General features: G+C 39.5%; 1 protein-coding gene and 1 long non-coding RNA gene across 2 annotated transcripts; both read right to left on the bottom strand.

The window, feature by feature from the left end:
• Positions 1 to 34,473: 34,473 nt before the first annotated feature.
• Positions 34,474 to 57,247, bottom strand: LOC136302335 (uncharacterized). The gene is made up of 3 exons (XR_010724038.1): positions 57,094 to 57,247; positions 36,762 to 36,946; positions 34,474 to 35,407 (listed from the first exon to the last, which is right to left on the bottom strand). It is a non-coding gene; the product is annotated as an uncharacterized lncRNA (long non-coding RNA).
• Positions 57,248 to 64,276: 7,029 nt separating this feature from the next.
• On the bottom strand, positions 64,277 to 70,013 carry IRX2 (iroquois homeobox 2). The gene is made up of 5 exons (XM_066205765.1): positions 69,689 to 70,013; positions 67,418 to 67,823; positions 66,265 to 67,008; positions 65,473 to 65,540; positions 64,277 to 64,783 (listed from the first exon to the last, which is right to left on the bottom strand). The coding sequence occupies exons 1-4, from the start codon at positions 69,929 to 69,931 to the stop codon at positions 65,497 to 65,499; spliced, it is 1,437 nt and encodes a 478-aa protein (XP_066061862.1). The 5' UTR covers positions 69,932 to 70,013; the 3' UTR covers positions 64,277 to 64,783; positions 65,473 to 65,496.
• Positions 70,014 to 72,089: the final 2,076 nt, after the last annotated feature.

The raw sequence follows: 72,089 nt of genomic DNA, 5'->3' as shown, positions 1-72,089 counted from the left end.
CAAATCAAGCTGTTATCTCATGGCCACTGTGTCTGTAATTCCATCACATAAACCTAAACAGCTACAGTTCAATATGAATGAACTCTGGTATGACTTGAAATGCCAAACTTCCTTTTTGTTGCTGTAATACACTGAAAGAATTAAAATAAAAAAATGATTATCCAAAGAAAATGTTCATCTCCACAATAGGTAATTGTGATTAAACAGAATATAAGATCAACCTATTGCTACAGGCTCGATATAAGTAGTATAATAATAGCACAGATGCTTGATTTTTAAGTGTTTTCACTGAGAAGATACATTTGGTGTGACAGCCACTGTGGCAACAACTACTCAGTTTCAGTGCATACTTGAGTATGCAGTGATGTAAAAGTTGTTGATGCATGAGAGCTCACTGTGACAGCCTTACAATGTCTGTTTCATATAATTTTTTTATTTAATTCTTAAATTAAAAGAAATTTCAAGTAAGTCATGTTTATCTGCCCTAAAACTTATGTTAGTTTATGAGTGGTGTTAAGATCTTTTAACAGCACTGCTCAAAGAACAGTCACTCACAGAGTTAATGCTGAAGAAGTAAAAGGTTTCCCTTAACTGTATTTTCACACTTTGCATTTTTCTAGATTCTTGGCTGCCTAAGAAAATTTGTGGGTTTAAAATTATTGTTAATTTCCTCCTAATTATCACTGGGAGATTTATTTTTTTCAGACAAAGTTTTGCTTTGGACTTTCTCATCTGAGTATATCTATAGCCTAATAATCTCTAGAAGAAATATATTTTTTAAATATAAAAATTACTGATCATTAGATGTGCCATTGGATGTGTCATATATGTATATATATATCATACAAAGTGTATGATAACTTTGCATCTAGGAAGAGACTGGTGCTCTTCAGAGGAATTGATAAAAAAAAAACATTAATGAAAAAGCAAAAGTGGGCAAGGAATCTCAGAAAATACCCAGAAATTTATAGAAGCCAAGCATGATGACCTCATAGAAGTTCCCTCATTGGCAACATATATAATATATTCATCTGAAACATTAATTAATTTTGCAAAATAAAACTTTTTCTTTAATTGAACTATCAAGAAAGAGTTTGTGCAAGATATAACGAAAAGTAGTTCTGGGAAGTGCCAGCTGAAGTGCATCAATACTCTTTCAAAACACCAAAATGAAAAATTTCAAAAATACCCAAACCCTATGATATATTAAAACTCATAAAGGGAGCAATGATTCTACACCAGAGAGGACACATCCAAATTTTCTTGTCTTGTTGTTACCATTAGTGGCAAAGTGGTGTTTACTATGCCAGCTTAGAAGCTGCTGGCAGCTCAACAGCCAGCATCCATATCATGTGGCTTACAGACTCAATCACATGGTCCTGATGTTGGAGTTTTCATTACGGAGGTGGGTGATGGAAGTTTTCTAAGAGGGAGGAAAGTGTAAGAGCCTTCCCTAACCATCTAAAGAGCTCCCCCACAGCTACACTGAACTGTGGCACCCAACCAGAATGAATACAGCTTTTTCCTGGCTGTCGCCTTACACAGTTTAATTTTAGGAGAGCAGGGTGGGGCAGGAAGAAGAGAGCAGAAGGAAAGGGAAAACTCAGCCCTATCTGCTCTTACACAGCTATTTTCTGGGAACAGCCTGAGGGCAGCCCTGAGGAGAAATACTTGGGGGTGGAAGTGGATGAGAAGCTCAACATGATCCATCAACATACACTAGCAGTCCAGAAAGACATCAGAAAACCAAAAGAAGTGTGGCCAGAAGGTCAAGAGAGATGATTCTCCTCCTCTTCTTTGCTCTTGTGAGAGCCCTCCTTAAGTACTGAGTCCAGCTCTGAGGTGCTCAGCACAGGAAAGCTGTGGGCCTGTTGTACCAGGACCAGAGTAGGATCACAAAGATAGTAAGAGACCTGAAGCATTTCATCCGTGACAAAAGGCTGAGAGTGTTGGGGCTGTACAGCCTGTAGAGGAGAAGGCTCTAGAGAGATCTTCTAGTACCTAAACGGCAGCTTATTAGAGATTTAAAGAGGAGCTTTTTATGAAGGCATGTAGTCTTAGGACAAGTGGAATGGCTTTAAACTGAAGGAGAGCAGGTCTAGGTTAGTTTAAGAATGAAATTTTTCACTTTGAGGGCAGTGAGTCATTGGAACAGGTTGCCCAGAGAGGATGTTAACACCCTGTTCTTGTAAGTGTTCAAGGCCAAGTTGGACAGGGCCCTGAGCAACCTAGTTTAGTGGAAGGTGTCCCTGTCCATGGCTGGGGGGTTGGAAGTAGATGATATTTAAAGGTCCCTTCCAACCCAAATCGTTCTATGATTCTACAAACACACTCCAGACAGCTCTGTATCAGTCTAGGCATAGCCAGCCATTCACGTCACATTCCTTCCACCTCTCCTACCCTGCTGCCTGAAGCCAGCTCTCTCCATGGTTATGTGGTCTACCTCAGGTTAGCTCATCCCAGCTATGTGTGTGTACCTGCTGCACAGTGCCAGAGCAGTGGAAAGATGAAAGTACTGGTGGAGGTCTGGAAAGCTGAGACACAACCCTAGGCTATGTTCTGGAGAAACTAGCAGTCTCAGGTGCTGCCCCAAGGCAAACATGCCAGTCTGCTGCCTGCAGTGCCTCTCCCAAGGGGCATATTGTGGAGCAGGGACAGTTTAACAAGTTTCAAAATGTGTAGTGATGAGGGGAAGGCAGAGAACATGATGTAAAACTGAAAGAAAAGAATCTCATATCTTCTTTTAGTTCTTACTGTTTGCCCTACTGTAATCTCTGAAGCTCATTACTTTCCAGAAGTCTATGCCACGTTTGAATGTTTTGACGTTAGATACTAATATGTGGTTTCAGTTTCAAGAGCTTTAGATTTTTATGAGCTTCTAAAGCTAAGATTATAATTTATTTTCACAGATGCCTAAAACTTTTTGTGTAGTACATTGTATTCTTACTAATTTCTTCACTCATCTATGTTTAGAACAGGAAATATAATCTGAAATTCTGTACAAGACATAGGCCCTTGTGTAAACAGGGCTCTGTCATTTACTCTGCTAGTAGTCATGGCATCATTTTTTTGTAGTAGAGACATGAGATATCCTTCATGATGCCTTCAGATGTATCTCTGCTGCCCCACCTTCCTGGATGGTGAAGGCAAAGGAGAACCAACCAGAAAGCAGACCTGAATTTCATTAGTCTTGACAGAGAGCAGAGAAGATATTTATATTCCCAGTGGGGGGACTTCTATGAGATCTGAAGCCAGCACCGCAGATGCTGATCTTTTCCACTGTGTTTCTTCACTACTTTTCAATAAAGTCAAACTAGAAGAGTGACAAAGGCTACCCATGCACACAGATTGAGGAGTACTTCTTCTCAAGGAATAGCTAGTATAATCGCTTCCTTACTATAGATTTAGGTGGAAAATTTCTCCCACCTCTGACACTAGAAAAGCATAAGCTGCAGCTGCTTGGCTGTGCTTCGGCCATTTGGTAAACGCTTACATACATTGTCACCAAAATTGCATGGACACAGTAGTGATTCTCCTAATACATGAGCTGCACTCCTATGCCCAGGATACACAAAGGTAAGGGAAGAGAGCTACCAGACAAGTCCTAGAGCTCACACAGAACTGACAGAACCATAGAATCATTTTGGTTGGAAAACAAATCTAAAAACATCAAGTCCAACTGTTAATTCAGCACTGTCAAGTCCACCACTAAAACATATCTCTAAGTGCCACATATACATATCTCACTAGTGCCCAGAACTGGGTGATGACCACTTTCCCAGTCCTGTTGTCCACACTATTTCTGGGACAGGTCAGGATGCCATTGTCCTTCTTGGCCACCTGGGCAGATGTCTGGCTCACTTTCATCTGGCTGTCAACCAGAATTCCCAGGTCCTTTTCTGCTGGGTTGCTTTCCAACCACTCTTCCCTCAGCCTATAGCACTGCACAGGATTGATGTGACCCAAGGGCAGGACCTGGCGCTTTGTCTTGTTGAACATCAAACCCTTAGCCTCTTCCCATAGATCCAGTCTGTCCAGATCCCTCTGCAGTGCCTTGCTGCCCTCCAGCAGATCAGCACGCCCATCCAAGCTGGTGTCATCTACAAACTTACTGAGGGTGCACTCAATCCCCTCATCCAGATCATTGGTGAAGATAATTATCAGGTCTGGCTCAATTACTGAGCCCTGGGGAAAAACGCTTGTGACCCACAGCCAACTGGGAACCCCCCCCAACCTTGGTAAGTGGTGTCAAAGGCTTTACTAAAGTCCAGATGAATAATATTTGCAGCCTTTCCCTCACCCCCAAAGTGGGTCACCTTGTCATAGAAGGAGATCAGGTTACTCAAGCACAACCTGATTTCCCTAAGTCCATGCTGGCTGGGCCTGATACCCTGATTGTCTTGTATGTGCCAGGTGCTTCCGCTCAAAGTGGTCTGCTCCATGACCTTTCCCAGCACTGATGTTAGACTGACAGGCCTATAGCTCCTGGGTTGTACTTCTGGCCCTACTTGTATGGTCTCCTTTCCTTCTGTAGGGTCTCCAAGAGCTCCTCTGCAGGATGATGTGACACAGCTTTTCCCTCTCCTTTTCTTAAAATTTTTTCTTCCAGATTGACCTTTCAGGAGATATATTCACCTCTTGCTGTCTTTTTTTAGTGATCATCAATGTCTTTTACTGTAAGGGTTCTCCATAATTATAAGGTTCCATCTGTTTTCATGTTTTCTACATGGATATATGATCCATGGCCAAGAAGCTTTGAAGGGAAAACTGACTCACAAAAATCTTTACTTTTGTAACCAGTGACAGGACTTGAGTAAGCAGCATGAAGCAGAGTCAGGGAAAGTTTAGGTTAGATATCAGGAAAGTGTTTTTCACCCAAAGAGTGGTTAAACACTGAAATCAGAAGGGGTTTATCTCCAGAGATGCTCTGGAGTCTGAGATGTCTGAAGTCTAAGACTCCCCATATTTGGGAAGACTGTCTGTCAGAAGAACCTGTTGGACCTTCTACCACCTTTGCAGTGACCTCCCATCTTGACCAACCCAGCAAGGTCCTCTGGAAGGCTTTGTGAAAAATTGTTACTGCTGAGGGATTGCTAGCCTGCTTTGGTTTTCTGATTTTCTTACTTATGCTATTCTGACGATAAAATATTATTCATCTATCTGTCAGTCCTGAACTGGATAAAGCCATGATTTACCCTTGCCTACCAAGCATGAAGGTAAAGGCCTCACAGACACACAATTCAGCTGGAGAATGATGTAATAATTAAGAGAGCAGTTTGAAATTTCTTCACAGAATTTAATTTAGCTCTCAATATTTCAGCTTTTTTGATTGAATAATATTTGAAAATATTTACTGGTTATATTGCTTGCCTCTATTGCTAGTATTAGTAAAAATTGTTTCTTATTTCGATCAAGAAATTGCTGCAATGACTAGTGGGAAATCCAACTGAGAAACCACTTCAGTTTGAGAAAGTTACATGTCTTTCCTGATCTCCCTGAAAGAAAAGAAATCTGACAATGAAACAACATAATGAAAGACTTAATCATTACTATCCAATACACCCACACCCGAGGCCCTAGGCTCGAAACTGTGAAAAAAGGGTGTAACAGGCAGGTACACCAGTCATTGCTAAGACTGTTACATACAAGCAGGCTGTAGAAAAAGCCTACATGGGTGGTCATATGAATAAATCAAATCCCTGGAACTTTTATGTATGCTGTTCTTGAGTTTGACTACAACTGCATTGGGATGAAGAAAAAAATGGGATGATTTTGTGACTGGGGCATTTGCTTTATCCTACCCCTACATCAATGAACTGTTGTCAAAAATGGCAGCGCAGGTTTTGCACATGCTATCATAGGCACAGCTATGTGAACGACTGTCCTTTAGTGACATTTAGATGTAGAACCAAGTGTATGGAAGAAATCGCTTTATCCAGCATAAACCATGCCAGCTTACTGCAAAATTCCTTTGAGGTGTCAGGTTGGGAAGTTCACAGAAAACATAAAATGCTTTAAAGATTTTAAAGTCTTCCAGTCTAGTACTCCACAAAGTTATTGTATTGGCACTTTAATGAATACAAACAAGGCAAAACAGATCAGTGGTTTATCTCAAATTAATGTATTTCAGTGCCGCTTCTTTCAACGTGCAGAACACTACTCACTGGCAAATCTTATTGCTGTTTTTCTCCTCTCCTCTCCTCTCCTCTCCTCTCCTCTCCTCTCCTCTCCTCTCCTCTCCTCTCCTCTCCTCTCCTCTCCTCTCCTCTCCTCTCCTCTCCTCTCCTCTCCTCTCCTCTCCTCTCCTCTCCTCTCCTCTCCTCTCCTCTCCTCTCCTCTCCTCTCCTCTCCTCTCCTCTCCTCTCCTCTCCTCTCCTCTCCTCTCCTCTCCTCTCCTCTCCTCTCCTCTCCTCTCCTCTCCTCTCCTCTCCTCTCCTCTCCTCTCCTCTCCTCTCCTCTCCTCTCCTCTCCTCTCCTCTCCTCTCCTCTCCTCTCCTCTCCTCTCCTCTCCTCTCCTCTCCTCCAAAAACCTTATCTCCTAGACTACTTCCCACCAGGATCTACAGTACTGTATACTTGGAAATCAACCTCCTCCTACTCCTAACAGTAGAATATAAAGTACTAAATAGGAAGAAAATTAGATACTTGCCTTCTAAACATCCGTATTATCTGCTGTATTACATATTGCCTCTCTTCTGCAAGAGAATATATACATCCCAGATGATATTTTATTGCTGATCTGTATGGATAGGAAAATGTTTAACATCCTTTTATGCAGCTGGGTCTGCATGAAGGCCAGTAGTAACTCAATTGCTAGCATTCTGAAGTAGAGTACAGAAAATTTACACTCTAATAGCAACCTCACTGTGATACTTATGGATGCCTACAGTAGCATTAAAGGGTGGGTTTTCCTTCTTTTAAAGGCTTGTGATATTGACATGATGCAAAAGTCTCTTAAGAACTTTATAATGGAAAGGCCCTTTACAATCTCTCAGCTACCACAAAAGAAAACACAGTTGTTACAAATTCTGAGAACTTAGAGTACACTGTGATTGTTACATATTTTGGCACAATTGAAATTTCAAATACATAGCTGAAGATTTTAAAAATGATGTTTCTGTGTGGTAGCTTGTAAATTGAATGTCATTGGAAAATGGAAGTCAGTGGGCACTCAAGCCACCACTGATGCTGTAACTCTCTGAACGTGTTTCCATTCTGCTGACTGGCTGAATTACCCTTGTGAATTATTGAAAAGAACGGTCAAATTGGTAAACAGTTATTGAAAAAATATTGGAAAAATAAGCCAAAGAGAGTAAATTTTATGGCCACAATTCCTCTCACTGTAAGGTATATTTGAAATGTAGTGAGACAATGACTATCAGATTTTTGGAGTAGTCAAAAGGTTGTATAGGAGCCATTTATTAGTAGAAGAGGTCAAAAAGTTCAAGTGATTTCTAAAATGAGATCTTCAGAAATTTTTCCGTCAAATTTGAACTCTCAGGATTTGAGAATATGCATTAAATTATTCCCATAAAACAGAAGCCGGAATGATAGTTAAATGGGAAACTAAATCAAACCTTATGTCGGAAGCATCACAGTAATGAGATCATATTTATCCCTTTATTTCCTCCTGCTTCAACTCCTTCCTGAAGTTCTCAAAGAAAGCAAATAAAAAACATATTCTAGCAAACTTCTGTGGTTTTACATACAGGGACATTCAGCTGGCTGAGCTCTTCCATGCATTCATGCCACAGATGTGCTTTAATATTCCTCTTTTGTGTTAGTCCAAAAACACTTTTGTAAACCACCAGTACATAGAATATTATGACACCATCACACCAGAATAGCAAAAAGATTATGGTCTGGGTTGGTGTAAAGATTGAATTATCTTAATTCTTTGCTCCTTCAAGTCAGGAATATAGCACAGTAGAGAGAGTACATCAGTCTTTATGTTCTCAATGCACTGAAAAGGGACATTTCTTCTCCAGCATCTCGTGCGTAGCCATGAATAGTGGTGGGGTCCGTTACAAATCAGAAAGATATCCAAACTGTCTCTACTAGTGACCTTCACACATGTGGTTCTTCCTAACACAAGCAGGATTTTTCTGCTTTACTCACAGTATTTGCTGAGGATGAGTCAACAAGAATTAGAAAAGCTAGTAAATTCTGATCTACTTTTTATAATGAGAGCAATTTTTAGTGTAAACTTACATTCAAGTGTCTTCTGACATTAAGACAGAATTTTTTTTTAATAGAAGAATAAATTAAGCAATACAACAAAATCTACTACAGCAAGGGGATGCTTATTAAATCAAAATGGAACTTCATATGTTTCTGACTGTTTGAGCCTGAGGCTTCTCCCAGGTGCCAGTAATATATTGGCAGCCAAAGTCAGGCAAAAGTTCAAGAAAACACTTCTCTCCTTTTAAAAATCTGTCAAGCAAAATTTCCAGTTACTGTTTTGAATAAATGATTTATAGTCAGTTTTCTTAGGAACAGTTATCTGTCAATGATATTTTTTTGTGGGTCCACCTCTTGAAAAATCTGCTCATTAGCTGCTTTACCCAGTAGTGAACCATAGAGTGAAATACAACTCTTTCTTTCATTTACATCATAGAACTTTTTTTGCATGATCATAATCACTAAAAAAAGCAGTTACCCAACCCTGGCAGAAAACCTAACTTCTTCGCTTCAATTCATTCATGATCCAATTTTTCTTTCTTTTGACTTTTATGGTTGTGATTTCTATTTTGCTGAAGTCTGCAAAAAGTGTGGCTGAACTACCGTTTTCCAGCCTTCACCAGCAGCCATAGCTTTGTCTGTGTGACTTTTTGAATGTACTCTTCACAGTTGTTCTGTTCTCTCTTTAAGATCAAAAAGGGTGTTGCTTTGGTTTTTTTGTTGGTTTTTTTTTTAAATAAATTAATGTAGAATGTATTGTTTCAAATTGCAAATCCATTTTTTCTTAGCTTAACTTGTTTTAAGGCTACTCTACACTCCTAAAGTAATATGCAGAGATCTCAGTTTTACTGAGAATATACATACTCATATTATTTAGGGATAACATTGTTTTAATAACACTGTGCCCAATCAAGTATGCTATAAATCATCACTGGAGACACAGTTAATGGAAGAAAAAATTACATATAAAATAATGACAGCTTAGAAGTGCATTTAGTTCACCTACACATATAGCCTTTACTTTCAAAACTTAATAATTTCACTATTAAACCTATACAAGTCACAATTAGATTTTCACAGGAACAGCTATTAAAAAAATAATTAAAGTAATCAAATCACCTGCGACGTTTGCATCTTGTACAGAGGTAAAGTCAAGATCTAAATGTTGGCTGTCTAAGAAACAGGCTCCCAAATCCCCCAAAATTTTTCTTTGTGCTCTGATCGCAATTTCAAAATGGAGACAGTCAGTACATCAATTCACCATATTGAAATGCATTTTGTGCATGAAGAATGTGGGTATCTTATAGAAAGACAGAATCCTGGAACTCTAACCAGAGAGCATATCTAGGGTATATTTTCAAGAAAAATTCAATACAGCTGTTGAATTTTAGTCATTCTTCTTCCTTTATTCAGCTACCAGTCATTCACATTTATGCTTTCTTCTTGCAATTTAAAATCTTTAATGGGTTCCCTGTTTTGCACTTAGAAAGTGAAGAATAGTCATGGACAAGTTATTGTTCACACTGACATGTACATCTAGGCCATAGCATTCTAATATAAAAGCCATTCATTATTTTTAATATTTGACACGTGTAGTAATTCTTTATTCTCTTAATTGGGTTAGATTTTAGGGAAGAAAAGACCCCATATAGCTCCTATAAAGTGAAAGAGATTTATTGGAAAATTTAAATTTTGTTTGAGTTTTTGTTTGCACTTTAAAGGGTGGCACTATTTCACAAACAGAACCCTATGATCCCATTTAAAGAATCTATGATATGGTACAAATTTCTGAGAGGCAATTTCTTAAATGCCACCATAACTAAACTACATTATGTAAACTTCTGGCTTTCCTAAAATAGGAGACATATCAATACAAAAGTAAATAGGAGTAGGAAATATGTGGAAAAAAATATTGAAAAGGGGGAAAATCTAAACCTAGGTGTAAAAGTATCATGGAGTATTTCACATCTTGCTTAAACGGAGACCAGATTTGAAGTACAATTATCTGATTTTCAACTATCTTTTTACTTTTATTTTTTTTCTTTCCTTAGAAAAGAAAGTGTTAGAGAACCCATTGAGAATGACATACAATAATACATACAGGAGTGTAAAACCAACCTAATCTTTCATATTTGTATATTACTGGGTTAATGTGCTCAGTATGTGTGTTTTCACCCATTCTTCAATCCACCATAAGATGTTTTTCTAGAAGAAATTACACATGTAAAATATATGCCAGAAGAGCTGGATTATATACACTATGATAACGTTCTAAGGAGATATTGTTCAGTATTACCGTATGTATCACTGGGAACTGCTTTATGAGACTTCACAAAAGCAATCAAGTAAATGAAGGAAAGAACTTCTTTTCAAATGCATTTTCACATGTACAAAGGTGGACATTGAATTTTCTCGGTCCCACAGATTTAACACACCTTTAGCAATCTATAAGACACTTTTTAAACAAATACTCAATTCATGATGAGCAGAACACCAGCAGCTTACATGCAGTCTGTTTAAAATTAGCTTAGTCTGGTAAGTTGAATTTATAATAGTAATTGCTGATTTTTCTAAATATATAGATCATATTCTGACCAAAAGAATGAAAAATGGACAGTTAATTCTGGGTACAATTTTGTTGTTTCCCCTTTTTTCTGCAAAATTTGTTACAGGATATAGTTTGCCTGAGTAACAACAGAAACATTAAACTACACTCTTGCCACTATATCAGGTGAGAAGAGCACACAAAGGGATTCTAGTGCTCAAAACTTCTTCAGTACAGGATTCAAGAGATTCCTGGCTGAGACAACTTTCCTTGACTTGACTCCACTGAAAATCCTATGATTGGATAGGGGAACCCTTCTATCACAAGAAATCATCCTGGAAGACATCCTCTTATACAAAACAACTGAATTCCACTGCTAGTTCATTCGTACACCCCATTGATGAGATCCACTTGGTTAGGTGCACAAAATGTAGATAAATTTGGTTTTTTGAGCTAGCCCTACTATTACTTACTAAAACCTACTATAAATATTGTGCTTTCCTGATGTGTGTTAGCTGTCCTGTACAGATATGGAAAATGTCTGCGTTGGAGAAGGAGGAACAAGTATAATTGAATGATGTTTCTTCATATGGAATCGTAGCTAAGAGCTCTGAAATGTCTTGGGAAGGATCACTTTAAAATCCATTTAGACAAATAGAACTGAAGGATGCTCCAGAACTTTCCCTACTAATAAGCTTGGATTTAACCATCCCCCTAATGAGTATCCTCAAATATTAAATGAAAAGAAATATTTTAAAAATATAAACACATTTATGGAAATGCTTTAAAATAGTAGGAGATTTTTTAAACTTTTTTCACAAATTTAATTTGATTGTTGGCTTCTATTATATTCAGATATTCAAACTGCTGGACCTCTGCACTGTTAACATTCCAGCCTAAATTAAGGAGGAACTGTGGTCATAAAATATAATTTTTTCCAAAAGAAACTTGGAAAAAAAAAAGGGGGGGAAGAAAAGCCCCACTACACTTTTCCCTGGTGGTTGTTGTTGTTGTTGTTGTTGTTGTGGTTTTGTTTGTTTGTTTGTGTGGTGGGTTTGTTTGTTTGTTTGTTTGTTTGTTGCTGGAAAAGACAAATACTAAGATAATTTTTTATTAAATCATTTGAACAAATCATTTCCTCTCTCTTTTCTCTGGGGAAAGAAGAAAAGATTTTAAATAAAAGGTTTTTAAATTAAAATACTTTTCATTCAAACCTGTCAGTTCTGACCAAATAATGATGAAAGTACTAATGAGAGAGGATGTATTTTTTTAAATGATGGAAAAATACATCTTAGTATTACTAGAAAAGAGGATATTTCCTCTGTACACTGTGGTTCACCCCCAAGTACATTAGCACATGGGGCTGGGGGCTGGGAAGCACCATAAGTCTGATTCTTCTTATTTTTCCACATATCCTGAATCTTCAGAAAAGCTGAAGCTAAGCATCCAGGGAACAGGCCCGCCTGTGATTCGTCCTGGCTCCACATCTTGAATCTCAAGGGAGCTTGTGCTCTCCATAAAAACACACACAGCTGGGTGCTGCTTTTGGAGCAACTGACGAAACTGGTAACAGGGGGAAAAATACAGCAAATAGGAAATCTGCAGCAAGGGTGTAAAGTAAGAGATGTGATGTGAAGAGAACAAAGAGACAAGTATCAGGAGTGACTGAGAAGATTTTTCAGCACAACTAAGTGAATACATGGAGTATTTCCAAACCAAGAAGTCAGGTTTTGTTGCTGGGTGGGACCTGCAACACCAGGACATGGTGGGCAGGAACTACTTTTCCACCTGACAGACTGCATTTGCACCTTCAAGAAGTTAACTTCTAGGTAATTCTCTTCTGCACTTGTAAAACTTCACATGAGACTCTGGATGTCTTCTGAACAAAGCACTGTGGCACTGAGGCATTTTTCAACAGCAGCCATTTCACACCTGGAAAGTACAAAACTGAAAACAGTGTAGAGAAAATAGTGATGTTTACAGAATTTTCTTGCTGTTGTTTTACTAAAGACCATGCCTTGATATTTATATATTCTTAGATATTCATAGGCAGCTTCTCTTAAAAGCAAACAATGATTCATACCAACATTAACTCAGTGTTTACTATATATAATTATATCTATACTATATGTTGTTATTTATGCATATATAAAATTATACATAAGTATTTATATATCGCTTTATATATTGAAATGAACATTCAGCAATAAAACATAGAATCCCTAGAGCCAATATTTGCCCTATATTCAGTGCATGGTACCTTTTGATAATGAGAATTTGTCTATTTGATACATGAGGATTAAAACTTTAACAGAACAGAATCCTGTATGATAAGTTTAAGAGGCTTCTCAGGCTGTGGTTTAGAAACCACTGAAATGAATGCCATGAACAACTCAGGCAAATTTAAAATAAAATGAAGAGCCTTGTCTAATTCATTTGCATTAGATATTTTTGTTAGTTTCAGTTATAAAGAGTGCCCTGGAACTATTATATGTTTATGTTGTAAAGTAGTCCCCTGGAAGAATTATGTTCTAACAAGAACCAGTGTTCACCATTCAATTTTATCAGGATTTAAACTTTGAAACTATCCTTGTGGTTAAAGAAGAAAGTCAGAGCCTTGCAAACTTCAAGCAGAACCCTCAAGATAAGATTTAGGCCTTTGGCAGTAAGATTTGTTCTGGTTGGTAAACTATATAAGTGGATCACCTTACTGCTTATTTCTAACACAGAAGAGGTTCTCTAGTTAAGCAGAGCTATTACAGATTCTTTTTTGTTGTGCAAATATTTTAACCATCTGTGAGAGTCTGACAGTAGCTTATGCATGATCTCATAGGAATATGTTTGAAATCTTTTTTCCCCTTTTTGGTTCCTAAAGCTTTGAATTCAAGGACTGTCAAATAGACTCTCCGTTTTTGTTTTTTTTTTTTTTTTTTTAAAAGGAGAATTCAGAGCTCTTTATAATCATCCAGGCCCTTTTGACCTATCAACCCACCCTGAAGAAAGTGGCATTTTGATATGCAATGGGTATTTTTTCACTGGTTACTTCCATATTGTTTTACGCTGGTTACCCATCACAGACTTAAGCAGAGAGTATAAATTTGAAACAGACAGTCTAGCAATAGGTCCATTCACAATTCCAAAGAGAAAGAGCATCCGTGTACTTGTTAGAACATTTGGCCCTCACATTTACTTCTGGGAACAAAGAGAACAAAGCCCAAGATGAAGTAATTTTTTAAATAAAATGTCAGTGCAAAGTTGCACAAACAAGTGTTTCATCCATAGACCACTAAAACTTAATAATGTTCTCAGCTGTTACTAAGGGTTTTCTCCAAGGACATTACAAAGTCATTCAGGCTGAGGAACTTTAAACAAATGTTTCCCCTATTATTTTTTTAATCTTAGAGAACTGTCTATTGCCTTCGTTAATAGTTTGTTCTTTCTACTGCTCCACAAATCTCAGGACATAGGTGCAGCTTTTTGGATCTGATTGCTTGTTTCTTTGAAGTTTCCTTGAAGGAACTGAAGTTAGGCAGATTTGTGTCTTTTTGTGATGTACAAACAGCCAGGAGTTTGACTTACACTTTGGATTACACTCCCAGGCATGTGGCGTGACCCTTGAGGTGTCCTCCGCAGGGCCAGGAGTTGGACTTGAGGCTCCTTGGGAGTACCTTCCAACTCAGCATGTTCTATGATTCTGCAAAATGCTGCTCACAACTAAAACAAAATTTAATGAAAAAAAAAATTATTCAGGAGCTACAGTGTTTACAAGAAGTCACCTGAATTCAAAAGACAGAATCAGAGAGGCAAGGTGACTTCAAGCAAGGGATTCTAGACTGAATTTTCAAATACAGACAATAAAATTCAGTTTCATTAATGCATGCTTAAGGATTAATATCTCCATATTTTAAATACACATTTAAAGAGCTCAGTAATCTAATTAGTCTCAATAGTCCTAATTAGCAGCTTCTCTCACTGCCAGCCAGAATGGAAATAAAGAGAAATGCTTAACTTAAGCTCATCTTGAAATACCAACATTAGTTTTTCTGTTTCTGCAGAAAAGTGTTATGACCCTCATCTTTTAAGGTACATCTTTATCTTCAGCAATATATTCACTACACACAGTTGTAGTGTTTGAGCATGGAGGCAAATATTTTTCTATGGTGTAAATAGTTTTGGGGGGAAACAATGAACTGAATATTTGCTGTGTGTAACTCAGTGTTAGGAAACTCCTTTGGGAACTTAGAGATTTGGATTCCTTTGAAGACTGGTATTGAATGAAGGCTCATTTCCACACTGTAGGTAACCTTTGTTGATGGCAGAAAGAGTGGATCTGAACTCTGAAGAAGATCTGAACTGTACAGTGTCCACTATGACAAAGAGGAGCCAGATGTATTTGGACAGGATGTTGATTAGGGTTTACACTGATGCATGTAATTTCCGTAGATCAGACCATCTGACTTGTGCTGTTGGCAGAGGATGTCCAAGCGGCAACAAGTGCATATGGACTTGGCAGCCACCCTCAGGCTCAAACTGTCAGACATTTAGATTAATCCTGCCTTCACTCTGTTGGAGTATAACCAGCAGACAAGAAATCTATAATGAAGACAGCTACAATCTGCACCAGTAACTGACCAGTATGTACTCTGATCTTCAGCAGATCCTGAGAGCTGGGCTAATGACAGTGTATGATTGATAATTACATCTGTTCTTTCTCTTCTGTCTGCCTGTTCAGCAGAAAGTGTCTTGGCTCTCTGTGAAGACAGGGAGAGCTTACTTTTTACATGCAGCCACACATGTTTTCAAAGGTATCATTTCTCCTACTGGAAGGGTATAACATTCTGATGAAGTCATTGACATACAACTTGAAATATGACACCATATGGAATCTGTTCTTTAGATTTCACGCACTTGTCACAAGAATGACTTGTGACTTTCTGTTAACTTCTGTTTTCAGACTTGTCAGTCTTAAAATAAAGTACCAACACAGTGGTTTCACTACTTGCAACTGATTTAAAATGTCTCTATATTGCATCATTTGAATTATCTATTAGAAACAAAACACGGTGCTGTTTGGTCAAGTATGTTCAGATCTTTCTGTTCTGCAGTGTAAGACTGCAGGCTGATAGGCATTTATCACTTCAAAAGAATCTCTTGTAAATCAGACTGAACACTGAGACCAGCCACCTAATTTATCATCAAGTACAATCAAAGATTACAGTTCATCAAATACCAAGAGCAAAGCTGGTTTTCTATAGGGTTTTTAATAGCTCTCTTAATTTAAAAGAGGCTTCCTTCACTTTGATAATATGTAAATAATAAATAAAACTGTCTGCTTATGCTTTTCTTACTAGCTTCTGTAACAACCCCATGGTGATGAAAACAACTATCATCTGCTAACTTGTATAACTGGCATGGTTTTAAGAACTCTGAAACCCTCCTCCAAGGCATAACTAAATGTCAACAGAAAGACATATTTCCCACCTACACAAGTAGGCTCATAAATTGTGATTGGAGAAATACCTGGTGTGTATTTGTTCTCATTGACAAGAAATTCACAACCGTCCTATGAATAGATCAAAAAAGAAAGAAAGAACAGTTTGAAAGATTGAGGTATATAAAGCAGGACTTAGGCAAGGGGCTGCTTTGTCTTCATCTGTGGATGAATTTGCCGCCACCTGAAGACTTCTCCTCAGCTGTCATTAAGACCACTTTGATTGTAGTGGATGACCTCAAAGGCTGTAAGTTACATAGACATAGTTACCTAGCTATTCAATCCATCTGTAGAAGTATGATCCCTCTGATATGAGGTTGATCACTGTTGAGGCTCCTTGAGTTGTCTCAGCTGCCCTTGATGTGCCTGATCCAGTTGGTTATTTGGAGCATCTGTTCTTGAACCATCATACTCAACACAAAACAGCCATCACTACTGCCTCCCCAAACAGAAAGAAATGAACCACTGATTATGAAAAACAGGGTACTGTTATTTTTTTTTCCATGGTAATGGTCAACCATGACATGCAAACAGGCTTTGCCACTCCACTTCAGAGGACTCCAAACCTGTGTCTTTCAGATGCCAAAAAGGCATTCTGCTTCTTACCTACTGAAACTTACAGGCAGTCAGGCTGGAAGGGAAAAACTGGACATGTTTGTTTTCCCCGGCATCATGTAAGATACAGGATCAAGGAGAAAAAAATCCCTACACTACATAAAGAAAGCCTAGTAAGGATTATAAACCAGCAACTAAGAAAGTAGGCAAAACACAAGTTTAATATTTTATTGACAACTGTATATTTTAACCTAGTAAACCCGCTTTCTTTTGGAAGAGAATTCTGAGCTCAAAAATCTAAAAGACAGAGGCTCTTTCCTCCATGCTGTTGTGGGAATTTCAAACAGGCTGCCTGTTCTGAATGCAACCTTCTCTTTTTGCCAAGCCTAAAAATCCAAATGCTGCCTTTGACATGTCATTGTTTCTGTTCCTGAACCATCCTACATGTCAAAAAACTCCCCTCGCCCCTCCCAAAAAACCAAACCAACCAAACAAAAAACCCCACAAAAATCAGAAAAAACATACAAGAGCTAAAAAACCCTTTTCACTTACCCACCAAAATGTTGCTAATATCCTAAAATGTAAGAATCTAATCCTTATCACTTTATTTTTTTATGAATCAGACCATAAATTTCTTGTTCAAGATCACACAGGGAGCCTTTGCCAGTAACTGAAACTCTCTCTTCTCATACCTGGCCTAGTGGTTTACCCGACCCTGAATTTACTTACTAAAAGCAACAGCAGAGAGTTCACTTACGTCACTACAGCTATGCAAAACAGTGGTGTATCACATTAGATTTATATACACAAGAAAAACTGCAACCATCCCTGTACTGTATCACTAATATTTGTGTCCATGAAGGAAGACTACTCGAAGGGATTGGAATATCCACTACATTCCCCATGAATCCTGCTGGGAATCACAGTTATCATGGAGTGTGTGAAGAGGATTCTTGGCTACAGGAACTGGAAAGAAACCATAAAACTAGTTTCATGACACAACTGATATACTTTTCCTGCTCTTCATGTCTGCCAGATTTCTCTATCCTGATCCTCAGATTTACTACTGTTAAACAGCAAAGGTCACTTTTTCTGAAGCTTGAGTTCTTGAATACTGATGTAAGAATAAATGGCTGGAAAGAACGACACAAAAATAACATTCTGGTAGCCAGAATAGACACAGATGAATGAAAGAGCCTCCACCTGAAATACTTAATATTGCACTGTGAGAAAATTCTGTTTATCATTTCAGCTAATTCCAAAAACCCATGGCTTCCTCAGATGATTCAACCAAAAAGTACTAAAGAAGGCAAGGAGATTATGAAATTAACAGTGGTGAATCATGCCTAAAACTTCATCCTTTTCAACACATGACACAGGCATATTTGAGGAAAACCTAAACCGCATTAATGGAATTTTGCCTGTACTACTCTAAAAGTGCAACAAGTGCACTTCTTTCTATCTTCTCAGTTCATAGGAAACTAGGTTTGGGTTATGCTTTTGCGTGCAGAATTTCCTGACAGAATGTTTCATGAAAGAAGTGGCTGGTTGCAATGCACCTTTTTTCACTACTGTTAAAATTTTTTCACCTTTTCTTCACTTTTTATGTCACAATTAAATAGTGTCTGAAGCAGGAAAAGGCTTCCCTGTTCAGGATTTGAAGAGTGAATTACATCTGTTGTTCCATCAAGTACATAAAGCTGTAGTATCTCTCTCCTTCCAGGAATGCCTGATCTGCTCTGTGTCTTTCCTTCTCCTCATTCCCCAAACACTGTTCCTTACACATTCACTCATTCATTTACACATGACAGAAGAATTACAGGGCAAATGCTGTGGTGCCAATGAATGGATCTGACTTCTAGGGTGCTGCCTGGCCACATAGATTTTAGTCCCACCTAGGAGAGGACTTCGGGGACATTTCTCAAAATGCCAACCATCATTTAGCCTAATCAGAAACTCCTGACTCATGCACAGCACTTCAAGTCCAAGCCTCTCTTGAAAGTCCTAATGTTCAGTTACTGCAAAACTCCTCCTTGAGGTGTCTTGATGACTCTAGTTCTGGATAAATATACTATCATGCATTAATAACTGAAATTTAGAAAGATTTTTTTGTCACCAAGTAAGTGATGGACATTTTGATGAGAAAATTGCAACTATTTTATGTTTTAGCATTACATTTTGTCTTTTAGAATATGAAAGCAACTGCACTTTCACTATCCAGATGGGCATATCTCTTACTAAAGATTAGGTGTTATTACACAGCATATCAGGGCAGTAAAGAAAAAGTGAAAATTCTTAACTAATTGCTCCAGTTTCCTTCCCACTTGCCTAACTCTAGCCTCTTCTACCAAAAAACATAATTTTGATCAATCTTCAGACTGTATTTGGTACAGAAAGCTTGTACTAGAAATGTTTGATTGTAGAAGCCTTCTCTTTAGTTTTATATGGGAGTTACTTCATGTTATTACTCACATATACATGCCCACGAATAACATTTAATTTTAGCATGTAATGAGAAAATAAACCTCTTGTTTACTTTTGTTCACTGCTAATTAAATACAATGCTTTCCTCAACATTTGGCAAATCATAATTGCATAAAATTAAGGAAATTGAGAGAATGTTCATAAGGAGGCAAACACACAATTCAATCAGAATCTTTCCTCTGTCAGGTATGTAAATTCCATCCATCTACACACCCAAACCAACTGCTCTCAAAATCAGTGGAAAGGCCTCTCTTTGTCCTCAGTGGCTTTTGGACCAGATCCAGCCTATTCCCATTAAAGTCAGCTCAGGACTTGAGCTAGATCATGATGTAACTGAATTAATTAGCATTAAGTTATGAGAAACTACTCTCCATTACTACAAATTACTTGTAAAATAGCCAAACTTTACTAGCATTAATGATTTCAGTAGCGTTAGATGAAAGCTTCTTTCCATGAATATTACTAATTGCAGCTTTAGAGCCAAGTTTGGGCTTTCAAATTCCCATTCCCACTTTACATTAACAAGTATACAAAAGCATGCATGCCACCTCATTGCTACCAGCAGCTTGAGATGGGCAGAATCAAACACACTACCGTGACTCTTCCCTTGGACTTGGACAATGGACAATGGACAATGATTTATTGTGTTGGGCTGTCATGAAGTTCCCATTCCTCAGGGATTTTGCACAGCCTGAAAGTCCTCTGCTGTGAACTTCTAGTCTGTTTGGATTTGGTGCTCTGATTTAATGTATATAAGAGAGTTTCAAGCTGGGAATTTGATGCTAGGTCTGCACTTCTGGCTCAAGCCCAGCTATCTACGTTTGGAATTATGTTTGATTTTGGAACACAATTTTCTGGAATGGAATGTCAAGAAAATACATAATCAAGAGGGCATCATAGATAATGAGCTACAAAAACCTGTTTGTCACCCTCCTCCCACAATGGCAAAGAGCCTTCTACAGCTGCTAATTAGAAAATTAGAACGCCACAAATAGATTATATTTTACTGGCAGCACAGCGTCTTCCCCCCAGTGTTTTGAAGTACTTTTTGAATTGTTTGCTGTCAGCAAAACAAGTGCGCTACCTGCGATCCTATAGACAACAAAGCCCGGCAGCAGGATTTCAGTCAGGTGATGTCACCCAGGTAAAATTGTACTGACAAGCTTTTAATTAAAGTTTTCCCACACATCTTTCTGCTGGCCCCAGGAGCTATTATTCATTATGTGCCGACTGTCAGCCAATTGTGAGTCGGGAGGGAAGTGTTTTATTTTCAAAGCCCTTGCTGACAGCTAGAGAACACTTTGTTATACAATCTGTTTACTTTTTTCACACACACAATCTTGCTAAAGGGGAAATGGTCATGCAGTAGTGTTTACAGTTTGTGGCAATAATTAGACACATCTGGCAGAGCAGTAGCTGAAAGGAGGTCGGTGTGGGTGTGGGTGTGGGTGTGGGTGAAAAGCCATAAAATTCCTCCTGTAAACAGTTACCTTCACCTTGAAGAGCCCCTAGCATTTTAAGACAAAGTTTCTTTGGGAAAAGGCAGGTCTAAACAGGTGCACATATTCTGAAAAGGGAATACATGGATCTAGCCATGTCGCACTCGATGATAAGAAACACTGTCCAGGAATCACAGTAACACTGTTCTCGTCAATGATTAGAACAGTTTGAACTTGTTATGAAGCAGCTGCTTGTCCATCATGATGCTAAATCCCAAAGTACTTATCTCTGTGAGAAGAAAAAGTACAAGGAGAAACAACTCACCACCAGATAAAGGCACAAGGTAGTGTGGAGCCCAATTTCACCAAAGGGACAGTATTTGACACTTAATACCTACAGAGAAATAGTTCTCTCAAACATTTTAATAGCTTAGATAAAATTATTTTTTCTTTTATGACTGGTGATGGTAAATATTTATTTTGAGTTATGAAAAACTTTTAAATCATGGTAAAATGTTGTCAACAATAATCACTGCAGCACCTGAAGTATTTAATGCTTTTGTTTATTAAGAATAATAGGAAGTTAATAACTATGCTTAAAATGTTGGTAGATGAATTAAGGCCAGTGCAATATTCACATACAGAGGTAAAAAGAAATTGCAGGAAGCTCACTGCCAGACTGCTGGGATTTCTGTGGGAATCACTTCTGCTGCAAAGCAAAGAGACTGGAAAATAAATTAATTGGTCAAAATTTAAATACCGTCTTTTACTGATATTATCATAAATAACTATGTAAATTATTGAATGGATACACAGTTCCATTATTAATGAACAAAAATTTTTAGTTGCTGTCAAATGTCTTAAAATAAATAATTTCCTGACTATATTATTAGAAAATAATTTTCTGAGATGCAAAAACTAGATTAAGGAAATTAAGAAACTGGTCCTTTGAAAGGGGATGTTTTTGTGGTTACCAACATTAAACAATGGGCCTTAATTGCCTCTGGACAGGCATGGGAGGTGGTTGTTGTAGACAGTGCAGTATGCTCACTTTAAGAGGCCTTTTCTGTTTGGATACCATAAAATGTCTTTAGCTCACCAGCATATGAACACATCAGTGCAGATTTCATTAATGAAAAGGCACATGCTAAAGAATCTAATTGCAAATTTTACTCAAGGGTTTCACTTTGCAGATTGTGCTTTCTCACTACTCCTGTATTTTCTTTTTTTCTTTAAAAAAATATTTTTTTATTTTGGAATTTTACTTGATGGTAGTAGCATTATACTTTTTTCTGTCAGAGACAGCAAATAAATTCTGAGATACTACACAGCTACATTCAAATTAACATACTTGTGATCCCACTGTTTTCATCTTCCCAAGCTTAACAAAATCAACATAGTAAGCAGTCAGTAAGCAGTTTATATTAATCTTTAAGAACAATGTTATAAGGGAGTATTATTGTTTCAGGTTCAGCATTACAAGCACTAACAGCAAGATTTATTAGATATTTCAGAAATCAAAGCATAGAGATTAGGTGATTTTGCCTGAGATTTATGGGGTAGGAAAAGTGAGGAAGATTTTGCTTCAAGGTTCAAAGCGGCCTATGCATTTTAGTTGGTGGCAATGGCATCCAAAGTTCTTGGGGTACAATCCTATGCTTCTAACTGATAAGGGAAAAAGTTCTCTTCAGCCAGTGTGACCACTTCATTCTCCTCTCCTGTAGGCCTTCTAGCCCAGAGAGGCTGGGGGAACTGCAGGACAAAAGGAGCCAAATATCTTCAGACAGAGCAGGTACTTCAGTCCAGCAGGGATCATTCTTTTAAGGCACAGTGCTATGCTAATGTGATTGCACATCTTCTTGCTGGAGCTAGTCCACACCTTGGTGATCTGAGGTGATAGGAAGCAACTGTCTGCAACTGGCTTCCCAGCTCCCTCCCTTCCTTTGTGATCCTGTACTCAGGGCTCTCATCTAACACACAAAAGTTTCAAGGAATACCACTGACTCATCAACTTTCACATGGAAAAGGAAACTATCAGTCAAAAACAACAGTAAAGGATGAGTTGGAGAGATGCTTAGAAACTGACATATTATGAATTTACCAGGGAGTTGGAGAGAATTCTTCTTATAAAAATATGATTTTCAAACAAATCCAATATGGATTCTTCAGAAAGAAAAAATCAGATCTGTCTGCCAAGATGTGATCTTACTATGTGGACACGTGGATGGACTTCTATCACAACTGAACACCAACTAACCTAGGTTTTAACAGTTTGCTGAAAGAATCTTTTTTAGTTTTTTCTATCTAGCAAACTGATATTATCATCAAAGCTCTGAAAGGAAGTTAAATATGAGGGTAAAGCAAAAAGAGATTGACTCATATAAGTTCTGAAGACATCAGTTATGCAATACCATTGTATTTCAGGTTAAGAAACAAATTAGACATTTTTTCTTGCAACAAAATATGGGATTTTAATATTAAGCACGAACCGCCCTCCTTCTTCCAGAACACACCATCATTTAAATATTCTTCAGGTTGCCTGCCATCACCCACATTTTCTGCATCTTTCAGATTCCAGCCCTTATCTTCTAAACCTTGTTTATATTGGGGGAAGAAACTTTAAAAAATCTAGATGTATTTTATTGAATATTTTTCACAAATTACAAACACTTACAAAAAGATACCTCCTAGACTCCTACCCAAAATGATCTATTTAGAGTGCAAAACAGATCTGCATGTAAAAGAACCCCACAACCCACAAGACAACTAAACAACTTTGACAGTTTTTCCTACCTTCTCCAGTCTCATCTCCGACCTTTCATTTCCAGATAAGATCTGAATAGCCACCAGAGAAACCAATCATGCTTCTTTTTCCAATGTGATATCCCCTTTGGCTATGTAACTTATGTCTGGCCTAATAAAGAGAGAACTACTTATGTCTTGAGTATACCCAATTCAGATGAGATATTTTAATCTTCAACTGCTCAAAAATAGGGTTTTGTCAGAGTTAGTATGTCAAGTGATTACTGCTGTATCAAATAAAGTTACTTAGCATGACAGAGATCATAGCTGGACAATGATCTACAGTTTGGCTTTCTTCCACTTTTCGGAGCCCTATTTGCTGTCTAAGAAAGTAAATAATAACCCTTATCTTTTCCTATTTGTGTCTTTCTTGACAAAAAAAAAATCATTTCAATACATTTCCAATTCATTTCTCTCCTTTCTTATGGACTGGCACATCCTCTTCCTTCCGTATCATGTTTTAGCAGATTTAGAGTTATCCATAAGCTTTTTTTTAAACTTTTGAAATGAGATTTCCAAAAAGGTCCCTTTAGAAATTGACAGTGCCCTGGAGGGCTCTTGCTCCAGGCAGCTGAGAAAGTGCATGAAGATACTATAAAATCTTTCATTTGAACAATTCTTCCTTCCTCACCTTCAGCCAGGTTATTTCCCCAGTAAGCTGCACATTAAACTGGCAGCTATCTCACCTGTCTTTCTCTCCCTCTGTTTTTTTTTTGCTTCTGTTTATATTTTCTGTGAATTGATGCATCTCCATACATGCCCATTATATTTTAATTCACATATATATTTTTATTGCTCTGGTTGTGGTCTCTCACTTACATTTCTCTCTTCAGGTACTGCAATAGGAATTTGTCTTCATTTCCAACTTGTTACTGTTTTAAGCTGTTGTACCTATGTGTTGAAGTTTTTTATAGCAGAGAAGAAAGAACGATATAGCAGGTATCTTGCAGTAGCACACACCATTCTTGTCCCTCTTCCTTTACTGCTTTTACAACACTATGAGTGAAATGAGGGATAAGAGGAAAGCTGGATGAGGAAACTCACAGAGAATTATGCTGATGGCCCGAAGAGGTGCACTGTAACTCAGTTCATGACTGCCCACATGTGCTGGTGCTGTGAGTTCACTCCTGGTTTTTGTCTCGGCAATGCGATTTGAAGGGGAGTTCACTCCGGAGATAGCATTCCTCTGCTCACACTCATCAGTGTGGGTCTCCCTATCATCAGCTCCCCATAAAGCAGACTTTGTGCTGAGTCCTCAGTCTTCCTGTACCTCCTCCACTTCACGTTAACAGTGTGAATGGAAAGTAAAATCAGCAGAAACATCAGGTTCACTCAACAAGCAGCTGACACATGGAATCTTATGGCAAGCGAGACTTCACACAGCCCAACCTCTTCCCTTGAACACAAAATAAATGCAAATCTCACATCTGAGCTATTACACCAGTTTTTCTGGTGTCTGTGAAGGGATAGTGTGCTTTGAGTCATGGACTTCTGAGCAGCTTGGGTCTGAAAGGAAAGGAAGAGGTGGAAAAACTGGGACAGAAACACCTTGTCAGGCCACAGATCCCTATAATCTTTTCTCTGACATTACCTGTCAGAAGACACCCTTGGAACAGTTAAGTAACAGGAAAATCTCATGCTGTTGTATCTGCTGGAAAACATGCATCTCTCAGTGAAAATTCAAACTTCTGAGCCAGTAACAGTATTTTAATATTTATAAATGTTTCTTTCATTATTTTTTCCAATCACTTTTTATCTCAGAAAAATTTTTAATGTTAAAAACTTTTTTTTGCCAGGGAACTCCACAACAAACCACACATTATATGAAGAACTGCCTTCCTTGTTTGAGACTTACCAATGACCTGCTTGATTTGATGACTTTAATATAATTCCAGCGGAAAAGATTGTGCAAAGTATTATTCTTGCCTTCCCACCATGAATATACAGACCTGTGTCACACTTCTCCTATGACATCTCCTTTACAAAAAGTCCCAGCCATATGAGATATTTACTTGCATGGAAACCATTCCATATCCCTGATTGTCCCTGCTTTGACTTTGACAGATCCTGTGCTCCTTTCGAAGTTGAGATACCAATTCTACATTCAATATTCATGATGCATATGGAGGATTTAAGCAGAACATTAACATCTTCTATTTTGAGCAGCACTCATCATCATAGTTCATAATATTTTATTTTGGTTTTTAGCTAGCACTGAGCATAGTTTTTGTTGAACTACAAAATGCGGAGTGTTCCCTTATAAACATCACCTCAAACACTTCTAACTCAAATTTTATTTACTATTTGATTTGTGGCTGTTGCCTCATCATGATGTCCCTCTGCAGTACTTTGCAGATCTCTCTCATTTTTAGAACCTTGACTAACTTATTAGCCTATGATTTTTTTGACCTTATTACTCACTTCTTAAATCTTTCACTGGGATGATAAACAGCACATATATTATAGAATCATAGAATGGCCTGGGTTGGAAAGGGAGTTTAAAGATCAACTAGTTCCAAGCCCTCTGCCAAGAGCAGGGACACCTTCCACTAGACCCATGTAAGTCTTCATCAGTGATCTCCTTCCACTGTGAACATCTATTTCTACATAATTTTTCTCATACCATTTATTTTCTCCGTGTGAGATTTTCTCTTATCTCACAAGTCAGTTCAAGAATTTTTGAAGAACTCCAAACAGAAATGCTTTTGGAAAAACAAATAGCTACAGCAACTGTTTTTTCTTACTTGCACACTTCTTGACTTCTTTAAAGAAGTCATAGATCATTAATTGATTGGAATTCTTATTTTAACCACTCAGTGATTCTTTCCTGATATGTTTTGATGATTCACTCCTCATATGTTATAGTCCTTATTCTATTTATCCCTAATAAATTTATTCATGTTTTATCTAATCCTTTACTATAATTTTTGTGCATTTTCTGGGTACCCATATACCTTAGAGATTTAAATTAGTTCCTGAATTACCTAAAAAACTACATCTTCCCTTGTTCCCCACCAACAAGGGAAATTATATGCTACAGTTCAAATTTCATCCAAGTGAACCTATAGAATCTGAGAGGAAGATTTTTTTAAATTGTTAAAGTTCAGTTTACTGATTTTTTCCTTAGCTCTGCCTATTTATATCTTAACTTTGAGATAGGCATCATGAGTTCCACCCACAAATATGAATTATTATGCTTCAAATTTTCAAAATTCTTCCTATTAAAAAAAAAATTCATTTGTCACTATAAAATTATCTTTTCTGAAGTCCTTTCAGATCTCCCGGAAAGCTTCTTACTCCATACAAATTATTAGTACCTTTTATGCCTTTTGTAAATTGTTTCTTAACTCTTTCTTGACTTCTATTGTATGTTCAAATCAATAATTATCATAAAGTTCTCTTTGATTTCTCCCTTTGTATAAACATTAAGCTTTGCCACTGCTATACTGAGGAGGTGCAGCAGCCTGTGCAAATACAGAGAGATGTAAATTCTTGGATACTCATTGGGAATGCAAACTGAAAGATGAGAACTGTGGATTTCTTGGTGTCTTCTGAGAGTGGTAGCTTAATCATGAAAGATACCAGTGAACAAGTTTGGCATGAAATCTGTAATTCATAAGTCTGGAAAGTGGAAGCATAAATAAAAATGCTCCAGTACATAAGAAATAATATAGCCTTAGCAGAGAAGAGTATTATTCAAACCTCCAAATTTAAGCCAACTTTTGTTTCTACATACACAGCCTCTGTCTCACCAAACATTTAAATTGTGCTGACATGTGTATAACCACATATACCAACAGATTTCAGCCACTGACAGAAAATAGGCTGCAAACTCTGTTCATAGGGTTTCTGCTTTTCAAATGATATGAATGCTTAAAACAACAGAGGCTCTACATTTTGCCAATAATACCTCAAAGAACTATTCCAGAGAGTAAAAAGTTAAATTCACTTTCTTCTAAAATACCAGGTTCCTGGCATTGTTCCTGGGATTATTCATGCTGCTGGGAAGGAACCATGAAACTCAGTAGACACGAGTGACATATTTTTAAAAACCATTCAAAGAAAATCATAAAACTCAGTGTAAAAGTTGGCCATATTAGAGAAGGTTGGGAACTCCTTGGCCAAGGTACTCTCTGATTTTTAGAACCTTGATTAACTTATTAACTACTATGACTTTTTTTTACCTAATAGCTCACTTCATATTACTACTTTGTTCTTATGAGAACAAACTCATTAGATATTTTATCTTTACTAAAATAAAATTTTAAAAAAGGCAAAGATCTGAAAGTAAAACACATAAATTGAGATTACTTGAGATACTTAATACTCAAATAAATATTTTTGTAGTTGAGAGACCCACCAACAAACAAGTGAACACAGAATGTCTTCCACTGTGATTGGTGAATGGAAAAATCACTTTTCTATTCCATACAGAGTGGTTTGCTTTTGCCATCTGTCCAGACAAGCTATTAAGGAAAACCTGAAGTGAATTGAAGATTTTTCACATTAAAACATACTTGATGTTCTTGAGACTCAGTACTGTACAAGGAGTATATTTCAATTTCCCAGGAAAATTTTTTCTTCCAACAAATGTTTATATTTACTTCATATAATTAAGTTCATATCAAAAGTATAACAATAATCAAGATTAATGCTCATATGATGTTTAATTATTTAAAAGTCAGCTTGGTTGACCATTCTTCTCCATACAGAATAACCCATTGAAATAATAAGCCAGTGAAATGTTTTATAGAGAACAAAATATAAACACTTGGTTTCACTGGAGAAGTGCCATAATCTTGTGATAAACATACTATAAATTACGGGCACAGGGACAAAGTGCATTAGATTAATACTTCACATTTTTAATCTATTAATATACTTTTCTGGGGACACAATTTTAAATCCACTGCACATCAAAGTGACTGAAAGTCATCCCATCCTGATGGATTTATAAGATCACAAGTGAAACACGTTAAGAGAGTCTCAACCCCGTTGATAGTGAACAGAGGCAGTCAACTCAGAAGACATCCAGCACTGGTCCTTGTTCAGCTTTCTCACCAAAACAGACACCTACATTGCACAGAGGAGCATTTCATTCTAGGCTGGTGATAGTATGACTGAAATATATGCTAAAGAGATCCAGGATGAGTGCACTACAGGTTCACTGTCAAAGCATATTTAACATCTGCCAGTCATGTATAAAAAGCTAGGAAAATATCTTACCTTCTGATGCTGGTATGAAAAGTGCAGAAAGATAAGTTGTAAAAGCAATGCCTTTTATTGTTTCTTAATTTTTTAGGAATGACAAAATCATCTAAAATCAGAGAGAAGGTAAATAAACTGTTTTACAGCATTATTATACTATTTTAAATTATACCACAATAGAATACTTTTCTAACTCCTACTGCAGTTAAGAACACTACAGTAGGTTTGTTTTAAAGCTTTTTTTTTTTTTTTTTTTTTTTTTAATATGAAAAAAATATTCCAGCTAATGCTGTGGTTTCTTTTCTCTTGCTAATAAGTGTGAGTAAAGACAAATAACAACTTTAGTACTTTTCCCACTGGTGAATTCCTAATTAAATAGTTCATTAGTAGATTATCTAACCTTCTCTTAAGAAGGCCCTCCAGATGTTGTGTCTTAAGTGAAGCAAAAAGGAAAGCAGCTGAATGCTTAAAGCACAACATAATTGGATATGGTCAAATTGGAAGAAGTGAATTCTTATGTTACCGTTACTATAATAATGTATGATTTTTTCTAGAAATTGTCAGTGAGTGATGACCTAGAGAAAATCCTTTAACTACCTCCAGTTATAATTTTAAATATACTTGGTTGTATTTACTTAAATTCTATTTAACATTACTCTTCTCCCTGCCACTTATATGCAGCTGTCTCTAACACTTAGAGATTCCAGCTTCACTTTTTTGGTTTTTTTTATGACATTTCCATTTTTATGATTAAGTTTCTTCTATTTGTTACTGCTGGGGAACCCTGTTCACTATAGATTCATATTTCCTTTCCTTAATTATTACACAGAAAAATCATCTCAAATTATCCTATACAGGGTTTCTCACGGAATAATAATTGACCAGAAATAAAGTATTTCATATTTAAGTAGAACAAACAGAATTTTCATACAGGATAGGAAACAACCTGATAGAATAACTGACTACCTAAAAGTCTAAATTTAAGGTAGTGGCTTCATAAACATGAACAGAGGCTTTTAAAACAAAATATAACTCATTTTAAATATAATTTATTTTCAGTAAAAACAATTTAACCTTATTGGAGAAGTATCACATTTTCTTCTACACAAACACGGTGACAATTCCTTTACCTTTTCAGTCAATTATTAGAATGATTTCGCACTTATTAGAACTGTAAAATTAGTCGACACTTCTTTCAGTTCAGCAACAGAATTTAGATATAGGAAGATAAAGATATTTTCTATGAACATCCAAAAAATTTTCAAGGCAATTATGTAGTCATGGGATAAAAGGGGTTATGGAATGGATAAATACTGTATTGCTGTGCTAGAAACAGAGGGCAGGGAAATATGGTCAATTCTTAGGATGGAAGGAGTTTTTTTTGATGGAATCGTGAATGGTCAACCTAGGTAGGGTTCATTTTTTTCATGTCCCTGGAAGTAGGATAATCAGGTGATAAATTTTCTGATGACACTACTAGGGATAGTAAAATCATGGCCAATTCCTAAGTACACCAAAAGAATCTCATGTGAATCAGGACCTTGGCAACAAATAATATTATAATGATAATAATAACAACAAGAATAACAATATAAATTTACTTTTGATTAATCTGGACTGGTGCCAATGGTAAATAAATCCTACCTTTTCATTTAAATATCTGGTCCCAGAGCTGACCGCTGCCACTAGAGTATGAAGTCTTGGGGTTACGATGGAAAAATCTACAAAAACATCAACTTGACACACTCTGACAGTCAGAAAGGCAAATCAACCATTAGAAATTAGAAGGAAAAAACACGTATATCACCATATCACTCAGTAATCATATATCTGATTCACATCTTCAATGATAGAAGGTCCTCCCTTCTTGTCCCTCCTTCTCATGGAGGAGATCATTGAACTGGGAAGGATTCGGAGCAGGGCAAGAACAGCCAAGAATATGGATTACTAAGGAAGTAATTCAGTTTCTTTAATTCAGAAAATCAAAACAAAAAAATATAGCAGGTATGATAAAATCATATTTAGTATGGGAAGGGTTGGCAGGAGTGTCCAATTTGCTGCCACTTGAAGAGTAATAACCAGGAGCTAAAAAGAGGAATATTCAAAGAGAAGAAGACAATCTTTCCAAAATTAATGTAGTTAAAAGTGGGATGCCTTGTAGCAAAATTATATAAATACAAGGAAGCTATTAAATATTCAGGAATCACAATCACAGGAACCCTCAGACGACTGGATGAAGGTGAAGCACCCTTTCCTTTTCTTTTGGAAATGACTTCTTCCTTTAACAAGAACATAAAATAATAAAAGCTTATAAAAAAACCTCCGTTGAGACCATTTTTTCCTGTTTCATTTCTATAATTCTTTATTTTTTTCTCTTTTTCCTTCAAATTTCATGAAGGTACATACAATAGTGTATATTTTATTATTCCTTTGCCTATCAGCAGCTGTTCTTATAAATATTCCACAGTGGCAAATTGGAGAAAACAATATAAATTAAAACATATAAAATAAATCAAAATAACAATATAAATGAAAATAAATAATTCCATGGTTTTCTATTTTTATATTTTTGTCCAAATAGGATAATAATGAAGTAGAAATAAAAATGTGGATTTCTGGCAGTACAGTTTTCCAAAGAAACATGATAAGGTTGGAAATTCTACATAAAGTAAGAACATATTAATTTCTAACCTCCCAAAAAAATGTTCAAGTGCAATAACAGCAATGCTTTCCCATTAAAGTTTTTTTCTGAATTGACATTGGCTTATTAGCAGGATATATTTGTATTTGATCTGTTAATAGTTGAGTCAAAAACTTGGACAACTGAGCATCTTTCCATTTTTCTATCAAGTGCTTACTGTATATATACATATAAAACTTTATACATTTTTACCTATTTTACCTGGTTTTCAAACACAGATAATTGGATAATCTACTATTATTTTTTAAGTCTTTATAATTTTTATACACATGTTCTATGAATAAACGTATTTTGAAAATATCATAAAAATCAACAATGAAATTTAAGATAACTCTATTTTTGCTGCATAATTTGTGGAAAAAAAATTAAAACGGCAAAAAGACAATCCTGCAGTCATTTAAAACTGACATCATGCACTGTGAGGGTCTACTGGACCATGGGGACATGAGGAGGGGACAGTGAGGCAAAAATTTTGATATCTGCATTGCTTTTCAAGAACTATGCTCAAAATGTAAGCAAGCAGACTACAAAGGCAAAACATTAACTCTTTCCTATCTTTTGCATTATATAGTTGCACTCGTTCCTTTGATCATCAGCTCTGCTGATCTGAGGCTAAACTAAAACTGCCTGGCTTTCATCCAGGTATTTATTTCTCCGAAGAGAGTAATAGTGTAAGTAGACACTAGTAAACAGTGTTTTATCCAAAAAGGGAATGATATATTTAGCTAAGTATGCTAAAACCCTGTGTTAGCACGTCAGATCTGTCTCACATAATCATCAGAAAGTTTAATGTGATTCTACATAATCTGACAATCACAGTCTGATCAGAACTGGTGAAGGGCACCTGTACCTTGCCACTTTCAGAGCTACCTGCAAGGAGATAACCGCGACTGGTTTTCTACCTGGCACTTCAGGTGGACATTTGCACTGATGTATGTGATCTGTGACCTGTGTTGAGACTGAGTATTTGATGGAATATTTGCAACAACCATTTTTCTGTTAGAAAGGGTTAGTGAGAAGTTATCCACACCCCAAGATCTTGTTTCTGTGCTCTGGCTGGATCATCTGATCTTACTAGATTCTTTCTATCTACATTAAAATAAAACTGAGCTTTCTTTCCTTAATAAATTCATTTCTCCTCTAAATATAGTGGACACTTAAAGGAATAAATCTTCTCTCAAAGTGGTAGTCAACCATAACAAATATATGAGATACAAGTGCATCAATTTCAAACTGCCATTATATTTTTTCTTAATAATTGTGAATATTTTTCTTACTATGTCAGTTAATATTAGTATGGATAATTCCCATCAATCAAGAGCAGAATACTCTGTCTAAACAAGAGGACCGAGGAGGCATTTGGGAGTTAGTATGCAGAAAGTACTTAACCAAGCTTTCGCAAACCTGATTTTGCGATGACTGTACTTAAGCTCCAGGGCCCCTAGGAAATATATCGATCATACTAAGCGAGACTCTAGTCTTAAAGGAAGTGTATGAACTGAGATGAAATTATTTATAATTTGGACTAACTGTGGTCAAAGTTTGAATCCGTGACAATCCAGTGTGTGTTTGAAAACTACATTGTAAAACCCACTGCATATCAGGGTGTTTACTGGGTCTTGGCCAAAGGCTTAAAAATGTGTTCTACAGGTAAGTACAAGTATTCCCAGGACAAAGATCCTGTACAAAACCAGAACTCAGCTTGAGGCCAGTTTGTTTTGGTTTTTTTTTCCTCTAATGATAATCACTGAGAGGTGTTAGGAGGTTCTGATACAGTGGAGTGAGCTTCTTTGAAATCAAATATTATTTGAGCAATTTTCTCCCTGTATCAGAGTTTTCAAAATACATCATATTTTCTTCATTTCATCATGAGCTATTTGAGATAACAGCATGGTGAAATATGAAAAGGTGACAGAAAATTCCTGTGTTAGGTGTCAGTAACATAAATTAGACCTATTTGTGCTTCCACAAATTAAGTAAGTCAATTTAAATGGCACACTTCTAAAGTGTAAGTAAATACTAATGAACTGCTACAAGAAATATGCATAGTAGAAATGCTTGCTTTGCACGGAAATGTATTAATGAGCAAAACTGAACTATAGTCAAATCTCACACCATCCTGCAGAAAACCCTGTAGGAAAAGCTAGGGTCTTCAGCATGACTCAAATACTAATACCTGCAGGTAGGCTGAGTTAAAATGCAAATCCCATGTAAAAACCATGGACGGAGACTAATATTCTACCCTGCTTCTTTTAGGTGAAACCCAGAGCCTTACATTATACTTCGCATCAGGGGCACAGATGAGCTGATGATGAAACACTGGTCTCTCAAACCACATTTAATACAAAATTCAAAACCTTCACACAAAATCCTGTCGAGATTGCATCTCAGTGTGACAAAGGGATGGATTACTGTATCAGAGTCTGTATCTGAGAGAGAGTCAGAATCTTCTCAGAAAGCTCAAAGACCCAAAAGAAACGTTTGGAAATCAATTGAGTCTGCTTATTTCACCTGTGAAGGAGTGAGCCTTTTTACATGACAAAACACACTTTAATTTAGTAGCAAATGTGCTTATTTTAATTATGATATATGGAAATTTTCTGCAGCATGTACTATGAAAGTAATGAGGTTGTTGTAACAAGTTAACTATCATAGCTCTCTGCTATTCAATTATTTTACTACTTTTGTGTAGATCACAAACCAGCAAGTACTACTAGAACATAGTTAAAATATTACAGTTCTCCTAAAGAGTAAATACTGTGCAAAGGGTACAGTTGCCTTTATTCCAGCAGCCTGATTATAAACAAGTGTGATGTGCAACAAATCACCAGCAGGAAGGAACACTTGGAACAGAACAAACTATTATTTTATCAGTCATTTCTTTTGAAAACACTGAATAGTATATTAGAATCACATTTTATGGATGTGTGTACTGAGTAATTCCTGTTTAAAATACTGTGGTTTAGTTTGACCATAGTATTTGATGGCAACATGCAATTCAGTTACTTACACAAACAAAATACCAGAAAATAGCACAAGAGGAAAATCTCTTTCAAACTCAGATTCATATGACCATTTTATTTAGTACCTACGAAGGAAGTCAGCTGACTTTAACACATTTTGAAGAAAAACACCAAGAACAAATATTAAAGGAAAGTAAGAAGATTAAGTTGAAAGTCATACATTAACAGTAAAACAATCTAAGCCTAATAGTGAATATTTAAAAATTCTCTCGTGAACCAAATATTTTGTGTATAAGAACAAAAAACAAAGGCAAAGGTCAGGAAATGGGATATTTCTTGCTTTGGTTTGCAAACAACAGGTTGCCTATAAAAACTTGGCAAGCAGCAGAGGCTCTTCATACCAAAACTTAATGCTGAAAGTAATGGCAGCAAATGCTAAGCATATTTCACTTTGAAAGTATACATTTGGATTTTCATTATACTTTAGTACCATAACCTTTAATCTTCCATCAGTTACAAGTTCCAAACAGGACTTTAAGATTATTTTCACAACTAGAAGTTTTAGAAGCCTTGTGGTAAAACAACAAGCACCTGTGTAAGAGTAAAAGGTCCTACAAAGTAAGTTGTATTTACACATATTTTCTATCTGTTGTTTTTAAACACAGGGAATGGTTACATTAAGACAGATCACCACAACTGATTCAGAACAGATAAAATTCAAACTGCCAATGACAAGATAGAATTGAATATCCTTACAAACCCCCTACATACATGCGCATCAGTGATGTCCTCTAGACTCAGCTCCTGTATGTTGCCTTTGGAAAACTCCAGAAGTTGTGCTATGACTCCTTCAGCAGGATTTTCTTGTGCCTCCTACAAGGCTTGCTCTCTGTGTGCTCCCTACTTTTCCCAGTTGTGGGCAAACTCCTTACTGTCCTCCAAACGCACAGCTGCTCCGCCAGCAAGGTTGTCCCACCCATAACTCTCCAGGAAAAGGGCAGCTCCCTCCCCCAGTCAGTTCTTCTTGAAGGGAATGTCCTGCAGTAAGATCCACAAGTAAAGAAAATACTATCAGTCAGAGTGAACTGTAAAAACCAACCAACAAACAAACCAAAAAACCCCCAATAACAAAAAAATCCCTAATTAAAAAAAAAAAAAAAACCACAAAACAACAACAACAACAACAACAACAACAAAAAAAAAAACACAAAAAAAAAAAAACAACAAAAAAAAAACCAAAAAAAGGGAACAAAACCCTATATTTTTCTGGTAGGATACACTTGCAGCAAAATTGCCTGTTACATAAAATTTCCCAAATGGTAAAAAATGCATGCTACTTAATTTAGTTTTCAGTGTTTTGTCTGAACTTGATATCATCCTGTTGCTTTGCCAAAAAAAAGCTGTCCCATCTGAAGTACAGCAAACCAGTTCTCAGCTAAAACAAAGCACTAAGTAACTGTGATAAATGTATACGTACATACATATCAAAAAAGAGGTGTGAGTGAGATATCAGGCTTATTCTGAAAAGAAAGGCAGAAACATGCATGCTTTTCTGCTTTTTTATTTAAAAACATATGATTTCTCTTAATTAGACAGAATAACAACATCACTTTCATGTATAAGCCATTTAAGATGAAATATTAACCTAGAATATCAATGCAGTCTTAGAATTAAGAGCAACTATTTTTAAGACAAAGTAGATTTTTAAAGGTCTCAGAATTGGTATTAGCTTATACAAAAAACACTCAAACTGAAATAGCTAGAGGTGACAGTAACCTAAATTATTCTGGCGGCCTTTTATGATGGAGTGACTGCAGCAGTCAATAAGTGAAGTCCACCTGTTAGACCTTCGACATGGTCCCACATGACATTCTTCTCTCCAAATTGGAGACACATGGATTTGAAGCGTAGACTATTCAGTGTATAAGAAATTGGCTGGATGGACACACTCAAAGAGTTGTGATCAATGGCTCTATTTCCAGGTGGGAGCCAGTGACAAGTGGTGTCCATTACTCATCAGAGTGAGATGAAAATTCTTGGGACTGGTACATTTTAATACGTTTATCCAAGACACAGAGAGTGAGATCAAGAGCACCCTCAGCAGCCATTTGATATGACACAAAGCTGAGTAGACAAGCAAACAAGAGAAGCAAGGGATGCCATCCAGAAGGACCTGGCAGCACCTGGGTTGGGGCAACACCGGACATGAGCACAGACTGGGAGAAATCATGGAACACAGTCCTGCAGAAGAGAACTGGGGGTTATAGTGGATGAAAAGCTGGGTATGAGGCAGAAATGTGTGCCCACAACCCAGACCTGGGCAGCACCAAAAGAGGAGTGACCAGTAGGTCAGGGGAGGTGATTCTTCCACTCTATCCTCATGAGAACCTACCTGGAATGTTGCACCCAGGTCTGGGGTTCTCAGTACAAGAATGAAACAGACTTGCTAGAGTGATTCCAGAGAAAGGCCATGAAGATGATAAGAGGGATGGAGCTGAAAGTTTTGGAACCATTCAGCCTGGAGAAGAGAAGGCTTCAGGGAGACCTTGTAGCAGCTTTCCAGTGTCAAAACAGGACCTACAAGAAAGCAGGAGAGGAACTTTTTACAAGTGCATGTAATGATAGGACAAGGGGGGCAATCTTAAGATGAAGGAGGAAGGGTAGATTTAGATTAGATGATTGGAGAAAATTCTTTACTCAGAGAGTAGTGGAACAGGTTGCTACATCCCTGGAAGTATTTGTGGCCAGGTTGAGGCCAGGTTGGATGGGGCTTTGAGCAACCTGATCTAGTGAAAGCTGTCCCTGCCCATGGCAGGGTTGTTGAAACCAGACAATATTTAAGGTCCCTTCCAACCCAATTATAAGATTGATGCTACGATTCTATGATTCTAGAACTATTCCTTGCATTAGGCACAGGTGTCTGTAAATTTGTATTAAATTCCATTTAAATACCATCAAACCACAAGGAATTAAGCAGTATATAATTAATAGATTTGTTTAAACTGTAACAGTAAATTTTATTTCACTGCTGTGAGAGAAGCAACGTGGGCTTTTTGGATGTTGCATAGAAATCTTGTATCCTGTGCAATTTTTGTGGAAAGGTTTTACTTTAGATACACTTCATATGTGTACACATTCATTTTATATGTTCAGAAGTATTAAGGAATTCTCAGAAATTGATTTGTGTATATCTCAAGTTATTTCTCTGCTATTCATACCTTGCTGCTGTACTACTCAATTGCATAATTATGAATGAGCTTTTTGCTGTTTAATATATAGAAAATCAGAAGATCAGAAGTGAAAAATTAATAGGAGGTAATTCATTATCTCCTCTCTATTAAAAAAAAAAAAAAAAAAAAAAAAAAAGCTACAGCTGGAACCTCAAGACCTCAAGATACTAATTCCAGAATAATCAAACTCTCATTTGTTGAAATTTTACTCAAATCAGCTTTCCAACTACTCTACTCTTTCCCCAAAATTAAAATGAATGTAGCAACTGGTCTTATATCTCCAGGCCTAATGTAGACTTCATGGCATTCAATCTGAGAATACTTTGACATGGTTATTATGTTTTCCACTAATCAAAACAAGAATGCCTTCAGCCATATCTCCTCACCGATATCTCTATAACCTTGTACAACAGCTTCCTATCACAAGGTGCTAGAACCTTGTAAACTTAGATGCCTTTAATTAGGTTCCATAAATCCATAGTAAGGAACCTACGTCTTTGTGGCTGCATCTGAACTCAAACTGCAATCGATATCGATACAATCTCACCTTCTTACAAATATTTTGATTTTATCCATGCGCTTGTATATGGATTTAGAAATTGTTTTTAGGAGACATAGTTCGGTCACTTTGGATTATTATTTTGTTTGATCCTTCTTAATCATAAGGACATGATTTCAGCAATATGGAACAGTTTGGTCAACATACTTTTAACTTCCTCTGGTAGATTCAGATTACAGTTTCAAATTATTCTTTGAATGCTTGAACATCTGCAAGAAATACTTACAAATTGCAAGAGAAAATGGAAAAGATGTCCTTTGATTTTTTTTTTCCTTTCTTTGGTTATAAAAGGCAAGTTTATTGGGGAATTGAACCATTCTAAAATCATAATGCTGTAGAAAGCAGCCATCTTCCTCAAAGTGGTTGTGATATGGTGTTGTAAGCTCAAATATTGTACTTGTGTGTTCTTAGTTTCTACATCTCCTGTGCAAACATTTCACATGGGAAAAAATTCTGATAACACTATTTCATGTCTTTTAAATGGCCAAGTTGACATTTTTTTGATGAAAGAAAGATGAAGAAGTGTCTCTGATTTGTAATTATCATTCTTAATTTGAGGTTGCCTTTCTTCATGTGGCTTACAGCACTGAGACTTCTATCAGTGTTTTGTAATCCAAGAACAATGTTGCTTCAAAAAGACCATGGAACTCCTGTTGGGTTATTATAATTACTTATTCCAAATCTTCAATTAGATTCTTAATAACATGATGTTGTCTTGTTTATTATTTAAAACAAAAGATACCAACCCAAATACTTTGAGTTTATTTGTCATTAAAGCATTCTTGAATATTTTTTGGTAAGGCAATGCATGTAAAGAGCTATTATATCAGCTGTTCTTTAGTGTAGCCATAATCCAAACTCTTCAGAACTTCAAGTAGCTCTTGAAAGTAGTGCCAATGTGCAAAAAACCCCTGAGATATTTAAGAATACAAACCACAACCAACTGATCCATTTCTTTCTCCAATTTGGATCAAATTCTATTAGGTACACAGATGTGAAGCTGAATTAATCCAGTGATGAATCTGGAATTCTGCTAATAAATATATAATGAAAAATTGGCAACACAGAGATTAATATGACAGAGGTTTAGCACGGCAGAGTCTTTGGTCTTTATATATATATATATTTATGTGTAATTGAGCTCCTAATTTTAAGAAAAAACCTCATACTATATGTAACTGCTGTTATATCATGGCATGGTTTAACATACCTTTTTGTAAATTCTTTTATGCTTAGTACTTAAACATTTTCTTTGGGAGACTATTTCTGAGAGGCTGGTACCACCAGTCCCTCCAGAACTGAACCTCCTTTTAATTTTACTAAAGTGTGTTTTGAGTGCAAATTCTTGCTTAAGCAGTGCTTAGACTCTTGTGGTGTAATTTCATTCACCTCTTTCCTAAGTGCATGATGAGAGGCTTCTTTCTTTTTTTTTTAACCTCAACTTCCTCCCCCTTGTGTTCATTGTCCATTTATACCGTCCACACCCATCTCTTTGAACTAATTCTCCACTTCTTTCTTTCCTCTTTCTTCTGCCTTTATTTTTCTATTTAGACCGTATGATGTTCAGACCCTCCCTGAAAGTCTCTTACTTTGTTTTTGTAAACCACTGGGTACGAAATAGACTGTTGTTCTCTGTTTTCCTTGATGCATTTAATTGTGGAAATATTATTTTATTCTGAGGAGTCAGGTAAAACAAATGCAACCTCAGCCGAAATATCAGGACTCACTTTTGAGCAGCAGGAGGACTGTACACCAAACAGAAGCCACCAAGTAGGGCACACAAAAATGCTGGTACACACATCATTGCATAGTGGTGCCTCACACCAGCCAAAGACTTCAGATCTTATTAACAAACAAATGTGCTACTTCCAAGACAAACAAGAAAAAAACTCAGCCTAATCATCAGTTTAGGAAAAACTGAGATAATTTGTCAATCAACATAGAAAAGATTACACTGTCCCTTCCACTAAACATAGTGAGACTGAGCTGTTTGTTGTAGGTGGATTCACCTACATTAAAATTGTGTTGAATGACTGTGTCACTTTTCGTGGAGAGGTAGTTTCTTGCATTCATAGAAATAGAGGAATTTTCCGCTGGGTTTTTTAAGTGAATATGTAATCAATGTTAGCTCAGACTAGGAGTACAGACTAGAATTGTAAAAGGCTGTTGTGCTAAACAGAGGGAGGATTTTGAAATAGTATAGAAAGCACATCTGCCAGCTGGAGAAGTTGCACTAGAGGCACCTATGTGTCTTACTCTGAGTCAGATGCTACACTAAACTGACCAGTGATAAATTCCTGCAGCACATCCACATGGAAAGCCCAGGTGTAATGGGCTGGACATATGGCTTGAATCAATAATGTACATATGTTCAAGCACCTCCTATGAAGAGAACCAGAGTGTGGAAAGAGGAAGCAATGGTGATCCAAGAAAGCGCTTCTAGGACACCCTAAAGGCAGGATTGATTGAGTGCAACCTCCTGGCAAAATCTTTTGAGTTCTTTGCCAGAAAGATGCAACAACGGATCATCAAGGTGAGGGAAGGCATAGGCCTCTTTGAGCAAAAGCAGATGCTGTTGGGCAGGATTAGCATGTGGGGGGAAAAAAGGCAGATTTTGTCAGCAACAGCCGCAGCAATAGATCATTCCATGCAGATTGTCAGTGGCATGGTGACAAGCATGGTACAAAGTAGTTATCCTTCACAGGTCTCTACAAGTTTTAGTTGCACCCACTGAGTTTGACTCACCCATCAACTGAACAGGACCGCCTTCCTTCACTTGGAGGGATAAACTCTGAGTGATTCAAGTTTCACACACATAAAAAATATCTGGGGTGAGATATTTTGGTGTGTGTTTTTTTTTCTTTCACTTTGATATTGAAGCCATATCCAAAGGAATATTAAAACAAAGTGAACTCAGAGAAGCAAAACTCTCTTTATTCTAATAAATTAATAATGAAAATGCAAACATTTTATCTTTATAACTCCTATTTTTTTCTTTAATTTTACTAACCTTGTCAAGGCCTCTGATCTCTCTGTGTTATTCTGATAGTCTTTCAATTGTTAAATCTGACATCTGTCAGGTCCTATGCAGCCTAGGTATATAAACTAGTTGCTGATTTTAACAACGTTCATATTGTCGTTCCTGGAAACTATTCCAGGTGGAAATCTTCCCAGAAACCATGGAACAAATGAGAAGGGAACTTGACCTACCTCAGAGACCCCTGCAGCTCAGGACAGAAGTAGCCTGGAGAGGTTACATAACTTGCTCTGTGCTTGTATCTTGCGAGGGCATGACTAGAACTCAGCTGTAAAACAGCGTGTGCCTTCAGCTCTTCCCTGCATTTCTAGGAAACTGCACTTAAGTCCTACAGCTTTTACTTAAAGCTCTAGAGACAGTTTGTCCCACTATTGACAATAGAAAGAGTTCAGGGTGATTATCTCAGACTTTAATGTCTGCCAGTCAGATATCAAATGTGGAACAAAAAACTGTGGGGATCTGAACTTTTTGAAATGGAGCTTCCTAGACTTCCACAGTCCCGCTGTGCACACCAAAAGCTGCCTCCTCCTTGGCAAGACACAATGCTTAGTCAGAGGTCGTAAATTTAGCAAAGTTACAGGAGGTTTCACAGGTACCACTTACCTTCTCAGTATGCATTTTGTAAAATAATGAGTGGCATTTCTCTCCATCTGTTTTTGGAAGGAATGTCTCAGCTGATAACGGCAACTTGTGCTCTGCATTGCAGTTGATTATTTGCTGTTGGCCATCACAGACCTGACAGAGTGCTCAGTAGAGCATGTACCTGCACAGGATAAAAGACTCTTTTCTCTTTTACGCATTCCAGGACAGTTGTTTTTTTTTTTATCTTCTCAGTGGCTGCAGTTAGAGTCAGGCTAAGGAGACTAACTATCCCACTCACATTGTACAAAAAAAATCAGCACCTGACTAAAGGCTGTTAAACCTTCCTCAATTCCTTTAGGGATCCAGCAGCAAAACCAGCTTTTTTTTTTTTTTTTTCCTTTCAATCATTACCATTCATGTTGCTTGAGAAGCTCTCTTCAGAGAAGCAGAAAGATCCAAAATGGAAAGACATATCCAAAAATTCTGCATTTTTATCTGTCTTGTTGGGAAAGTAAGGCAGGGTTCTGTTCTGAGAACATCTAGGATTTAGCAAATCACAGGTGACAGTTTTGCAGTTTTCTGGCTCATCTATGCAGTCAGCAAGACTCCTAGCTTTATATCCTTATACCATCTGATCCTTGAAAGCCCTCATATTTCTGCAAGGCATGAAAGCCCATTGAGATGAAAGTACTGATTAAATGAGCAGCAGAAATAGGAAAAACTACAGCGTTACAATGAGATTTGAAGAAAAAGAGAAACCTTGAGCAAATACTGTTGCACTTCCCTGTGATGCTCATCTTTGCTTCAAGTAGGTAGGTAAGCTCAGTAACAACAGAGAAACAAAACTCTATGCAGTAGTTTCAGACTTCTATTAGTGCCATCTACTCACTTTTCCTCTGCTAGTCTTATTTATAAATTTCCACAGAATCATTGGGTTGCAATTTCTATCTCCACCATATAACAGTGAAAAAAAAGTTAATATTATTTGAAAAATAGAAAACCTTTCTCAAAACCCATATAGTCAAGAGCAAAGCAATCCCAAAAATTATATATAGAAAACTAAAGAGCAGATGAAACCACAAAACTTAGGAAGTGCATCAGGAGGAAATCAGTACATTACCTTTGAAGATCCTTACCTTAAATTCCAGCCGGCCACACTAATGAAGTTGCACAAAGTTCCTTTTTCAAAGGCAACATTTAAGCTTTATGCCTAATTTATAAGTATGTGCTGAAAACCTCTTGAGGTGAAGTGTTTAAGGAGGCGAGCCCGTTAGGAACTCAACATCTGAGTGAAGTTTAGGCTAAATTTCAGTACAAAATTGGTGCCCAAAAATTTTCCTCGGCTAGTGCCTGGCCCTGAAGACAATATAAACTTTACAGTGTTCAGATTTGCTCTAGTTTCTTATCCTAGTTCAAGCTAGGATGAGGAGCTGGGCACCTTGTTTATAACCTGGTAGGAATCCCAAATTAGTCCTGACTCCCCTGAGGGATTCTGTAGTAAGTGCTTAGCATTTCTTGCCCCTTGAATGAGTCTCTACTGGCTGAGCTGCCTGACTCAGATCACAACCCACATAATATGCCCAGGAAGCGCTAATAAAATCAAGCTGCCAGCAGCATCATGAGAAGCTGTGCTTCAATTTTAAAACCTCAGGGCAAGGCAAAATGAATGTACTTTTTTCCCATTAATTAGCCTATGCAATAGGAATTCAGTCTACAGCTCAGTACATCCCACTCCCCTGGTTCAAGGGCTTGAGGACATTGAACTGGGACAGGAGTAACGCAGAGGAGAGAAGGAAATTTGCAAAAATTTGCTGGTTCTGCAGCTGTTAGGCTGCAAGCAGATGATTTCTTTTATTGAAAAGACTGTATCCTGCTTATTCTTCTAAAGAAAATCAGCAACAGCCTAACACTGGAGAGAGGACACAAATATGCAGTGCACAAGTGGCCACAAATGCCTGGGCTGGGCTGCTTGCACCCCAGGGATGGGCAGGATTTCACACAGCCCTGCTCAATGTTTCCTGGGCCAGTGGGTAGGTTTTGATCCTGTCCTGACATACCTAATCTTCTCCGTGGCCTGTACAGAATGCTAAATTCTGTTTCAAGGAAGAATTCTCTTGAATTATGACCACATTGGATAACTTTGTCATTTTTGCAGCACCCTATAGTCAGACCCAGCTGTATAAATAAGCACAGCTTAGCAGAAGTCCGTATAACTTCAGTGATCTATGTCTGTTTAGATTTTGGCCTTAGAATATTGATTTATTTTTTGGTATCTTAGCACTTATTTTCATAGGCAACAGGCCTGATTGTTCGTACAATCAAATGGATATTTTTAAAGTCACTCTTCATTTGTAATCAGTATTTCATTTTACATTCAGTGCATAAAAATTGCTAGCAGCTTTAAAACCACCATAATACAGTCGTCTTGATCTTTGACGAAGAGTCCTTAGTGCTCTGGAATTTTGTGTACGAACCAGAACAGGAAACAGTTTTCCAGGGATGGAGCAAATAACTAATCCATCATTTGTATATACAAATAGTATGTTAATTATATCTCCCTCTTCAATCTATTTGACTACTTTAATATAAAGTTATCAAAAAAAAAAAAAAAAAGAGAGAGAGGGAGAGAAAGCACAGTTGACTAAACAAAACGTTTGCCAAAGTTGATTACTAAAATCTGTGGAAATTTTTGTGTGTACAACATGAATTTAAACATGTCAGAAATTAAGCCTATAAATCATAGAACCCCCCTTGGATTTAGATTCTAGTTTAGGAATAAAATTATGAAAGTATAATTATGTGGCAGAATTATGCTGAACACAACTGAGAGTTACCAGGGATTGAATTGCTTGTCTTTCTCCACCTTGTCCTCAGCCAAGTGGCAGGAAACAGTTGGCCAGAATTTTTTAGTGTCTTTAATGAAGTGAATACTTAGTTGTTAGGATTTGGTGATTAAATGAACTACGACTAATATTCCTGTGTGGATTTACTGAAATATGATTGTACTGAAAAGAAGGCAACTCTCTTTGTGCGATGTAGCTAGGGAGCAAACTTACACAAAAGTTTAAGTTATGGAAAAAATTCTTAGGCAGTTCTATTTTTTAGTGTTGTTAACCGTATTACAGGACTCCTTAAAGGCACTGAACCACCACACAAATTAACTGATTTATTTTGATGTCTTACTTCAACCAAGTACATCCAAATGCCTAAAATAAGTAAATAAGCTAAGTGAATTTTTCTGCTCTTAATGTTCTATTGTAATATAAAGCTCAGAGGGTTGTTCCAGAGTGGTGGTAGTTTTAATAAAGTTCTTCAGAACAAAATTGTGAAGCTGCACAATACAGAATTCTCAATATACAGGAAACTTATCCTGATGATGGTTGTTAAGGTATAACAATGGGCATCAAAAATTGACCAAAAATATTATGTTGGGCATTTTGCATCTGTTTATGTTTTACTAGAGGAGATGTAAGATATTCCAGATTTACTTTCATCATTTGGTACTTACAGTTGATCTATATTCCAGATTTGCCTAACAAGAAATATTTACTTTGTGTGAATTCACCCTCCCTCTTATAATCATTTCATAATGCAAGCCATGAACTAAGTATTTTTTTGTCAGATGATCAAACCAGACTTGTCATTCTTTTGCAGGGAAGGAAAAAAAAAAAAAAGAAAAGAAAAGAAAAAAAAAAAAAAAAAAAAAAAAGAGAGGGGAAAAATAAAGCAAACAAGCAAACAAATGAGCAACAACCAAAGAAAAAAACCCAGGGTAAACTGAGTTCAACTAAAACCCCCATATTCTGTCAAGTCACTTTGATAGCCAGTCACATGGTTCTGACAGGAATTTCATTCTATAAAACAATGTATTGTATAGTCACATTTGTGTTAAGATTATTGTTTAAAGGCACTAGTAAAACCATTTAACAAGCAATCTCAACAAATAATAGCGTGCATAAATACCTTTATCTGTCATTGACAAGTAGAAAGGGTTAATTTGATTGACTATATTATCCTCCTGAACAGTTGAAATGCTCACAGCATTAGCCACTTCCCCTTCTAGAGCCAAGAAAGGGTTTGAAAACACAACTCAAATTCTTTTAATCAGGTCTTTTTAAATATGAAAAGATACCTCCACTTACAATTTCATCCACATCTCAGTGAAATAAAGGAGAGATTTTTCTGACAATTCCAATGAACTTTTAGTAAGGTCTGTGAACTGCCACAACGTGACTTTAATCACTTGACAGAAGTCTAAAGGGTCACATTTAGCTACTGCACTTTATGCCTCGGGTTTGATAGGGGTTTACTGCTTAACCTCAAATAGTGAGGAACTCAACTGTATCAGTAACAAAGCAGAGTGTAATAAAATAATGAAAAAATAATAGTGTCAACAAATTCCAGGGGGAAAGCCAAAAATACTCCATCTGATTGGTCTTATTTTTTCCTTCTTGCATTTCTCAAGGCTTCCAATATTTTGATGATATTTTAAAAACTTTCTAATAGTATTTGAATTTTTGTACGCATCGCTAAGCTCCTGTTATTTTTCATTTTTGCCTATAAGTGAATACCATAGCAACATAACCTAAACATCCACAGTACTTGCTCTGATCTTTGAATACCTAATGTTTAAAACACTAATAATGTCTATAAAGAGGAAACTCTAAAATCTAGAGGTGTTTAAGCAAAATATTGTAGTGGATGCTTATGAGATATTATATATTATTTAATCATTTTTCTTTTTAAATTTTTTTTTTCTTTTTTTAATAAGACTGATAAAGGAAAAATAAACAGTTGCCTGAGGCAGGGGATTGCTAAAGAACTGCACTTGGGAGGGTGAAAATGAAACTGAGAACACTGCTGAAAATGATGCAGTCCCAACCATCCCATCCCTCTGGATGGAGCAGGTTTTGGATGCTTTCCTTCCCAGAGCTGCGCCCCAGTTCCCCTTGTCAGGCACAAGCTCCTTTTACTTGGGAAGGCAAAACCAGATTTCCCCGTCGGCCTTAGTCAGACCAAATGAACATCCTTGGGCATCTTGAAGAAATCCTCCAAATTTCTGCTATGAATTTCTGTACATGTTAGATGTCTGTGTGATTTTGAATTTGTTATTAATGCTACAAAACACAATACTGCCTGCTTAGAGTCCAACCTTCTTTCAGGAGCAGGTGTTTTTCTCAGCCTAAGACTGCTGTTTTCCTAAGACTAAAGTCCAAAGGAAGACATGTCCAATCAGGAGTAGCGAGCTTCATCCCTGGATGCTACATCCTTCAGTCTGAGATAGTTATAGAGGGCCTAAGCACTGGAGGTCATTGTTCCATGTGGCACAGTCAGGCACTCAACAAGTCAGATAAACGATCCCTAAATTTGTCTTGCATATTATCTCAATGCTTCCTGTACCCAGCCAACCCCTTTTTAAAACATGTGAAACCTTATCATACTGTGTCAAAATGCCCAACACATGGCTATTGGCAACACAGGAGCTTGTTACAGTGAGAAATTTTTGTCTGTAAATTCACAGACCCTACCAGGCTCAGGCCTGTTCAAACATATTTCAGTTGCCTTTCTAATATTGGCATAAATTTTAGACAGTGGTGCTCTTCTGATCTGATACATAAATTATTGAGATTGATGGCATTTATATGGTATAATTGACTTTTTTAGTCCTGTTGGTTGACTATTGAAAAAAGCTTTAATATAAATCCTTTGGTATTATAAATACTAGTCAAAAATTAGCAAACATTCTAAAACATAGCATCTGAGGTCAAAATGTGCTGGTAATTTGCATAAACATCAATCTCTGTTATGCTGGAGAGAAGTGTCTGTGCACATGTGTGTCAGCATTTGTGTAAAACACCTGGAGAAACAGGAATATATGTATACATACACGTAAAACAGAGATCTGATTTCTTGCCGGTGTGACTACTGATCAGCATAGTTGTGAACTGCAAGTTCCATAAAATTTTACTTCATATAATTCCCTATTTTCACATTCCCTTCTTGGATCCCATCAAGTGTTAAATGTTTGTTAGGTCATATACATTATGTCAGGTCTTATGGCTCTGGAGTAGCAGAAAGGAAGCAAGAGAAAACTAAATTCTCTAACACATACCCTTTCCGCTGCTAAGTTCTTAGGCTTGTCTTCCTTTCTAGGAGTAGTTTTTTGGTGAAAAGAATCCCTGACTGACTGACCAACTGACTCAAGAAAAGCATTAGATACACTATGAATACTTTGGCAGGACTAACACATTTGTCAGTTTAGCCCTGACTTGTCCGTTATCCCTTTCTCATTTAGGAAGACGACCAATTAACCAAGGCGCAAATCCTGCAAATATTAATGTAAACCAGTAACTTAAAACTTACAAATGGCTCAGAGCCTGCAATGACACTAGCTATGTGCGTGCATTCTTGGACAGATATGGAACTCTGTATGTGTAAATTTAGCATGGAGCCTTGCTGCAATCAGTTAGTTACAGTGTAATGCAGCACTAACAGTTGGAAGAAGCAGAAAGTCTCCGAATAACTACACCCAGTAGTTGCAGTCCTAGAAACTCTCACATCTGAATATCATCAATGTCACGAATTCTCATGCTGGATTTGGCAGTCCTCACTCAAATAAGGTGAATTACTTCACCAACACAACTGCTTATAGGATTATGTAATTCCCTGCTACACTTTTTTCCATCTTCAGCCCACAGAAAAGACATGAAGAGAGAAAATCCATACTTGTGTGTATATATATATATGCATACAGAATACATATATGTGTACATTCACACACACACACACAGACATACATATGTTTAAACAATCATAGTATGGATGAGTGACAAGAAGCCACTTTTGTCATTTTGCTCTAGCACCTGCTGCTTGATTCAAAAATCAAGTTTAAACAAAACATTGGGGTACAAAGCCAAACATTAAAAAGTTAGGAAATCTACTAGTAAAGGGTAGTTTTCAAAACAGTGCCTCATTCTGAGAGATCTGTCTATTCAGCAGACAATCAAGTGGGATGATGCAAGGCCTAGGAAAGAAAAAAGGATAATGACTTCTTTGTTTCTCAGTCTGACAAAAATGTTAATCATATGAAATGTTTCCAATTCTCACATTGGACTACAGCACTGGAATCTGAATTCCAGCAGAAGTTTTTCACCTGAAACAAGGGAATAATCAGCAGTGATTTTGGTCCCACTGATATAGAGAATAAGAGATGTCACACTCCAGTGATATCCCAATTATTTAGTAAGCAGAAGAAGAACTCTGAAAAACAGAAATCCTGGGTCCTAGCCCAGGTCCTGAAAGATGATGTGTTTTGGTGGCCATAGACATTTCACGGTCCTTTCTAACCTGTGATTTTCCACTTTTATCTTTTCCTCTGGACCAGCTGTTCTCACCTCTCTCCCTATTTTTTTTATTGTTTCTACTGCTTGACCTTGTCTATGGCCTCTTCTAAAGCCAGTTGCCCCCTCCTTCAGATCCCAAGTCCTGCAGACATCTGGCCCTGTCCCAGCTCTGGTCCCCACTCAGACTTTGATTCAAGGCTGATTAATCTGTCCTTCTTCAGACTGCCCTGAACTGATATGGATGGCAATGAAGGAAGAATGAGATCAGAAAAAGAGACAGTATTCTGGCCCTCATTTCTAGAGTTACCGAGGCACATAAGAGAAACAATTATAAGGAATGACATGCTTAGCTCTGTTCTGAGATTGCCAGCCTTGAACATACACACTACAGATACAATCTACAAATAATTAAACTCTAAACTATTACATCAAGTATACCAAATGATATCTCTGCCAAATAGGTGTGTATTTTTACAGGGAAAGAAAAAAATGCACCTCCTTTTGGCCTCAAGATACCTCCTTCTTAAATTTAGATTATTTACTGTAAAGCAGTTTATTCAGTAAGGTCATGCAGATTTTTAACATTAGCAAACCAAACAATTTCTCCCTATCATTCCTGGAAACAGTTAAACTGTTTTGTTGAAGCTTTCTTGTTATATAAAAGCAAGACACGCATTGCAAGGCTGACATCAGTCATAAAAAATTCTTCTCCAAAGGATTACAACAATAAGAACCACACCAGAATCTTATACAAGAAAATGTTACCCATCTTTAAATAGGGATCTTGCTTTTAGCTCCATCTGCAGCATATAAGACAAATAAGTCTCCATTGAACATTATCTATTTTTAACAATCTGCTAACATTGTAATTTTGCATGGATTTCAAAGGTTTTTCAGTTTACCTGCATTTACATGTAATCACGTCAAATCCATGGTCTGTTTCTCTTGTTAAATTCACATAAAATTCATTAGGCCAAAATATCTGAACAAATTCACCAGTCTCTTTTGAGTAACATGGGCAACTATTTTCAACCTAGGCATGCTTTATACTCACGTAAAAATGTAAATGCACTTAAGAGCTCTGAGATGGAAATTACTTGAACATCTTACCGTGCTCCAAGTTCCTCTTCAAGGTCATATATTGAATGGACTTGTTGAAATCCTGCAGCACATAGCTACTTACCCCTGCAAAGCCTGATTTATTGACAGTTTAAGAACAAAGAAAAAAAAAACAAACCTCACCTTATTTAGAAGAACTGTTTCTCAAATTTCTGTAAAATCTATCCCAATCTCTTTATACATTGCAATAAAGCCTGAATAATTGGATAAAGAATGTCTTAATTTTTTTAATCTTCATTTTTTTTGCTTCCTTGCATGGAATTCATGTAGGAGAACCTTATAGAGTATAACAAAAGTTGCAAGCGTAAATCTTAAATTAATTGATGGAAAGCCTAATCTCATTATGGTTTATCTATTATACCTCTAAATGTGTTTACATTCTTAGATAAAGGGAACTGTATTCCCTTAAAGTCAACTAGTAGATCCTTCTGTATTGATTCATGCATTATTAGCATATTTGAAGAGATTAATATGTTTAACAGGTAGAGCTACAGTAATGTGATGTCACATTTTCACTGTAAAAAATATTTTACAAATATGTAGTTTTCCTTTAATTTGGGCATTGCCAATGTTATGTTACAAGTTGATAGTTCTGTCTCAGCAAACAGACAAATCCTGGCTGAACATTATAAAACTCCGATTTTGGTAAAACTGTGGTTTCCCTCTGCAATCTCCTGCATACAAACAAACCACATTTCTCTTGACAGTGTTCTCAATATTAGAGAACACTTAGAGGGAAAATAAAGGCAGGCCACAAAAATTGTCCTTCTTAACTCCCCATATCAAATAATTACTGTGATGACTAAGACTGTCTAACAAGGAACAAGAAGTCTATCTCTGCCACTGGTAGATGCTGTTCCAGAAATATCTGATGGCTCCGACATATGAGGTGAAAAGAAAGCAGCCAAGATATGTTCCCAACAGTCAGCCGTCCCAGATCCTCATGACTGACGCTCCCTAATGTATCAGTCATTCAGTTCAGTTGATGATGTGTATACACAGAATACCAGATTCTTACTGAGGATGATAGGTGATAAGAGTTAGTTACAGCACAACTTATTTTTCCCCTTTTAAAAACGTGGAAATAGCACATGTAAGGAAATATCAGATCTGACATATTTCCCACTATTTGATTCACAGCATATTGCCCTTTAACAGTGCCTGTGCCTTGCACATTTTCAAGGAGTGATTTCTTTCTTTCTCCCCCCACCCATCCCCTTCTCTCTTACATATGGGTCTTACATATGACCCCCACACATCAAATGCAACTGCCTGACCTGGTCTGTGATGTACTAACCAGCTGTGTCTGGAATCACAGACTGAGAAAGAAGCTATAACAATAAGAAATGGGGATGGAAGAGTGCACCACAGCAGATTTCTTCCAGAAAAACCCAGAAGACTCCCAGATCCAGATGAGGATAATAGCTTTCCTTGTCACATGCCCAGAGTGCCTTGGAGGCACGATTGTAACAGTCTTGTGTTCCAGAGGTAACTGGAGTTTGGCCACTGCTTGACCCAGTTCAGAGAATCCTATGTATTACAGTACCAAAAAATAGACAACTAAAAAAACTCCTCATTTAACTTATTTATTCTTTCAATTCAAGCAGTTGGTAGTGTGGATACCACATAAATAATGACTGTGAGATCTTACTTTTATCCTCTTATCCGTGTGTTTTACAACAAAGTAATTACTTCTATGACCACACAAGGTTTATTTCACTGGACTTCTCTTCATTCTGTACAAAGGTGGATATCCATGGTAGAAAATTTCCACCAAAAAGATGGTATTTTCTGTTTAATTTTTAGGCTTCTATTCAACTGAGCATTTTAGATTTTAAATTTTAGAACTGGGATACTCTTCTATGACACTTAAATGAAAAAAATAGCTAATTCATAATTAAACAATATTCAAAACTGTTTTCCCATATTGATTAAGGAGGGATTTCACATATTTAAAAAAAGCTGCTTCACACATCTGATTTTTTCCAGCCTATCCAATATATACTTTTACTGTAATATTCTAATTACACTGAGTTAATGGAAGAAGACTGAAGCTGTGTTATCCACTGAGTCACACAAGCACCTAATGCATTCATATTTAATATTCCTAGGCATTATGGAAGGGATTAGAATAAAAGAAAGAAAAAGGGGGAAGGAAAAAAAAAAAACGAAAACAAAAAACCAAACAAAAAAAACCCTGTGAGAGACAAAATGTAGATTTGTAGATTTATCTGTTGTCCAATCCTTTCATTAGCTTGAAAACAAGTTCACTATGGATTTACACTGTGACTTACTATCGGCAGAATCACAAAGCTAATCCTAATCCACTAATGAAAATAATATTATATGCATGCTACATTAAAATAACTTAAGGATGAATTGTTCAACTTTACCAGGTTTTGTAGGACTGGATACAATAATAGAAATTGGACTCAGCTGCATGGATTTTTCAAGGACATTATGGACCATATTTCCTCAGACATTTTTATTGTTCCTAGTCCTCTAAAACATCCCAAAAAAATATGCTTTTAACTGAGTAGTTTTTTCTGGTTATTAGTTCCTGTAAACATTTTTTCCCTCTTATGTCAATTGCAGGACTATAATTTCATTCTTGCTATTACAGATTACAAAATTTTCCTTTTAATGCTGCTTCTTGAGTATTTAACTCCCACCAAAGTTAGCTGAAGTAGAATTATGTGTGTTTGTAATTCAGAAGGGGCTTTGCACAATAGCAGTTTGGAGGATTCCACTATATGTTCTTTGTAACTGTTGCAAAAAACAATAAAAACAATTTGCTTGATATGCAAACTTTCCATATTCAGATAGGAAAGATAAATTATGTGTTGTTACACGTTCACCAATAATATTCTGCAATTTTCATTATTTATTATGCAAACAATTCAAATAAGTTTGATTTTTATTCATCTATAAGCACATTTTACAGCTCTAACAAGAATTTTTTAAAGAATGTATGGGCTAATAAAGAGGGAAGATCTAGCTCCCAGACATTAATATCAACTAAACATAAAGAAATAGAAATGTAATTATACAGTTGCTTTGCTGACAATGATATTATTTTAAAGTCAAGTGAGATTTCAGTGTTTTGAAGGAAATCTCACATTCATTTTGTTGGGGAGTTTTTTCTCTTCTAAGCCCCAGACTGTCGAACTGAGTAATGAGGTAAGTATTCCACATTTTATGACTTTAAAAATTAATACCTCTTTTCCAAACTTAGAGTGTAAAATTTAGTGTGAAAGAAGTTAAAAAATAAAAAGACAAAGAAACCTCATTCCCAAAAAAAAAAAAAAATTTCATCATCTCTAGAAAGAAACAGATCTGAGCACGGCACTGGAGGTTTTGGGTTTTGAGTGGGTAGTTCTTCCCCAGGAGAAACATGTGCTGAGAAGAAGATTCTTTCCATGCAGCAGAAGAGCAAGCAGGAAGAGAAAGACAGGCGTTAAATCCCACAGCTTTCCCCTCGCACTCCCTCTCACAACCCCATCAGTGGGACTGGGCCTCACCTGCATTTCAGCAGCTGCCCAGGAGCAGCCCTCTCCCTGAAGGCAAAGACACCTCGCCTGTGTGCAGATATCCCATACAAAAGACAAAAAAGCAGCAAAATGTGGCTTAAATCTTCTCCCGTCACAGGCACTCACAACTCCGAGCTCAGGGAAGATAATGTCCATATGCTGGAGCCCGCCTCTCCAGGGAAATCTCTGTGCCCTCTCTCTCACAGAGAGGTAGAGAAGGGGGAAGGGGCAGGAGGGGGTTGCTCGCTCCCCCTCTCCTGATGGAGTTGTGCAGGAAAAGGCACAGCTCCCTAGAGGGAGAGGCAGCACAGAGACACAGCTGGGTGGCCAGGAGCTTAAGTCACATTTTCTATCCCTACCTCATAGGTTTTGTGTTGGGTTTGTCCTGCACTCTCACCAGCAGGAGTAACCCTATCCCATGCTGGAAAGGGCAAGGGTGACCACCTCCAGCAAGGGGCTAGGGTTTAAGGCCTGCTTGGAGGGGCCATACCAGCTGAGCCCTTAAAGGATATGGGGGCACTATGCTGGGGTCAGCATCCCAAACCTGGTTAGGTATAACCACCTCTGGTAAGGCTGAAGCCTTTCTAGACAGAAGGGAAGACAGCACCTGATTTCTTGGGTGAGTTTAAGGTCAAAAAATAATACAGTCCTGAAGCCAAGTGTTCTCAAAGATAAGAAGCCAAGTAAGACCTTTCTATCCCATTTACAACTTGTTTCTTTCTTGAACATAGCCTTAAGCCCCTTTACCAGGAGTAAAGGAAGGTTCTCATGCCTGGAGGCTTGTTCTTTATGATGATAGTTTTTTGGGGTTTGTTTTCCCAAAGAGCAACAGAAAAACAAGGCACTACCCTGAAACCCACCTGGTTTACAATGTGAATCCAGAACATATGGAAAAAAACCCACCCAGGGACCAGGTCCTAAAGTTCATCCAGATCTATGGTAAACACCCACAATCCAGAGGCTTGATAACAGCTTTGCATATCTCCTGATACCCACAATAAAGTTCTGTTTCTTTAAGACACATTGCAAATGCACTAACTACAAGGTACATTGCTACAGGCAGGGGGAAATGTCATACCTGAAGTAGGAAAATGGCTCACATTAAGAGGTATGAAAATCCCTTCCACTTCCTTAAAATGTGTGAGAGAAATGCTGCCAGATATTGTTCCCCCTTTCCTTGCAAAACCAGGCCTGACAGATTTCCACCAGCACAGCACCAGTGAACGGCTTGTCAGGAGGAGGGAAAAAGCATTCCTGGCCAAAGTCAGTGGGTAGCCCTGTGCCAGATCAATGCCCAGGTGCAGCATGTGGCTGGCAGCCGGCAGGAACCATCTCCTGTGAGTCACCTACAAGACTGCAGGTGCTGGAGGCCTATGGAAAGTTGAATCCAAGCCACTAACAGCAATGTAATCGTGTTGCTTGCTCAGATCTCCTGCTGATAAACACACCCAGTTACTCCTAACTGTCTCCCGTACAAAATAACACCTTCCAGAACACCTACCTCTTCAATAGATTTTAACCACACTGCAGCTGCACAAGAAAATCCATTCATCAATTATAAATCAATTGAGGAAGAGAAATCTGCAGCTCGCCTGATTGCCCTTGCTGTCCCTGCTACTCACTGATCCAGCCTGCCAGGCATTATTATTACTGCTATTACTATTACTGTTATTTCAGAGGCAGAATGAATTGAACAGATAATTCCTTCCTTCATTGATAATAGCTGCAGGAGTAATTCCTTAGCAGAGTGATCTTCCCTCTGGTGGGAAAGGGAGAGAGAGAAAGATTGAAAAGGAAAAAGAGGGAGAGAAAGAGTCTGTGTTCCACAAAAGGCCATGGAAGTAGGGTGGGCCAGATACAACTGCAGTCCCCGGCTACAGCACTCCTGCTCTGACTGCAGGAGACTTCTTTAAATATGTAACTATTCCCTGAGAAGGAGCTCCTCTCTTCCTCTCCTGTTTATGGTGTTGGTTCCCAGTCCTCTCATTCCAGGAAAAGCAGATTTGCATTATGTGACGCTGCTTTTAACAAGTAAAGCGTTTGCAAAAGTTTACTTCAGAGGGAAGGATTAGGGGGGCTTGCTGCTGTGATGTAACTGTAACGTGAAAATGTAACTGTCTGGATAAGGGGAAGCAAAGGCAGTCTGGAAATGTTAAAAAGGCTGGAAAGGACTTCAGGAAGTTTTATCCACTCTCTGATAAACATAGCTGCACGAACGATCATTGGGATTGGGGAGGGGGGAATGTTATATCAAAGTCTGGAAAAAATTAATTAAAATAAATAATAATAATAATACAGGGAGGAGGGGGATTTTTTTACCCTTCCCTGCTGAAGTAGTCTTGTGGACATGTTTCTATTTTGTTAAAGTATCCACTCCATCAAATATGATGGTATGCTAGTATTTCTGGAACTAAACAAGTAGCAGGACAACTGGATATTTTACTCTTTTTTTGGTGTTGAGTATTCTGAGGTGACTAAATTTGCCTTGTTGAGCCTTGTAAAATCCTGACTTAATCATGTAAACTTCTGTGTAAGCAAAATAGAGGAAACTTCAAAGGGTCAAAAACCCTTTAGGGATTTGTGAGGAGACGCCAGCAATAGATCCTAATCTGCCTCCAGAATCCTGGCTGTATTTGTCCAAGAAACTGGTACCAGCAAACTCTCGAAGGTAGAGATAGTGGGTTGATTCAGCCTTTATCCCCTTAGAGAGTATTGGCTTTGTGAGGCTCTAGGCAGGACTTCAACGCCAGGGGATCTTGCCCAAACCCTCTAAAAATGAAGTACAGGAGTAATTTGAGATAATGACTTTGTAACAGGCTTGGGCAGACCTTGGACAGAAGAAGTGAGAGATGTTATCACCCCAGCATTCCTCTTAAAATGCAGTTTTTCCCCCTGCTTATTCCCAGTTAGTCAAAGCTACATTAACATTCCATCCAGGGCTGCTAAACAGAATCTTAATTAGTCCTGATACTCTTGTGCAAGGGGTTTATTCATTGCACTCTTAACTAATGGTTGCTGTCAGAGTATTTTTTTTTCTTTTTTGGGTTCTTTGGGGATATCGTGTTCTTCTGCAAAGCATGACAGAAATGTAATGTGCATAAAAAAAAAAAAAAAAAGAAGAGAGAGAAGAAAAAAGAGCTTGCAGATCTGAAATCTTGCGACTGAGTCTGACTCCAGCCTCGTCTAATGGCGAGACATTGTTAGGACTAATGAGAATAACTTCACCAACAGAAACATTCCCCGCATTTTGTTTATCTTAAATTTCAATGGTACACGCTCTCTCGCTTTTTTTTTTTTTTCCCCGTGACAGAAAACAGTACATACTTGTTAGTGTTTTGAAGCAATCCAAGCAGCTCCCACTCAATTTCCAGCCCTCTGTATTTTGCATTAATCACTCGTGGCTCACTACTTAAAAAGAGAGTCTGTAAGTGGAGAATTAACAATTGCCAAGCGGCCCGTTGCCCCTGCAGGACCCTTCTCTCTGCATTAAATCGTGTTTAGAACCCCGCTTTACAGCCATTCCCCCGTCCGCCCCTCGTCTTTAACACCCACAGAGGCGTACACCCGTTTGTGTTTCACACGCACACGCGTGTCTGCCCCCGCAGCGCTCCGCTCCGACTGGCTCCTCTGTCAGCGAGGGCAAGCTCAGGCGCCCGTAAGAATCCTGCACACGCGTATCATTTGAGGTGAGCATCCGTCAAGGTTATTTGTGGCTCGGGGCTTAATCGTGACAGTGAACAGCCACGGCATGCACCACTAAATCCAAGGAGAAGAGAAGCGGGAGTGCATCGCCCTCCGCGCTGGGCTCTTTCGTTGATCAACCACGGCAGAAGCTGCTTTTTGCCTGTAAATCTACGTTCAGCTACACCGATCTCGGAAACAGATTTATAAGTCTATAAATTACCGTTTCTTTCTTGGGGCTCGGAGGAAAGAAATAAAGAGGAGAGGGAGAGAGCGAGAAACAGAGACACACAGAGAGAAAGGTGTTTCTTTTAAAAAGGAGGTCCGTGTTATTTAGCTGCTGCTCACCCCTGTTAAAGCTTCCTTCCCATAAGCTTGCGTAACATTGATTACTCACAAAGAGTTCACAATAACTATCATGTAGCTAAACTAATTGAGACAATCATGCTAAGTTATAGTCAGCCTAAAAGGTACCATTGATGTGGTAATGCCTATAGAAAGTCAGACATGCGACTCACTACCATTTAATTGCTCCTTTAAACCTGTTATTACAATGTTAACTGGCTTAAGTATATATCGCTCCCTTTTATTGCCTTGATGTGACAAATTAAAACATACACTGTGGAAGCAGCATTCATTTGCGGACGTAGTTGCAGGATAAAGGGAGCCGGGCGATGTCAGACCTGTCAGGATGAATTAATTTTGAAACTTGCATTTTGCACTGCAATTCCCAGTGCAGTTTTATTGCACTTGGAAAACATTTTTATATATAAACGTATAACTATTACATATAATATCGCATACACTTATTCCATCTCGCTCAGGGCTGCCGTAAAACGAGCCCCATCACGAAAAAAAAAAAAAAAAGCCCACCCCTTTTGGCTCCGAAACTTCTCCTGACGCTAAATTAAGAAGAGGTCTACGAAAGCGGGAAGGGAGGCAACAATGGAGCTTCTACCTCGGCTCAGCGCCACACGCCTCTGAGGCGGGGGGGGAGGGAGTTTTCCGTAGGTTCCCCCGGGCTGCCGAGTCCCAGGCCCGGGGAGGAGAGGATTACCCACGCCCCAAGACACGGGAGCAAGGCGGCAGCCACGGTTCCTGCGGGCTGCTCTTTTGCCGGTTTTCTTCAGGATGAAGCTCTGCCGAGCTCCCGCAAGGAGGGGAAAAAAAAAAAAATTATTTCTTGCTTCCCCATCCTGAGGGCTGAGCCGGTTTGGGGGTCATTTACACGCACCAGGCTGCGCCTCTGCCGCTCGGAGGAGCTGAGCCGACCCCGCACTGCGCTGCGCCTCTCCCCCTCTTTCCCCCCGCATCCTCCGCGGGCTGGGCGGGAGCTTCACGGGCTCCAGGTGAAACCCCTTCCCTAGAGCAATGGTGAAGGCATTAATTCCCCAAACAAGAAATATGCATTTTCCTTCTTCTCTTTCCCCTCCTCCGCTCGCGGGAAGATGTCAGGGGGTTAAAATGCCCTGCTCACCCTCTCCCTTGATCTCAGGGAGAGAGGTAAGAGTTGCTGGCACCTTTATGGGACTCAGACCTGCGGCGGCTGCGGGAAGCGATGGCCCCCGCTAACTTTGATCGGCCTTATTCATCCCAGCTGCGCTCTATTTGTTTGTCTTTTCACCTTTTTACTCTCAGAATCGTTATTTATGGTCTGAAAAGCGAAACGCGCAGTGATTTGCCTTTACGTGGACTCTTTGCAAAAGGGGGGAGACACCTCCTCCCCTCCCCCTCCCTGCGAGGGGGGGCTGCCAAAAGAGAGGGGAAAAAACCCTGTCTCAATCATTATCAAATCAGCTTTGAATTCATTACTCCAGAGCATTAACTAATTACCAGATCAGAGAGAAGAAAAAATAAATATCCCGTTAAATAACTGAAGGTAATTATAACCCTGTTGTTGACACTAACGTTTAATAATTGATCAGAAGTTATACACAATAAATTGTCAATTTATCTCCCTATAAAAATGCACATACTTTTTTTTTTTATTTTACTTCCTAGGCAATTCTTTAACATACCGAGCAACAGCAGTACCCACACAGCCGCCCTGCGAGGAGCAATAGGATTTTTAAATTTTTTTTTTTTTTTTTTTTTTTTTTTTTTTTTTTTTTTTTTTTTTTTTTTTTTTGTCGGCCCCTGCACAAATATTCGGGAGTATTTTGAAATCCCCTGTCACGGATGACATAAGACCGAGTGGACTAGTGACTTTTTCTGCTTGTGTGCGTTCCTGACTTCCCGACAGCGGCTGGGCCGGGGTGACACCCCCCGCCCTTTCCTTTCAGTCCCTAAATCCCGAAAGGATCCAGGTTAACGGTGGCCACCCCTGAGGCCGAGTTGCCACGTCCCTCTGTCCCTCACTTCTTGCTCACGGAAAATGCAACCGGCTCGGTCGGGATTGGATGTGAAAATGTGACATTATTCCATGAGTCACGGCTCGGGAGGGGGGGCCCGGGTCCAGGCTGCGGGAGCGGGGCTGTCACCTCGGGCAGGGTGCTCACAGGTAAAACACTCCCGCAGAGCCCGCCTGCCTCCAGGTAGGTGCCTGCAGCTCCGAGCTACCTGCGTGTCAGCGTGTCCCGCGAACCGCGCTTTCCCTCTATACTTCCAAAAAACACCCTGCTTCAGAGACGACGAGTAATAATCAGGGATTAGATGCTTGGGTGCTTTGACCATGCGATATGGACCCCTTTGTTTTTAACTGTTTATTTTCCCCACTCGCTTTTATTTCTTTAGAAGCTGGAAACATACCTAAGTTATAAGTTACTGGATTAAAAACAAAGAGATGAACATCACATTACTTAATGTGGAATGTTACTCTAATAACAGTATATTTTTACCGTCATTATTCAGTTCCTACAATGGAAAGGATCTTTTCGACTACCTGGATCGTGGGAAGTTTGCCTAAGTACCCGAGATATGTCTGAATGCAGAAGGCAGAGAATCGATCAACCTATATATAAATTCTGTCTGGGGTGTGGGTTTTTTAGGGTGTTCTTTCTGGTGGTTTTTTTTTGGGGGGGGAGGGGTTTTTTATTGTTGTTGCTGTTGCTGTTGTTTTTGTGGGGGTGGGGTTGGGGGAGGGCTGTTTTGTTTTGTTTTGTTTTGTTTTGTTTTGTTTTGTTTTTTTCCAAAGTTAATAAGAAATAAAATCCTCCTGGTATTGATTACATTCCTGCCATGGTCTCTCAGACGAGCGCTGAGTCTGAAACGCCTTCAAGTGAGATGTAACATGTGACGGAGCCAGAAACTTTCAGGTTTTTTGTGACAGGTTTTTGTTTTCGTTTTTGTTTTGCTTGTTTTTCGGTGTTTTTTTTTTGGGGGTGGGTGTCGTTTTTTGGTTTTTTTTTTTTGTTGTTGTTGTTGTTGTTGTTTTGTTTTGTTTGTTTGTTTTGTTTTGTTTTGTGTTTTTTTCCGAGAGGATGGAGAGGCCGGCCCGGAGCAGGTTGGGCCGGGCTGCTCCGCTCCGCTCCGCTCCGGGCTGGCCTGTCCCGGGCCACTCCCGCTCGTCGCCGCGGGGCTGACGGCCCCGCCGTGTCGGGAGCTGATTGACGGCCCGTTTGGGAGGTGGCTGCCGTCAGGTAGGGCTGAATCAGACAGCCAATCTTACATCTTCTTTCTTCATCTGAAAGATCACCCTTCCATCCCTCCCCAAAACCCGAAGACCTGATCTCCGTGGGTAGAAATCCGTGAAGGCAGTCCTTTTTTGTTGTTGTGTTGGTGGGTTTTGTTACCTTTTTTTTTTTTTTTTTTTTTTCCCTTGCAGTCTGACTCTCTGTTAGAGGGGCTGAGCAAGTCGGGGGCAAATGCGTTAGTGGAGAGGGGAGATAAACGCAGATGCCCATTGCGCTTTACATTAACTTTTTCCTTAGCCGGGCCCGTTTCCCTCCAGGCGCGAGCTGGTGCGCAGCAGCAAATCCCATGTCTGTCTGTCCCTCTGTCCGCTGCTGGCCTGAGCTGCGTGTCACCTCCGTCCCCATCCCCTTCCCCAGCCTCCAGCCAAACAAAGGTGGGCGACGCTTTTTTCTGCTCTTAAAGGCAGTTGGTGAGCATCTTTCCTGAAACAATAACTCTCTTATTGAGAACAAATGTTGACATTTGCAGGGAGCGAGGAAAAAAGCAGCCCAGGAAGTGTAAAGTGGAAAGCCCTCTTCCTATTTGACAACAGCGCCAATTCCTCCGGGATCCCACCTGAGATTAAAGCCTGAATTTCAATAAATCAGCTCTAATGAAACCTCTGGCCCTGAAGAGGGAAGGGTTTGCCTTTCCCACTCTGGAATGAGCACAGAAACCAGGGCGGGAGGGGTGGGGAGAAGAGGGAGTAAATATAGAAAGGAGTGTGAGATTTTAATCCCAGTGGGCTCATTAGCATCGTTATGAAATAAACCATACACAGAGTGATGTATTTTATTGTTCATCCCTCTTTCTTGCTACACTGAAATAATCACATTGTTTTTGCTAACAATCTAGAAAGGCTACACTTTCCTCCTGCTTTCAATTTTGATTACTAAATCTCAAATGATGTTGAATATGCAATTCTCCCCCATTTTAAACAAATTTCTTGTTTAAAAAAAATAAATTCATATGCCAGATCATTTCAATGGCGCCCATCTGTATCCATGAACCGTTTGTGAATTTCTCAGAGGATGAGAGAAGTCCATTGGGTTTTACATACATAGTGAATACTTGAAAGCGAGTTTTCCGAGTCTTTCTACTTTTCTTTCCAGAAAGAAATCCAGGTCTAAATACTAGCAAGGGTGGGTAAATTATGGAAATCTTTTATAAGTCTTTGGGCGTATAAACATCAAAGGAATGTCATTAGCCCTTTTTAATCTCTGCCACAGCTTTTGGTTTTTACCAATTGAAATGTACACTTTGTGTCCAACAGAGACCTGGGACGTATAACATGGGTGGTGGGGGCTCATGGAGTAGGAGCAAGAGTGGGGGAAAGAAAGTTCAGGCATCTTCCCTGACATAAAAATCCCTCCGTAAAACCTTCCTGGACTGCACAGTAAAGACGGTCAAGGATGATTATAGTAAATATTTGCAATCTACCTCATATGCTAAACAGGAGGGAAAAAAATTAATTACTTCTTAGCTGTTTGCCTAATTGTACTACACGCTACATGCAGATACAGTGGCATTCTACCTCAATGCAAAAAAGGAGCAAAGAAGCATAATTCCACAAACAGCATAAGAGTATGAGTAGGCCTCCAGCTGCAAAGATCTTCACTGCTTTAGATTTAGCTAGACAGATCCCAGAGTATTCCAAGTTAACGTTATTAATTTCTGCCCTTTCAGCTGAAAAACGCACGCATTTTCTCAGTCGGTTAGATGTCTTTATAGGGGTAAATTACAAAGGGGAGGTGAGGGGGGTGTGCAAAGGAAGATGGATCATGGGAATTGTGTATATGCATTCAAGAAAAAAACAGCTTCCTTTCCCCCTGTTTAATATAATCACAACGTATTTCCAGACTCCAGAATAGCAGGGCTCTTTATCCAGTTAACCTTCCCAAGGCTGATGCCTGAAGTATCTAAGATCACTTTCAAATGCCCTTTCTAACAAGACCTGAGCAAGAGGCCACTAATTTTCACTGAACAAAAAGCCACTGGAGAGAGATCCGTTTGTCAATATCAACTGCTCCAGCAATTTCCCATCTTCAGACACATCAGCCTATCTGAGCTGGCAGATGTTTAGACAAGATTTTATAAATTGTTCAATATCAGACCATAATGAACCCCAACTGACCATTCCAAAGCAGCTAAAAGCATTCAGGATCTCCCCTGCTGGGATCTAATAATGCTCTCACACTGGAACATTATTAATCATGGAATAAAATAGATGAGCCTCTTGAAAAATAAGTGTATGATTGATTAAAGGGCAATCTAAGAAGCTATTATTCTTGTTTTATAACCGTAAGTTATTTTCACTCGATTTATCTTTCGGGGAAAATAAATGATTGTTCGTTTCTTTTCTGAAATTATATTATATGAGGATTCCCATTACTAAAAAATTAAAATTATGAGTTGGCTAATTTTATGATTCAAGTAAAAGCAGGTTTCCAATGTGACTTGTAAAGATATGGTTTACCAATGTAAAGAGAAAAAACCATAAAAAAGCGGGTTTCCAATGTGACTGTAAAGATATGCTTTACCGATATAAAGAGCGAAAACCATTAAAAAAACCCCAAACAGGTATTGGACTTTTAGGGTTTTTTATGTTGTTGTTGTGTTTTTTGGTTTTTTTTTTTTTTTTTTTTTTTGGTTGGTTGGGGTTTTTTTGTTGTTTTGTTTTTTGGGGGGGGGGGGTTTGTTTGGGTTTTTTTGTTTGTTTTTTTCCCTTGCTTGTTTTAGCCAGAAGCCAAAAAGAAGAAGTAAGCCATAGCTGATAATATTTTTTTCCCCTGGAAAAAGTGAATTTAAAGAATGATAACTCAAATAAAGTGCTACTTCACAACCAGTATAAACAGTTTATAAGAAAAATGCATATATTCCCATCACCCTTTCTATGCATATTCATGTATATATACAAATATCCATTTGTACATATGACTGTATTTAAAGCTTAAGTATAACGGAACAAGCCAGAAGGAATTAATTTATGCAAAGTATATATTTGCAATATGTTTAAATTGCTTACTCATTTTATGATCTTAGCTCTACTAGGGAAATTAGAACTTTCCTCCTTTTCTAAATAATAAATTAATATTTTGAGGGAAATGAATGAAAAACACAACATTGTTGCAGACTAGTCTGGTTTTATTTACAATTAGAGATATAAATTAGTAAAGAATTCTTGTTAAACAACCAAAGATTGTATAACCATCAACGTTTCAAATAAAAACCAGGCAAAATTTATTTACAAAAAGTTCAGATTCCATTGCAATACAACTTGCATAAATTACTAGAAGCTTTATATTGTTACAAAAATAAATATCAAATTTGTTTCCACTTTGTAAGGACTCAAGTTCTCCAATCACATCTTTATTATCTCTACTGTATACATCTTTTACAAATAAATTTTACAATAAATCCTATCACACCTATCGAATAGATACCGTGGCAATGAAGTGATCAATTCAAGATATCCTGAGAAAAACAGATCTGTTTTCAAAAGTCACACATACATTGGGGAAACTATACTATACCAGCAAACTCACATATGTCCAACAAAATTCTGGTTTAATAATTAGATTCTGAAGATTTAATAGTGCTCTGTGGTCTTCTTTTATACAGTGGCACCAGATGTGATCCGGATTTAGAGATTTGTTATATATATTAGCTCGGGGAGAGATGATGGCTTGCTGACTTTTTTCAAAGCAATTGTGACACCTACCTGTGGACCAAGGAAAAAACCAGATCATCCAAAAAATCCTTCAATTAACACTATTAAATGGGGTGGGCGGGAAAGGAAGTAAGGCAAAATTCTTACTCGTCTAATTTCTTCTAACAAAAACAAAAGTTAGTTGAAAAATATCAGCAAGGCGATTTTTTTGTTGTTGTTTATTTAGCTCTAAATACTGGAAGTATTCAGAGTGCCTTTGCTAGCTAGGCAACAGCCAAGTCACAGAAAACATACTTTGCTTAAGATTCATGCCGGTTTCTTACAGTTGTCCCCTTTTATTTTAAAGACATGGTCACTGTATGAAGCCTCACCCAGGATGTACAATTTTAGCACTGCCACGTGAGCACAAGTACCCTGGTTTTAAATAACAATACCTTCAAAGGTGGGGTTTTTTTCCCCAAAAATTTCTTTCCGTAACTTTTAGGTAGGCCCTACAGCTTTCCCTTACACAAGCATATGCAAAGTGAGGGAACTGTCTAACCTGGCTTGGAAATTAAGAAAAACCCAAGAAAGGTCGTCGTAAGAGATTTCCGAAAACAGCAGAAAAAATAATATTTTACTTTGTGGCCAAACTCTCAAGTAACGAAGCAAGAAATTAACATTAAGCCAGTCTAGAATGGTGCAGCACGTCTCAGACCCGATGCCAAATGATCAGTGTAATAGAAAATGTTCTCACTTACTTGCATTGCTGTGTGATTGCACTTCTATAGGTATGGTTGTACTCCTACTGTGCAGACTTCAGTGGGATCTGTCAAAATATAACCGTCAGTTAGTCACAGGACACAGCCAGCTAACTAGATTATACAGTCTGTGTAGGTCCCAAATCTCACTGGTGCAGAATTCGTAGCTGGGTCGTTTAAAAGACTAGCCAATGTTTTATATTTTCCTGTATCTTGAGTATTTTTGTAGAGTAAGATGACAACCATATTAGTGCAAAACTTTTTCAGATTAAAAAAATCCCAAAACCCAAACAAACCAAGAAACAACCAGTTACAAAAAAATGTCACGCTCCACGTAATTTCACGTCCAAGGTCAGCAATTACCTGAACCCAAAGCTGAAAAAAAACACCCGTGAGAATACTGGAAACAAAGAGAGTCAAACCAGTTTGTCAGGAAAAAAAAAATTACAGGCAATGACACCAATGCTCCCTGGATAGCTTTGTGTGTAGTTTTCCTTTTTTTAACAAAATTACTTTTCAAAGCTGCATCTGCAGCTTGTGAGACTGATCTAAAAGTCGTCTTTCACATTTCCTCTCGCGGTTGTTAGGGGCAGGTACTGATACGGCGGCGACATGCCGGTTTTAATCCCCAAGTTATGTGTGTGCCCATCTACTCTCTGCCAGCGGTGGCACCGAGCTTACTGTTTTTTTCCGGAGAAGGTTTCAGTATTTACAGCGCATAGGGGACATCTAGGGTCGGGGAAGGAGGACGAGGGAGAAGAGGGAAGAAAGAGGCAGAAACAAGTCACCTACCTTTCTTAGAGTCATAGCTAGAGGGCCTGTAATGTTGTTCTAGCTGGTTAGTGATCGTTTTCAAAGAGTCACTGCTCTGTTTGTGGACAGAGCTGACATTTAGGACAGTCTGACTTAGTCCCTCGTTAGAAGCCACTGCTGCGGAGTTGTATCTTAGGATTCCCTGGCTCTGCAGAGCGTTGAAGTTCCCATAGTTTGTATAATTGCTATAAAAAGGTGAGGTGTAATAAATATGCCTCCCCAGGAGGGAGGAGGGCGAGTAGGCAGCGCTGTGCGGGGCGGAGGCGGGGGTGGCCGAGGAGAGCGGCGCAGGCTGGCAGCCTTGGCCCAGTGTCTGACTCTTGAGGTCCGAGGTGGCGATTTCGGCCAGAGACCAGAGCTTGGGTTTGCTGGCCGGCGTCGGGGGGCCGGGAGAGGCGCGGGGGCCCAGCGCCGCCTTGCTAGCGCTGCGGGCGGCGTCGGCGTGCGGGTGGCCGAGGAGCGGGGCCTCCACGGCCGCCAGCGGCGAGGAGGTGGCGGGCTTGGCCGGCGGGTCGCGCTCCCCGCCGCCGCCGTCATCCTCGTCGATGTCCTCCTCCTCGTCCTCGTCCTCGTCCTCATCCTCTTCCTCGATGTCCTCGTACTTGTCTTTGCACTCCGAGCCCGACTCGCAGAGGGGGTCTCCCGCTCGGCAGGGCAGCTTCTCGCCGTCCGATTCGGCGGAGCAGGAGTGGTCCGTCAGCGAGTCGACTTGCAAGCTGATCCCTGCGGGGGCCCGCCGGGCACAGAGAAGCAGTCAGGAGGGGCGGCAAAACAGAGCGGGAGAGAAGCGAGCCCGGCCACCACCGCGCCACCGCTGCGCCCAGGCAGAATCAAACCATCCCGGCCTTTTCCCGTTCCGAGGAGCATCCATCCCCACGGGTTGGCCCCTCCGCGGCGCCCCACGCACCTCCCCGCCTAGCCCCTCACGGCGTCGCCAGTCTCCCCCCGCCCGCCTTGGCCACAGGCACTGATCGCAACAAGCGACCGGAGCAGCCGCAGGCGACGGGACAGGTTTGGGGGTCGCTTTTGTTAAATGCCGCGCCCCCGCTCATACCCCGCTGCCCCGGTCCCGGGGGACTCGACGGGACGGGATGGAGCCGCCCCGCCGGGGCCGCAGTCACCCCGCGCCTACCTTCATCCTCTGCGGAGGTTTCGTTGCTCTCGGGCATCTTCTCGGGACTCTCTTCCTTACTCCTCGCGCCGTCGCCTTCGTCGTCGTCCTCGTCCTCGCTCTTGTTCCGCGGGGCCCAGGTCATCTTGTTCTCCTTCTTGAGCCGCCGCCGGGCGTTGGCGAACCAGGTGGAGACCTGGGTGAGGGTCATCTTGGTGATGATGGCCAGCATGATCTTCTCGCCCTTGGTGGGGTAGGGGTTCTTGCGGTGTTCCTGCAGCCAGGCCTTCAGCGTGGCCGTGGCGTCGCGGGTGGCGTTTTTCCTGTACGCGGGGTCGTTGAGCTGGTAGGGGTAGGCAGGGCTGCCGTACGGGTGGTAGCTGATGGCTCCGGTCATCCCCGTCGTATGGGCGTCGTAAGGGGAGCCCTGGACAGAACAGAACGGTGGGGTTGGTAATTTGTTATTGCTGATAGCCATTAGTGAGTTGTCAAGGCGAGATCGGCGGTTATATTTGTATTTCCCCGGGATGGTGTCTTGTATCCATATTCTATGAGGGGGAGTAGCAGCACCCAAAGGCCATTAAGTTACAATTCCCCCCCCTCCTTCCTCCGCCCAGCACACAGACACAGGCACACGCGCTTAAAATCGGCGATGTTTTAATCTTTCTGACTAATTTCAGCTCCTTGTAATTGAATATTTCCCAATATAATTTTTGAACCGCGTAGACATTTTAAAGGCCCTACAGGTAGTGTCTTGATATCAACATTTCCCTCAAAGGTTCAAAAGATGTTTCCTTTTTTGCTATAGAAAATACAACAAAGCCGCCACTTAGCAATTCACTGCACTAATGCATTGCAAATCCAATTTGCAAATCAGAAGATATGCACCGTTTCGAATTGTTCAAATGCGATGTAATTAGCATTTTAATTCGCTCTTTAACGTTTAAATTGCGCTTATTTAAGTCTGCATAATGCAAGAAAAGTTTAAGATATCGCTAAGAAACTCGCTAACTTTCAGCATGTCTTTGAACCCCGCAGATCGGAGAGTCATAGGCTCAACATCGCCCAATATCCCGCACAGTTCACAACCTCGCTGCAACTTCCAGCCACTCGCCTACTGTTTCTCAACAGGAAAAACAAGAGAGACCCTCAGATCTTTTATACCACCTCGAATAAAAATTGCACGACAATTTATGCACTGTATTATGAACAGACGGAAAGCAAGTAGTTTCCCTGTCACTTTGCAGGGACAGCGAACTACCCCGCTGCCATCCTCTCCTAGGATATCGACAGCGGCACTAGCCTCAAATTCCGGGCACAGGTCTTTGTGTGTACGGACTAGATATGTGTTTGACTGTGTGTGTGCGTGTTTATAAAACTATAAAACCATCTAGACGTGCAGCTTATATTTATATAGTTTATGGTTTTATTTATATATTTTATGCACAGAACACACACAACACGCAATTGTAACTGCTCCTTAAACTAATAAGAAGAAAGTGAAATCCGAAACTGCGGCCACTACGACCATCTTGGGCTTAAGCGAAGCTCACAGATCGCAAACAGATGCTCCTTTTCATTCCCAAAATCCAGTTAAACCATTAGCACAAAACACACTGAAGTAAATAAAACCACACGGGTTAAAGCCCCCAGCGCCTCTAAACACCGACTTAAAAGAGAGAGAGAGAGGAAAAAAAAAAAAAGGAAAAAAAAAAGAAGAAAAAAGAAACCCTCCCCTGTGCTAGCACAGCGAAAAGAATATAAATATATAAATATAAATATAAATATAAATATAAATATAAATATATATATATATATATATATATAAGGAAATCAGGGGGGACACACACACGGAAACGGGGGGAGAATGAAAGCATCCAACCCAACTGTCTGAAACCATCCGAATTTCCTTAACTAAAGCGCCCTCCAGGCTCCGCGAACCGCGCAGAGAGCCCGGGACCCAGGCCTGCCGGCACCGCGCTCGGCTGGGACGCGAAGCGGCGCCCCGGCCCCGGCCCCAGTCTCGGCCCCGGCCCAAGCCCCGGCCCCGGCCCGACGCTGCGCTCGCCTCCGCTCCGCTCCGTTCCGCTGGTCCCCGGCCCGGCTGCGGGGCGGCGCGGAGCGATGCGCGGCCGGCGCCGGCAGCGTGGAGGCGGCGGCGGTGCGGGGCGCCCGGTTGTGCGGCGTGGTGTCGGGGGCTGATGGTGAGTGTGTGAGGAGAAAGGCTGAAGATGATGAGGATGAGAATGCGGATGCTAATGAAGAAGGAGAGGGTTTCTCTTCGGTAGTTACCATGTAGGAGGGGAATCCCGTGGCGGGGTCTGTGGAGTACTGGAGCGGGCTGGTGAAGCCTGTGGCCGCCGCCTGGGCGGTGAAAGCTGCCGATCCCGGGTAAGGGCTGAACGCCGATCCCGACGAAGACCTGGCCAGCTCCTCGCTCCTGGGGGCCGCCAGCGCCGACGCCCCGTACGCCGGGCAGGAGTACAGAGCCAGCGAGCCGGGGGGCTGGTAGAGGTAACCCTGAGGATAGGACATGGCTTGCACTGGCGTGCACAGGAGCAGGGAGGGGGCGAGGGTGACCGGCCCTGCTGCTGCCGCTGCTCCTGGCGCTGCTTTCGTGCTCTCCCTCTCTCCCGCCCGCCCTCCCGCTCCCTCCCTCCCGCCCTCCCTCTTTCTCCCTCCCTCCTTCTCTCTCTCTTCCCTCCCCCCCCCCCCCCCACCCCCCCGCGGTTGTCTCTGTGCAGTTATGTAGAGAATCAGAATTGTTGTAGGCTCCCCCCCATGCGCACCCGATCAGAATAAAAACAAATAGGAGGAAAAACAGAAAAAGAACCCCCAAATGGAAAATTAGTAGGAAGGATCTGGGATGGAAAGGGCGTCTGGGGGAGATGGAAGCACAGAGGGTTAATAAAAAAAAGAAAGAGAAAGGGGAAGAAACAGAAGAAGAGGGAGCACGGGGCCGGTGGGGGGGGGGGGGGGGAGGGGGGGGCGGAGAGAGAGAGAAGCGAGCCCCCGAAATCAGAAAAGTGGCTGCTGCAAATTGAGTTCTCCCAGTCAGCCAGCCAGCTCCCCCAGCGCCTGCGAGCCGATATTTTGGGGGAAGTATAGAGTCTGGAGTGAAGAGTTGAGGGAAGCAGCACTCGAGTTTCTGAGGGACATTGGAAAACGGAGCTGTCCGTCACTGCCGCTCATCTGCATAGCCCGGCGGGCCCGCCCCCTCCCGCTCCGGCCCCGGCCCCGGCTCCGTCTCCTCCCGCGACCGGCAGGCAGGCAGGGAGGGAAGGCAGACAGCGAAGGCAGGCACAGAAGGCAGGCTTTGTAATGCAAGGCAGCCTCTCCGACTGCGAGCACGCTGCTGAAGCCAAACGATGATACTGTTCATCAGCTCCTCTCCGGACACGCGGAGCCATGAATACTCTTCCGCACTCTCTCCATTACACACCCTCTCTCCCTCTTTCTATATCCACAGGGGCAACAGAGAAGAATGTGTATAATAGATATCTGCATCCCCTCCCGCACGCACTCTCCGAATCGCTGCAGGCGCGCACACGCGTGTGAGATGTGCGGGTTCGCACGCGTGTGTGCGCGCAGGGCTGGGAGCGGCGGAGCAGGGCAGCGCGCAAGGGGAGAGCGAGCACTTGGTAAAAGTATTGCCCTATATGGTAGGGAGAAGAGCAACTGCTCAAATCAGCAGATCCAGGATCGCACTGTTCCTGACAGCGTGAACTTTACAGTTTTTTAAGTTGCCACAAACATTCAAAATCTAGTCACGCAACGCTTTTGCACATGAAGGAATAAAAAAAAATAAATCCCCCATCTCTTTTTCAGTTCTATTCTTCCTTCGCTGGTGCATGGGGAAGAGGCCTGGGTGACTCCTTCCGGGGGGCTATCCTTCTTCTCCCCCACCCCTTCCTCCCTTTGGCAGATCAGATAAATCTCCTGGAATATAGTCTCTATGTAATTAATTTCTTCTGCCCTCTCTCTTCGGCCCTGGACACTTTCAGCTTCCAGTCAGTGCCAGCGCTGTTCCGGCCCGGGCGCAGGAGGACGAGGCGGAGGCACCGCTCTAGTCTCCTCAGTGCAAGCTTAAATACACACATCCATGTGCACGTACGTTTCTTTAATGGTTACTCCAGAAGTTCCCTTCAGGAGCCGGCGGCGAGCTGCCCGCACTCAAACTCTGTCTGCCCTTTGCCTCCCGGGACGAGTCGCGGTGCCGGCGCTCCCCTGTGTCGGTGCCCCCAGACCGGCGGTGGAGCCAGGGCTCCTCTCCCCCGGCACTCCTTCAGTCCGACAGCCCCGGGGCACGGAGCTGGGCCCTGTCCGCCCCACCGAGCCGCTGCAGGGGACCGAGGCGTGCTAGGCCGCTCCGCGCATCCTGCTCCGCACCTGCACCCCGCAACCCCGCCGCCGTCCATACGGAGCAGGATCGGGGTCGTTCCGCCAGGTAGGAACGGGGCTGCAGCTCTGGAAGCCACCGCGCTTCCCGCAAGCCCTTCACCTGCAACCTTCAGCAAGTTGCCAGCCCGGAACGGCCTCATTAATATTCTTTAGATCCTCGGGGAAAAAAAAAAAAAAAAAAAAAAAAAGAAAAAAAAAAAAAAAGAAAAAAAGAAAAAAAAAAAGAAAAAAAGTTAATGAAACTGTGTTTTATTTTCAACATATATGAGTGCGCACTTATTCTGTACTTAAA

This window comes from Chamaea fasciata, unplaced genomic scaffold (assembly GCF_029207755.1).
Source record: "Chamaea fasciata isolate MVZ Bird 193981 ecotype frontalis unplaced genomic scaffold, bChaFas1.0.hap1 SCAF_1, whole genome shotgun sequence".
In the NCBI taxonomy this organism is placed as follows: Eukaryota; Metazoa; Chordata; class Aves; order Passeriformes; family Sylviidae; genus Chamaea; species Chamaea fasciata.
This window is presented reverse-complemented; position numbering and strand designations above follow the sequence as displayed.

Excerpts from the sequence above, each read along its gene's own strand:
- IRX2 (XM_066205765.1), bottom strand. The coding sequence starts at position 69,931 with ATGTCCTATCCTCAGGGTTACCTCTACCAGCCCCCCGGCTCGCTGGCT. Across the intron at positions 67,009-67,417 it reads AACCTCCGCAGAGGATGAAG|GGATCAGCTTGCAAGTCGAC; the intron begins GTAGGCGCGGGG and ends GGGCCCCCGCAG. Across the intron at positions 65,541-66,264 it reads TAGCTATGACTCTAAGAAAG|ATCCCACTGAAGTCTGCACA; the intron begins GTAGGTGACTTG and ends ATATTTTGACAG.